The sequence below is a fragment of the Tetrao urogallus genome, assembly GCF_951394365.1.
Source record: "Tetrao urogallus genome assembly, chromosome: 11".
In the NCBI taxonomy this organism is placed as follows: domain Eukaryota; kingdom Metazoa; phylum Chordata; class Aves; order Galliformes; family Phasianidae; genus Tetrao; species Tetrao urogallus.
This window is the reverse complement of record NC_136824.1, coordinates 11,666,011-11,737,250: the sequence shown is the minus strand read 5'-3', so window position 1 is coordinate 11,737,250 and position 71,240 is coordinate 11,666,011. Positions and strand designations below refer to the sequence as shown.

The following is a 71,240-nucleotide window of genomic DNA, read 5'->3' as shown; positions in this document are numbered from 1 at the left end:
ACAGAGACAAACGAGTAACTGGCAAACCTGAGCATAGTTGAAGTGGCACAGCTTTTGGTTGGATGTTAGATTACTGTATTAACAAATGCAAGGGAATAAACAAGAGAGCTAGCAAATCTTTTCCTGTTTTAGGAAGATATTGTTTTAAGAAATAAATTACATCTTGGTGACTTCACTGGAAAATGGCATAATGGAGTAGTATAAGGCAGTTTCAGCATCTGATCAGAAATGGAATAAATGCAAAATGAATGGGAGAATTTGAAGTGAGGTGTACATAGGAAAGTAATTTGAGAAATGAATATGTCACAACTTAGCTCACAGATTTAATTATCTGAGAGACCAATAAGAGCCTAAATATTTGTACTCTTACAACAAGGATGTAATTGCTGTTGGAGCTGTTGATGGAAGATGAAATGCATTCTGAGCCAGATATTTTGTTATCTCTCCAGCTGGTATCAGAACTGAAAGAGCAGAACACATTACTGAAAACAGAAAAGGAGGAGCTGAACCGCCGCATCCATGACCAAGCAAAGGAGATAACAGGTTGGTGCTGTTCTGTTTGCTCAGATTTTATACATCATGTTTGCTTGTAAAGCACACTCTACTGGCTAAATTGAGATAATCTGCTGTTTTGTATTCCTCATTAGATTAATAGTTTAATTTCTTTGTTGTAAGTACTCTCATATGTCAGAAATATTTACCGTTTGAGTTTTTCACTGTGAGTTTAGGATCTTTTAGGTGAGGATTCTTATTGCAAAGTTCTACATTGTAAAAGAAGGCTCTGATGTTTAATTCAGTGAATCTACTGCAGCATAGTTTTCCAGTGTGGTTTACTAATTGTGAAAGCAAATGTTGTGGTCCCTGTGTAGGCAGACACTTGAGTGCCTGATGCTTTCCTCGTTAGAAGGTGTAAGTTTGATCCAAAATTTCTGAGCCCTACGAGCTGCTGTGGCAACTGCTGCTACCACTGTGCAGACAGCAGCCAGAAAACCATAGCTCTAGATGTGAAGGTTATGATGGAAGCAGCTGCGATGAGAAGTACTTGACTTGCAGAACATCTCACATCTTGCTTTTGAAATAATGCATCGTTGGCCTGGTGCCTCTTCCTTCTCCCTTCTGGCATTGCTAATGAAAGCCAGAAGCAGAAAAACTGACTGAGTGAACCATTCTGTGCTTATCACAGTAAGTCTTTGGTCTTTCATATATCTAGCTTGATTGTCCCTACAGAAGCACAAATACCACAAACCAGCCTCACATAACAGGATGCATTTAGTATATGTTCCTAGTGCAGTCCTGTACCTACGGGATGGATGAGCTGCATGATAGGTAGAAACTGGAGTTCTCATTTTGGGTTCCTGTTCTCTGTGACAGAGACAATGGAGAAGAAGCTGGTGGAGGAAACGAAGCAGTTGGAGCTAGACCTGAATGATGAACGGTTACGGTATCAGAACCTGCTGAATGAGTTCAGCCGCTTGGAGGAGCGGTATGATGACCTCAAGGATGAAATGAACTTAATGGTGGTAAGTGGCTGAACGTGGGGAGTCAAACGCTGTACACAGGTGTGTTTAGGCAGAATCTATGGGTGTAATAGTAACTAACTGCTCTCAACCATCCAGTTTTTACTGTACCTGAAAACAGAGTTTGTTGTTTTAGTTATTGATTAATTAGATTTGCTCAGGCAAAACAAATGCATTTAAAATAGTTGATTTTTTTTTCTCTCATTTGTTTTCATTTCTGTGGTAAAAGACTAAATTTCTGCTTGGTCTTTGCTAGGGATAATGCATATGCCCTCTGCCCTTACTTTGCCTTGAAGTTATTCACACGTTTAAGGCTAATTGTACCACATTGAGCTAGTGTTAAATTTTTGATAGCTCTACGAATATTGTATGTGGCAGGACAAAAAAGTGTTCCTCACTCCAATACCTGGAAATCTAAAGAATTTCTGCTTGTGTTTTTCTACCCTGACTGAACCTTTCCTGTAAAATGAGCTTTTCTTTCCCACGAAATGCTGCACTGCTGCTTGATACTGCTTGATTCTGCTTCCTACAGCAATACTTGTTAGCATATCATCTGATCTGTCTACGTAGATTTCTTTGTGAACTACTTCTCATAGATTTAGGTTGCACAAGAGACCAGAATCAAGTACATTTACTTGTAAATAGTGGTAGCTGTGGAATAATAACCAAATATATTACAAGCTAACTTTTAGGTATGAAGAGACAGTCACAGGAAAAAAACATACAGTGGTATTGATTTGTTTAATTTGCACTCCAGAGCATCCCCAAGCCTGGACACAAAAGAACGGATTCAACTCACAGTAGCAATGAATCTGAATATACTTTTAGCTCTGAGATCACAGAAGCAGAAGACTTACCACTGAGGATGGAGGTAATGTTAAAAACAAACAAACAAACAAACAAACAAACAAAAACACAACAGAACTTTTCATTGATCAATGATTGAGTCATTCCTATCTCTTTTTTTTGCATATGTGCTTGTGAACACTATATGTTGAGAAATCTAATGCTAAATCTGTCTAGTTTCCATCTCCTTTTTGAGAGTAGCTCATTCTGTAGTTAGCTGTAATCCTATTTGAAAAGACTTTGTGAAAGAATGCTTTGAATTCTTTCACATCACAGAAAATGCAGACTAAACACTTGGACCTCCAATTGTTTTGCATCTGGAAAAACATTTGCCTGCCAGTGTTTATAAGCACAATCAACTTTTCACCACAAAGTAGGAACTCAGAAAACCAATGAGAGTTCCTGAGAAGTCTGTATGCCAAGTATTTCGAGGATGAAAAGAGACAAGGTGGCAGGCTGCACTCTTAGGATGTTCAAGAAATGTACTCCCTGTTTGGGGTGAGAACCTCACGTCAATTCGTTTTTTCTCCATTTCATACAGACAAATAAAACTCAGAAAATATACTATCCCTTGGAATATGGAGCAACACAAATCACAGATTATTTTAAAATATTCAATAATATGATTCTCTTTAATGAATAATAACCATCAGTAATTGTTTTGCATCTCCAAGCCTTCTCTGTATATTCCAAGACATCTGTACGTTTTGTCCCTCTCAGTCCCACAGGAGTGGGACTACTAACAGCAACAAGCTGTCAGGTTTGTGCTCTGGCTGTGCTTGGCAGTTGGCAGATGCAAAGTTTTTTTGTGCATACCGGAGATTTTTATAACTGTGAGCAATCACAGAGCTCCCTCTGTTTGCCCTCTAGGTTAGTTATCTCCACAATTTGTTTTACAGGCTGTTTTCGAAAGCATCCACGGAAAGTGATTTTCCATCAGGGAGGCAAACACCACGACACATTCCTGCTGACATGTGTTCTCAGCAGTGTCTTTCACGATTTGCTTTCTCATTTACACTTTCCACCTTGCAAAATTATTTCAGAAAGATGCTCCCATCTTTATAGGCAGTTCAGAAAAGGACAGTGCAACTGTGTGTGATTGGATCTCACTTACAAGCCAAATAGCATCTTTTCTTTTGGCTAATAGACTTATTTAGTTGTTATTCTAGAGCCAATTTTGGTGATTTTATTTTTAACATAAATGGTAAAGAAAAAAAAGTAACAGTAGCGTGACTAAGTGCAGCACTGTTAAGATTAAATCTATATTCTCTTTAATATATGCTGTTAATTTTAAGGGGGTAATGACACAAAACCATATCACAAAAACAGACACTACGTCATTATGAAACAATAAAGCCAGCAACCTGAAAGTCCATTTTCTTTTTCCTGAGCTGCCAGTGTAGTTTATGAGCCTTCCTCTCAACAGTGAGAGATGAAATGGAAATGGCTGTACTTGCTTATCTGCTAAGTCATTATTATTAATTTTCTAGTTCCTTTTGTAGGCTTCAAAATTTTATGGTGCACTTGATAGTAAATGCTTTAATCTTCTTGCTACATAAAGTACAAAATGGCTGATGAACAGTTTTTTATGGACCATTGGATGGCAAATGCTGGTCCTTGCCCAGAAAATGGTGAGAAAGCTAGTGGATTAGTCCCAGAACAGGCTGTTTAATTAGCATAATAAAAGCAAAAAGGCATGAAATACATCTCTTAGTACCTTTTTATGTCATCCCACTAAATTACCTTGGTTAGTCATGGACCTAAATCTATACTCATCAGAGAGAGTTCTCTGTATCTGAAGAACTCACAGGAGAGATAATTTGAAATGGGGAGAAAAAACAGAAAAAGCGTTGGTTGCCAGTTGCTTTCCAAATGATTCTAACCACAGACATTTTTTTCTCCTTCCCCTCCAAACAAGTAAGATTAAAAGGTATGCTTAATTATAGGCTACTGTCTGCTAGATTGTCCCTGGTGCTTCCTTTTGCTAGGCTGTAGGCATAGATATGTTTTATGTGAGTAGATCCTTTTTTGAAATAGCATTCTGACAGCTGATGAAACGTTTTAGATGCCAGTAGTGAACTCTCAGAATCAAGTAACATTTCTGTGTGTCATTTCTTTTCCCCAGTCTGTTTTCCCTTTTTTACTTACAGTAGTGCTTCCTTTAGCTCTGGAAGTGGAATACGTCTTGACTTCCTTCTGTTCTTCCTAAAGCAGGAGCCAAGTGAGAAAAAGGCACCATTGGACATGTCTCTGTTCCTCAAGCTGCAGAAACGGGTTACAGAGCTGGAGCAAGAGAAGCAATCCCTGCAGGATGAACTGGACAGAAAGGAGGAACAGGCTCTTCGTGCCAAAGCTAAGGTGTCCTCCTTCTAGCTGATCAAATGCTGACTCCAGAGTATCTCTGATGAAATATCAGCTGTGCAAATGCTGACTGGGTTTTACTAAGTCCTTCTCTTCCCCTAGTACTTGCTTTATTTTACCACACATTTTGTGCCTGGTACTTAGTACTGTCAGGACTCAGTACTAGCTACTGATGATTTACTTTTCCAAGGTTTCTGAGATCCTATGATGGAAGTTAAAAGGAACCTAATGCACTGGGATTTTGGTGTTTTGTTTATTGAGGAATGAAAATATAACAACCAACTTAAATGTTGGGGAGAATAAGTAATTGGTAATTTTAGGCAGAATAAGAAGTACTTTAAGCAGAGCCAAAATGCTGAGATTAGACAAGCTTGCTTAGCAGATTTTAATTGTAATTCTCTCATATGGCATCCTTAAGTACTTGTAAAAATACTAAACTAGTTTTGGCATTTGTTTCAACAGTGAATATCTTAAACATTCTGGCATTCATTGGCTCTGTTTCATTACCTGTGACAGGTACATGATTTTATTTACATTAACCAATTATGTGCCTTCAACACACAATTAAGTGAGACCATGCCAATATTCAACTTAAAGTGCTCAGCAGTACCAGAATGAGCATTTTCTATAGGAAAAAATTTTCAGCTCCCTTTCCTTTTCCTGCCCCAACTAAATAAGGAATAGAAAGGATTGCTTATTCCTTTGTTTTTTTCACACTAATCTGTATTCTTTCACAGGAGGAGGAAAGGCCTCCAATAAGAGGTGCAGAGTTGGAGTATGAATCACTCAAGGTAAATCTAAGAAGGAGTTCTTTGCTATTTTCTAGTGAATATATTGCCACCAATTATATGTGCTGGTGTAGTATGTTACATCGGCTCTGCTGTTTCAGAATATTAGCTAGAAAAACTAGAATTAAAATTCCCCTGGAAGTGTTTTATCATAAGAATACCTTTATTTTTTTAAGGTACAGAGTATATGATTGGGGCTTAGTGCAGCTTGCAAGTTAATTTGAGCAAAGATAGAGTGATAAATGTAGCTCTGTATTTGAAACATTCTTTAAATTGATACATACCTTAGGCCACTAACAATTAAAACATTTCTTAGTAAACCAGAATGATGCACGATCTTCTTATCCTGTTGGCTGCTGTTTTGGGAGCTTGCTTTGTTGTTGTTGTTAAGGGAAGAATAGGAGAAAAAAGGATTGTTGCTTCTTTTTTCTTTTCCCTTCAAATCTACATGTACTACAGTACACATGTGTGGGTTCAGTCTAACGGTAGCCCTATCTGTGAAATCCTGTCGGGCATGCAGCTGGGGACAGGGGAGGGATTGTTGGGTTTGTTGCAGTTGCTCAGCATTTCTGCCATGCTGTTGGCTGATGGGATTGTCTCCATTTTTTGCAGCGTCAAGAGCTTGAATCTGAGAATAAAAAACTGAAGAACGAGTTGAACGAGCTGCAGAAGGCCCTCACAGAAACACGATCTCCAGAGGTAACTGCTCCTGGTGCTCCAGCATACAGAGTTCTCCTGGATCAGCTGACTTCAGTAAGCGAAGAACTGGAAGTACGCAAGGAAGAAGTGCTTATCCTGAGGTCTCAGTTGGTTAGCCAGAAAGAAGCTATTCAACCCAAGGTAAATTACCAGTCAAGAGGTTCACTGGGTAGTGAAGTTATATTGTGTAACTCGCGTGCCTTATTTAATTTATCAACCTGCTTGAAAAGGCAGAAAAAATTATCTACGTTTCAAAGCCTTTCTAAGTGTTAGCTATTCATCCATTACTGGTGCATAAATTGCAGCAATCCAAATTGGGAGACTGTTAATAAACCAACCTTGGGCTTATCTACCAGCATCTCATGAAGATATGCAGATCATAGCAAGCTGTCAAATACAGACTGTCTGGCCAAGATCTCCCCAGACTCTTTTAATGATGCAGAAATGATTCTCATTTGGAGCAGTATTGTATTTCTTGCGAATTATGTAGTTTGACTGGGAAATTTACTGTGTTGTCAGGAATTCTTTTTAATTAACAGTCCAGCAGGAGGTGCGAGGATCAATTTCTGCTAAACCTAGGCAGGCTCATAAATGACTGCACACAGAAAAACAATAAAATCTTGTAAAGATAACCTATGAAAATATATGAAATCCATATTATTGCTTGATAGGTGACATGTTTTAGAAGAATAGATCACATTCCCTGAAGTGTATTTTCTAAAAAATGATAATAAAATAAAGCTATAATTCTGATGAGATACTTAGCAAAGTAATAGCTTTGAATATAAGTTACTTAACCTGAAAAGGTATCAGTTAAACTAGTAACTAATCAGTTCCATTGAACTGAACTCTAGCATTTGTAACTGCAGCCAGGAATTAACAGATACATCTTCTCTTTCCTTCATTTACTGCAGAAATGTGTTTATAGTTGTCCAAAATGAGTTGAAAGTCTGTGATGCATGGAGGTGTACATACCTTGTTTCAAATGATTTAATTATAAAGCAAACAAAACTCATTTTCCTACGATATTTTTAGCACTATAAGTGAATTTTTGAATTGAAGTCCTTGAATAACTTATTCTCAGTGATGGTGGGACCAAATTGTGATTTTTTGCATTAGTTATGAGGAAAATGTGAAGGTGACCAGTGGGATGGCTAACAGACAGTTTATTTATTAGATTGGACAGCTGCAGCTCAGACAGAATTTTCTAATGTTTTGTTTCTCTTCTTTCTTGCCCACCAATTTGATTGCCAGGAGGACAAGGTACATGTTATTTTCTACAGTTGTTAACCAGAACTATTTAATGTGATCAAACAAACAAACAAACAGTGACAAATATTTGAGATATCATTTCCCTGCCTTTTATATATAGCCTATATGTATCAGAGAATCATAGAATGGCCTGGGTTGAAAAGGACCACAGTGACAATCTAGTTCCAACCCCTTGCCGTGTGCAGGGTCACCAACCAGCAGCCCAGGCTGCCCAGAACCACATCCAGCCTGGCCTTGAATGCCTCCAGGGATGGGGCATCCACAGCCTCCTTGGGCAACCTGTTCCAGTGCCTCACCACCCTCTGTGTGAAAAACTTCCTCGTAATATCTAACCTAAACCTTCCCTGTCTCAGTTTAAAGCCATTCCCCCGCCCATCACTGTCCGCCCTTGTGAACAGCCATTCCCCCTCCTGTTTATAAGCTCCCTTCAAGTAAAGGAAGGCCACAGCGAGGTCTCCCCAGAGCCTTCTCTTCTCCAAGCTAAACAATCCCTGTTCCCTCAACCTTTCCTCGTAGGAGAGGTGCTCCAGCCCTCTGATTATCTTAGTGCCTTTCTCTGGACTCCTTCTAAGAGCTCCAGTCCTTCCTGTGTTGGGGGCCCCAGGCCTGGACGCAGTGCTGCAGATGGGGCCTCACAGGAGCAGAGTAGAGGAGGACAGTCACCTCCCTCTCCCTCTGGCCACCCCTTTTTAATGCAGCCCAGAACACAGTTGGCCCTCTGGGCTACAAGCACACACTCCTGGATCACGTCCAACTTTTTGTCCACCAGGACCCCCAAGTCCTTCTCGACAGGGCTGCTCTCAAGGAGATCTTCACCCAGTTTGCGTAAATACCTGGGATTGCCCTGACCCAAGTGCAGCATCCTGCACTTGGCCCTATTGAACCTCATTAGGTTTTCGTGGGCCCATTTCTCCAGCCTGTCCAGGTCCCTCTGGATGGCTTCCCTTCCTTCCTATGTATCGACTGCACCGCTCAGCTTGATGCATTTGAAGTTCTTGAGCTTTACTTTGCTGTCATTGAAAAACCATTCTCATTATCCTTTCTTTGTCTCCTTTATCCCTATCATCCCCTTCTGCACAAGGAAATAAGTTGCTTCAAAACAAGCTGATTTAATAACTTTGCACTGTTGGTTTATGTTAACCTGGACATGAAAGGAAAGATCCATGAATCAGCGTGGTTGGCTCCATCAGTGTATCCTGCTTAATGTGTTTGAAGAGCAGGAGCAGCGCCGTGATTTACAAATCAGATCTCTACAGCAAAATCTATACATTTCACAAAAGAGTTCCTTGATAGGAAGGATTCCTTTATAGTGTTTGTTACCTTTGACATGCAGTGAGCGCAGTCAGGACTCAAGTTGTAATCTGCAGATACTAGACAGGAATTGCTGAATGTTTGATTAGAAAATTTAGTTGAAGATAGAGTATTTGGGAAAAAGAGGAACCAAACTGACTTTAAATGAGAGCTGCTAAGTGTTACAGCTATAGCAGTTAGAGTAGTCTTGAGGATGTAAGAATAACTAGCATTTTTTCCATTAGCACAGAAGTAATAAATACGTTGCAAAGGCAATATTGGCAGTGTACAGTATTTTTACAGAGTAACAAAAGAATTGTAAAAAGCTGACAAAAATCTCACTGTAATATTGGGAATAATTTTTTGAGCAGCTTATGTGTTTTATTATTAGATAACACCAATTGTATTAGGCATAAGAGAGCTGTTCTCCAAAATTTACGCCCACAAAGTTGTTCCTTTGAAAAATTTTACTCAGGAAAATAGCACTTAATTTTTTTGGAAGTCAAAAAGAAAAGTCAGAATTACAGCTCTTGAATTTGTTAGAGCACTCTGGTAATTATCCATGGCGGTGACTAAGATCAGACTGGCTTAGCTGACTGCAAACACTGATTATTTATTTCAAGTTTTACTGAAATACTTTTACTGAAAAGTTTTACTGAAAGCGAAAGTGCCATAGTAACATTCAAAACTGAAACAAAAATTGTATTTTGATGATATCTAGCTTAAAAAATTTCCAGTCCTTGTAAATTATTGCCTGCTTTGTCAGAGCATTGAAAATATGCAAAGACTTTATTTATGAGATTTGGAAATAAAATTTAAAACAGAATTAAGCTGCATTTGTAAACTTGTTGCAAAACCATGCTGCTTGAATTTCAGTATGTAGTAATATTAAACAAATGCAAATCCATGATTTCATTTTCTTTTAGATGATAAAGAAAATAATGAAATAAGGTTTACAGATGTACCCAATCAGTAGATAGATGATATTTCAGCATGTTGTATGAGGTCATTTTAGAAGATACACCAAATGGTTTTAGAAGTTACAGACTAAACTCTTGTTTCTGAAGTACCCAAACTCACTCTAGCGTGCTGCTTGGGTAGGGAGGGTCCCATGTGAGTAACGTGACAAAAATATGGATTCAAAGAACAATTACATTGTTAAATTTACCCTGGCAATCCTCATTCTTTTTCCAGAATACCATGACAGATTCTACAATCCTCTTGGAGGATGTACAGAAGATGAAAGACAAAGGGGAAATAGCACAGGCATATATTGGACTGAAGGAAACGAACAGGTACACGTTCTCTGTATTTCATTTACAGCCATTTGCAGTGTGCCCTGATACCCTGAGCATATCATGTTCAGCAGGTTGTATCCACCTAAGTGTAAATGCACAGAGAACACTTGTATTTGGGGTTATAATTTGATTTGATTAGTAAAACTGCTGTGTACAGTATTTGAAAGGATTAAGAAACAGTGGGGACATGTCAAATCGTGATTCCTGGACTTGCACCTTCTTAGTCTTTAATCAACTATATTGCTCAAACTGGGTTCTGTTCCACATGCTATTTTTTTATTTTTGTCCAGTAGTAATCATGGTAGTCTGTCATAATATGTATATTGTAACAGCACGAAATGAGTAACCACTTGGGCTAATGCCACAAGCTAAATTTCATTACTAGGAAGAAATACATGTAAACAGGAGAGGTACTTCTCCAAGTTGCTTTATAGAATTGTTTCTTTCTCTTTTATTGTAACTATAATTAAGTACGTAATGTCCTTAACATGTCATCTCATCACCATCATGTATCTCTCTTGTATTTTTTTAAACACTTTTCTTGGAAGGCAATCTCCCCAGGACTATCATATGCTGAATGAGGACGGAGAACTTTGGCTGGTTTATGAAGGGTTAAAACAAGCCAACAGGTTACCAGACTTCTCAGAATGGCTTTTTCTTCATTTGCATCTTCTCTTCTAGCTAACTGTGCCCCTTGCTTTGGCTACAGTATTTCTTTTTGCTTAGAAAAAAATCTTTGTTGGATTTCCTCAAAGTTAGTTGCCAAAGTTTTTGGCTTTCCACATTATGTTATTTGAGAAGCTAAGATGGTGGCAACAACTATAAGTAATTCTCAAGAATACTTGCACAAAAGTAGACTGTAAAATGCCAGAAGATCTGCAAGGGGAGGAGTTTTTTAACTGTGTATCATTTGTGTGCCTTTATGTTGGGTATCAAAGTTAATGTACTGTTGGAATAATTTCAGCATATTCTGAATAGCTATGTCTTGCTCTCTTTATTCTGACTTGGGTTCAATAAATGTAACATTATTCTCCCACACCTCTCTATGCAAGAATCAGAGTGTAGCAGACAAGAAGGGGAGCCCACAAGAGAGAAGCAGTTGTTAGTTCATCGTGGTGCTGGCCAGACCTCAATACAGGCACTGTGGCTGCTGCAAAGCCGCGTGCTGGTCAGGTCATTGAGCAGCTCACCTGGTTAGGAAATGCAGTTCTGGGCTGTGTGTGTGACTGGGCCTCTGTAACATATTCTAGACTTCCAAAACAGTCATTAGTCATGTCCTGGCACAACAGATTTGCAGTGCTGATTTTCTTAAATATACACATTTGGTAGCAGTAACTACAGAAGGAGCTGTTTTGCAGGGAATGCTACTAACTGAAGTCTTTCCTTCCCTTGTGCTTACAAATTCTAATCCTAACATGGTCTGTGAAGGTGTAACTTAGAACAAGTGTTCTGCAGAGCAGAATGCTTGTGTGAGAGTGAGCGCTCCGCGCCTCGTCCTTTTCATCCTAGCACTGTAGAGACAACAAGCTTTGTCTTAATAGCAGAGCAGTGCAGGTAAACGACTGTTTGCCCTCGCGTGCTTGATCTGTCTGGTTACTAATAAATGTGGCTGCCTAATGCATATTTAAACCCTGAAAGATTGTCTAATTGAACACTAGCAGTCTCCAGTAGCATCACTTCCTGTGTGTGTATATTTATGAAATAATGAGTCAGAGCTCTTGGACAGTACCTTGCAAACATGAGTTAATCCACACAGCACTACTTTGAAGGAGGCTCTTACATCTTATTCCCATTTCACATAAGAAGAATTTGTGACGTGAGTTGCCCAAGGGAAGAGAGCAAGTCAGTGGCAAGGGTGAAACAGAGCTCCTGGATCCTGGTCCTGAGTTTGGTTCTTTAACCATTCCTGCACAAATGGCAAGCTCTACAATTCTGTGACAGGCCTCTTCAAAATGTTTACTTTAGTGTAAGAATATAAAGATGATTAATTGTAGTTGAATGGTTTCTGACTGAACAAAGTTACCTCTAAAAAGATTTGCCTTTGTTACTATTGCAGAAACCTAGCTTAAGAGTATAGACTGTCTGCATTTTACACAACTGATAGGATTTGGGTAGAGGTAAGACCTCTCTTGCCCCTTTACAAACAGGAGCAGTCTGTGAAGGCGTAGCAATACATTCCTTGCCACATTCTCAGCTGTACCATGCACAGTATGTGCTCCATCACAAAGGAAATGCAAAACATTGTCACAATTAGTTTCTCTCCACTTTTTGATCACACAAACTTAATTTAATTAGAAGGCATACTGAAGGGTTTAAAGAGTACTCTGCCTTTTTCATTTTCCTTTGCGAGCCATTGCTAATTGTTCCTGAGCAGCAGCTAAACTCCCTCTGAGAATTTGGGATGTGTCTTACCAAGTGTGATCTTACAACTGCTGCTCAACTTCTTCAGGCTGCTGGAGTCTCAGCTGCAGTCACAGAAGAAGAGCCACGAGAATGAGCTGGAGTCACTGCGAGGTGAGATCCAAAGTCTGAAGGAAGAAAACAATCGCCAGCAGCAGCTCTTGGCGCAGAATCTGCAGCTGCCCCCAGAGGCCCGCATTGAAGCCAGTCTGCAGCATGAGATCACCCGGCTGACAAATGAGAATTTGGTAAGGGCATGATGTTGTTGGAGCAGGCATGGGGTCTTACAAGCTTGTCTGTGCCTGTAAGTACTCATTGGTTTTCAGATGGCAGCCTCCTGTAAAAAAGCTGCTTGAGCGCAGGGATTTTATTTTTTTTAAGATAAGCTAATGGAAGAAAGAAACTAATGACTACTGATTAAGTCACATCAATTTAAGGACTTTCTTAGTTTGTGGCATAGAAAAGCTTGTGAATGCCAATATAAAAGTGCTGGTTTCAACCAATGAGTTTAATCATTCCTAAATAGAATCATTGATATGCATGGAACTTAAAAAAAAAATATTATTGGCAAGCAGTGGTGTTTCCTCTGAAATATTATTTTGTTGAAAAATGCTGATGTAGTTCTTTAATTCTTCAGTGTAGCTTTTCTTCCTCTTTCCCTTCCTGCCTGAAGCTACACAGGTCGTCCACTGTGTTATGAGCTCCAGGTATTCAGTGTTTTGCTCCAGAAAAAGAAACTTAGGAGGTACTTGGTTGTCTGGTGTTCCCTGTTCACTGTACCTCATTTTTGTATGAAGGAGAGGTCAGGTGAAATACCTTTTCCTGTGAAGGTATATGTTCATCATGTACAGGCTAGTTCATTTCTGGGGAAATTTTCAGCCCATGCTGAAAAATCATTGTCTTATCTCTGTTCATTAGCTTGGAGTTCCTCTGTGTAAGTTCTTCTTTTTAGTAGAATGCTCTAGGCTACATAGGTTGCTCTGAAAATAATGCCTCCTATTTATTTCCAGGGGAACTACAACAAATATAAATAGCGCAATAACACTATTCGATAGAGCAGATTTGCAGCTTCAAAACACTATTTTTCAACAGTCACCACCATTAGCTATGCATTTTTGCCAGCAGTAATGAACAAGAGCCTGTATGCTATGCTCGTAAAAATCTGCACCTGTGGAGGAGACCTACTGTGTCACAGCTTCAATGATAGTGTTGTTGCTACAGTGTACCACCCAGCACCTCACTGTGCTCACATCCACTGTTTGGTGTCCATAAAAGTTCAGCAAGTGTTGATGAGTGAAGGAATTCAGCCCCACCCCTTTGCTTCATATGTAATTCCATGTCAGACACCATTCTGTCAGACTGCCCCTCTGCTGCCATCTGTCACACAGCAACAAAATGTAATGGAATATTGGTGGGAAGGTTCAACCTCTATTGCTGTACCACCAACATCAACCTTGGTGTCATGGTCAACATAATAAAATAAGAGGCATTACTTTTGGAGAAGCCATTGTACTTCAGGGAGAAAATTCAGAGCTCTGAGTGCCATTGCTTTCTCTAAACAAGCCAAGGTGCTGTTTAGGGTGTCTTTTCTGCTTATATACGTTACAGAACTTTTCACTGTAAAGCTGTTGTCTTAGGTCCGAGGTTTAGAGCAATATTCAGTTCAGCTTAATAGCTCTTGGAAAATCGATTGAAAATATGTTATACATATATCTCAGTAGGAACTGACTCCTACTGGAAAAGGTAAATGAAGAATATTTCCATCTTGGACAGATCCCTCCTGCTGCTTAGTCATGTGTTCTGAGTTTTAGCCTTTTTTCCACCCAGAGAACAGCTCATCACATGCTGAAATCCAAAGACAACAGTCACGTAATTACATCCCAGAGGAGTTTTCTTTCTTTACAAATGCAGTGAATGTAATTTTACTTGTTAAATATAGACTCATTTGTTAGTATTTCACTACCAATATTTGAGTATTGCAAATCTGGTTCAAATTGGGAATAGGCTTCTTTTCCAATCCTAGCCCCAGAGTACAAATAATTTACAGGTTTCCCAGGTGTGATGTTAGAATAGCAGTACTTATTGCAATCCCATCTTTTCTTGCACAAGGAAGTGTTCTTTCCAGAGTCTTGAAAAGATTATATCCCAGACTTTCACCGTGTTATTATTGCCCATTTTTTAAAGATCTGGCTTGTGTGCCTCATCTGCATTAGCTTCTGTCTGGGAGAGGCTGGAGTCAGCACCACACCTAAGAACTGAACTGCTTCAAATTAGAGATCTTTGATCTTGCATTAATCTGATTGCATTTATATAGTGCTAAATGAAGTATTAGTGCCTGAAAGGGAGGGGGAAAAACAATCCTCTACCTATTTTTACAGTTTTATGAGGAGTTGTATGCAGATGATCCCAAGAAGTATCAATCGTACCGGATTTCCCTTTACAAACGGATGATTGTATGTAGATCACATCAATCCTGCTTCCTTGTTGTCTCGTTTGCTATTTATGGAGCACTAATTAAAAAGCAGGCTGCCTCCCTTTCTGCCTTCCAAAGGAAATCCCCTGCAGAGAGCTTCATGATGCCAATTATATCCTTCACTGCTTTTTTTGTTAGTCTTAGTGTCCTCTGTGTCATCTGTGACTCTTTTTGACGCACAGTTTTGCTACTAATATGTCTTGCACTGTGAGCAAAGCAGTTTCTTTTTGAATTCTACTTAATTCTGCCTCTACGCCCTGAAAAGGAGGTACGTGATGCAAAAGATGCTCAATTTTCAGGTCCATTCTTTGCTTTAAAATTTCGACACGTTTAAATACAGCTCAGCAAAATTGAGGCCTGATCATACAGGTACTTCTAAGGTTAATAATGCCTGAAAACGTAAGTACTCAAATCTTGGCCTTCATTTTTTTAGAGATCTCCTTACGGTGCTGACAACTGGAACAAATAAACCTGAATTAAAACACTTACAGAGATCTGTAATTAATATTTTTCAAACGTGAAATCTGACGGATAGAATTGGAAATACTAAAAATAATTTATTTGCATAATAATTAAAAGTGATAAACAGAGGTAGCAGCATACCTGAACTTGAAGGAATATAATTTATGAAATTCCAGCTCACTGAGATGTGACACCTGTTAATTTGTATAGTGGAGCCACGGTGCTTTTAGGAAAGGTGCAGTATCCATGGTGATACTTCTGATGCAAGGGGCTCGTGGTCCCCTCTGTTCTTACTAGTGCAATAGAGAATCACGCTTACAACAGCACGTTTTTTAAAAGCTTCTTTCAAATGCCTGTTCTGGAATGGCTTTCAGATTTTTTGAGCTGGAGGTTTTGCTTCTACAACAGGTTACAGGAGTATTCACTGGTTTCTGGGGAGTGTTCCTTTGAAAGAAAAATACTGCCTTATTGCAGTGTAGGTCTTTTAGGTACCAGGTGTTGTTCAAGAACAGAATACAAAGATGGTTCTTTTAAGATCCCAGCTTCAGTGTAAGGAAATGTGGGAAATGTGATGATGCTAAGTGATAGAGAGCATTATAAGATCTGTCGTATATTGAATGTTTATGATTTTGGTGAATGTGAAGGCAAGTTAAGTTCTTTTTGCAGGTAGCTCTTTCAATGTTCTTATAAAATGAGTAAGTTTGAATAATGAGTCAGTCCTGAAGGCATGAGTAAATGATGCAGAAGTACAGGACAGCTGTTAAATAATAAAGAAAAGCATGTCAGTGAGGTGTTTGGAAGAGCAGAGAGGAAGCATTAGGGAGATGTGTTTGCAGCCAATGCCTTTTGCTGTGAGAACTGACCTAGTTTTGAGTGTTTGCAGAGTATACCTGCCTCTGAGCTTTGCCTTTGTCGTGCTACACAACTTAATAGCATTTGCAATATTTGTCTTGTGTTATAGGCAGTGTACCAGCTTGTAAACCTCAACCAGCGGATGGCAACACTGTTCAGCTTTCCTCACACCTTGTAGATTCTAACAACGCTGATTTTCTGTCACATTATGGCATTTTCTTATATCTTATCTGTTTCTGATTTTAATTGACAGGATTTGATGGAACAACTTGAAAAACAAGACAAAACTGTTCGCAAATTAAAGAAGCAATTGAAAGTATTTGCTAAGAAGATTGGTGAACTTGAAGGTACTTTTGAGAGAAAGATTTTGTTTTACATTTTGTGATCCCATTGTCATTATATCTAGCTGTCTTAGTGGCAAGGAGGGTGTGAGGGCTTCAGAGCATTAGCTTCTGCTGATTGATTCCAGAAGATCCACTCAGGGCTCCCTTTGTTCCTTTATAAAGCTGCAGAAGATTTGTCACCATTTGAAAGCAGTGAGTAAGAGGAGGTTGATATTTCTCTGAAGATGGAAACCATTTAAAAATAATGTTACCTGGCCTGTTTGTGTACTCAAAGATAATATCTGTTTTTGTCAAGATGAAAGCGATATTAAATAAGAACCAGATGGAAAAAGTACATCCAGTTTTTCTTTGATAGTGAATTTCTTTATCACTGGAGCCAAGAATGCTGAGGTTCTTTTTCAGATTGAGGTTCCATTTTCAGGAGCTGGCGAGACTTGGGTATGAGAGTACTCAGATATGGACTAAGTTAGTTCTATTTTTATGAGCTTCAAAGTGTGTTGCGTTAGGATCTCATGACTGAAGAGACTGAGAGCTTGCTATGTCTCTGCATAAATAAAACTATTGTAATTGTTAAAAGCGATTGATAATGTTCAAAAGATAAAGTATTTGTTTTTAAATAATTCAGATCTTAATCTTTCTAAAGCTTTTTATGGCTGTCTGCATTTTCCAGAAACAAGCTCAGTAACTTGTCAATTCTTCAAAGGAAGAATGCTAACCCCAAGATATATTTATAAAGAGTGAAGCTTCTTGTTTAATGGGTGTTCTGTTGCTAAGCGTTACGCTTAACCAAAAAATCACACTTTCCTTAGTTTTATATTTTACATTTCTTCACTAGAAATGTAAAAGTTTCTTCCAGTATATGTTGGAAGACATTGTAATGTTTCTTTTCATTTCCCTTCTGAAGTTGGTCAGATGGAGAACATATCACCTGGACAAATCATTGATGAACCTATTCGTCCAGTTAACATTCCACGGAAGGAAAAAGACTTCCAGGGGATGTTAGAATATAAGAAGGAGGATGAACAAAAACTAGTCAAGAATCTTATCTTAGGTAAGTGTCTTTCTCATTTGCAGCCTTCTTTGCTCTCACATACTCTGACAAATAAAGCAAATGATGAGAACACAGAAGTTGCATAGCATGTTTTGGTGTTTAGTTTATCTAAAACTCCTAAATGTCTGTTGTAATGAAATGTCTTTTAGTCTGATTAGTACAGTGCATATTAATATGTCCACATATTTTCAGCAAGCAGATATGTTTTATGCTGCTCTGAAATTTTACCAAGAAAGTGTCTCGTGCTCTTAGTTCTGCTGTTGATTCTTCACTGGCCACATTCTACCTGGCACACAGGTAGAATTAACTGGGAAGTTGCAATTACTATGTTAACACTTTCCAGAGAGTTACCAGTTAACAAAATAATGTGTTTGTTTTTCCCAAGAGCTGAAACCACGTGGGGTAGCAGTCAACCTGATTCCAGGACTACCAGCATATATTTTGTTCATGTGTGTACGCCATGCAGATTACCTTAACGATGACCAGAAAGTGCGCTCATTGTTGACTTCCACTATCAATGGCATCAAGAAAGTGCTGAAGGTCAGTCTGCTTGGTTTAGGAGAATGCTAAATTCAAATTTACCTCTGATTGCATGTTAGGTAAATGAGGAAAGGTCTATCAATGAACTGACTCTGGATTTCTGAGCAGTAAATTCTCCCACAGAAGTTACAGAAAGTTGGGCTAACAATCAAAAAATTACAGTTGATAGCATTTTCTCTACATAATACCATAGAAGCTCTGAATGAATTAAAAAAGGATGATCTTGTTTTTATTTTGAGTAGTCTTCATCCTCTGGAGCTATACTTTTAAAGCTTTAGATGTAGTAGCTTGTTGGGTAGTGAGTCTTTGTAAATCTTCTCCAGAGCGCGTAATTAAAATGTTTCATTTGCAGTGTTGGTTCACAGATTTCCATACTAGCTTCATCTGCCAATTTTACTGGTGATAAGTTACTGCCTGAAGTCTTTGCAATGAGTTGACTGGAAGAGTATAGGCCAGGGAGTGTTGTGGAGGCAATATTAAATGATGAAGATGCTTCATGCCTTGTGGAGTATTCTTACTTTTTAAACAAAGCAGATTGTTTGGTAAACGATCCTGCAGGAGCTTAGGTATTCATAGAAATATTGGACATGTGTCAGTGAATGGAGTAAATGCTATAGAGGTCTAGAATTACAGAAAACAGATGGTGTTTGAGTGTATTTTGTCAAAAACTGTACTTTTCAAATATGTTATTGAAATACACAGTTTTATGAAACATCAGTGGATTTTAAGTGTTCACCCAGCATTTCAATGTTTTATTCCTCTTTCTAGTCTTTGTTGAAATGTGTTTGTTTTCATCTTCAGAAAAGAGGTGATGACTTCGAAACGGTGTCTTTCTGGCTGTCCAACACCTGCCGGTTCTTGCACTGTTTGAAGCAGTACAGTGGAGAAGAGGTAAGCAGTGCTCATGCTCCATTTCATTGCTCTATAATACCATTGTCAGCACTACACTTTAATTCCTTAATAGCTCCAAGTCTATTCAGAGTCTCTTAAAACAACTGCACGTTCTGGAATGATGGTGACGACATCAGTGGAAAGTAGTAGGAGATGAAGTCTGATCCCGTTTCACTTTATTGCAGGTCGAGGCCCCAGAGGTTAGATAGCACTGTATTCCTGAAAGTGCCAGCTCAGATTCAGTTGAAGAATCTGTTGCTATTACCATTTTTTGTAATGATTCGCTGAAATTCAACAGGCCATATTGAGTGCTTTAACTATAGTATGACAGACCACTTTAAGTTTGGAGACTACAGTACATCTAATTCCTTCTTCAGACTTACCTGTGATTTTGGCAATAAATGGCTAAATTACTATGTCCATGTTGGAGTGGGAGGGCAGAGTCTTACCAGCTAGAAAGCTGACACTTAGTTCCTATGTCACATGTTCAGAGTTTCAAGTCAAGGAAACAGACATTGCATAAGTCAGAACTGAAAATAAAATCCTAGTATTCAATCAGAATTTCCAAATTAAAGTTTTGAGAGGTTGCAGCCATTACTTTGAAGTATTTGTCAGTTGTGTTAAAAAAATCTAAATACTGGCTTTATTTTATATTCTTTAATTCCACTGAAGCAATTGTTTCTGTGATTTTATTAATGCAGGGGTTTATGAAGCATAATACACCTCGTCAGAATGAGCACTGCCTCACTAATTTTGACTTAGCTGAATACAGACAAGTCCTGAGTGACTTGGCTATTCAGATCTACCAACAACTGGTCCGTGTGCTGGAGAACATTCTGCAACCAATGATTGGTAAGGCAGGGTTGAATTCCTTAAGCTGTAGTACTGAAAGGAAAATTGTGATGGCAATAATATGTTGTATCTTATATTTATTCCTGAATGATACAATTTTATTCATAGTTCTTCTGGTATTCTGTTTATAGATGACAAGGACTGTACTGAACAAGTGGGATTAGAGCTGGCTGGTTCGTCTGGCAGTGACAGAACGAATCAATTTGCGTTGTAAATGTTTGTCATAAGTCATGTGTTCACAAGAGAAACCACTGCTAGGACAGTCTGATATTCGTGTGTTGGGAAAATTGGAGTTTTGTTATATGAGAAATCATAATTAAAATGAATATGGAGGAGAAAGTGGCTGGCCATCATTATGGGCAGCAATCAGCAACTAAATAGGTAGCAGTGGTGAAGCTCACATTCAGAGAGAGTTTTTCATTTCATTGTCAGACAGTGTTCTCTCTAATTTTCATTACACTTTCTGATCACACCTTTTAGAAGAGTGGAACAGCTCTTGGAATGCTGACTCTGCTGTTCATATGGCCAGGTGGATGAAAAGAGTATTTTGCTAAGCTACAGTTACACCTTCCTTTCAGACACTCTTGCTGGAATATCTGTTAAAATGCTGTCAGCTTAGATTTTGCAAAACGTAGCGGGACCCTGCAAGAATTGCTGGAAGTCATGGTAGAGTGTGTTTAGCAGAAAGCCCAATGTGTAAATGTGTTCTGTGTAAATAGCCAACAGGATTTTTCTGGTTTGCACAGCATGCTTGCACGTAGACTATTTGCAGTCATTCAAATGTTGTCAATCTTACGCAGTTTCTGGAATGCTGGAGCATGAGACTATCCAAGGTGTCTCAGGGGTGAAACCGACAGGGCTGCGGAAGAGAACATCCAGCATTGCTGATGAAGGAACCTACACTTTGGACTCCATTATTCGACAGCTGAACTCTTTCCATTCCGTGATGTGTCAGCATGGAATGGATCCAGAGCTGATCAAACAGGTTGTCAAGCAGATGTTCTACATCATCGGAGCTGTAACACTGAATAATCTTCTCCTGCGCAAGGACATGTGTTCTTGGAGCAAAGGAATGCAGATAAGGTGGGAGAGCTTTTGTCATGCTTTTCTCGAACATGCTGCTGAAAATGTTAGTGAGCTCTTGGCTGTAATTTGCTACTTCCTGTGGTAAAGCCACCTTAGGCTGTTCCTGCATTTGGCTGCAGTTGTCCAAGGCGTTCTACTGGCATGTGCCAGGAAGCGTAGCCAAGGCGTTCCCTCCCTTGGGTAACATTGTAAGTTGTCACTGTGCATTTGTATGAACAAAATCTCATCTGCCTTTCCTCTTACGCTTGCCTCATTTCCACAGTTAATAGGAACAGAAACAAATGGGGAAAGGCACTCAGTGGAAGTCGTCAGCCATAGTTTCTGGCTGTTTTGAAACTCAAAATGTCCTGCCTTAATTGAAGGGAAATAGAAAGAAGATAAAATTACAGAAAACTACAAGTGTGAAGGGAAAGCATATAAGGAGAAAGAAAAACTGAAAGAGAAACGGACATGGTTTTGATTTGGCGGTAATTAAGCTCTAGTGTTTTTGTATTCTAAACTCATACAGGTACAATGTGAGTCAACTTGAAGAATGGCTACGTGATAAAAATTTGATGAACAGTGGGGCCAAAGAAACACTGGAGCCCCTCATACAGGCTGCACAGTTGTTGCAAGTGAAAAAGAAAACAGATGAAGATGCAGAAGCCATTTGTTCAATGTGCAATGCACTGACTACTGCCCAAGTAATCAAACTCTCATTCTCTTTTTGCTGTCCCTTTTAAGCAGTTCTCTGTTCCACTGTGTTTGCAAGACCTGCCTGCATTGCTGTCACAGACAGGTCACACATTTCTAACATTGCTTTGAGTTGTATAACTAAACAGATTAAATTGGAGGGGTGAAAAAAAGGACTAGGTCTGATGAACAAGATAAGTTTTGACCAATTGAGAAGAAACTCAGTACGCTGTGCAGTGTGTAGCACTATACTTAGTCTCAGGCTGCAAAAATCTTCAGAGAAAAGCCTTCACTGGTATCTCTGTTCCCCAGGTAACTCCGCCTAGGATTCTAGGAAATTATCTTTCTGCCATCTGAGTTGGCATCCATTGAAGATAATGGACAGTTCAGGCAGACCTGTTGTCTCAGGGTTTGCAAACAAGAGTATTAAGTTCCTGTACCCATTAGCCTCAGAAAGGCTGAGCCAAGTGTATCTCAGTTGGCAGCACAGCTGAAGGCTTCTCCATAGGAAGCTTAGTTTTGTAAAGACAAGCTGCCCTTACTTTAACTGTGCAGTGTATGCTTAGAATTTTTATGGTAGTAACAGGATCCAAGCATCTTTGGTTATTACTGAACATTCTTATCAGAAAAATAAACAGATTTCTGTTTCTTTCATAGTGGTGTCAGCAGTAGCAGTGACATTGGCACAGCTGTTTTGATTTAGTAATGCACTGATTTAGTTCTGAACTGAAAGAAGGTATAATTCCATGTGCCTCAAGTGTTTTCATTCTGTTGAAAAGATTTGTTTGTTTTTTGAACAGAAAAAATGTAAAAGACCAAATTGTTTATGTAAGTTTTAGATGTTTAATTCATTACTATCCAAAGGCACTGTGTTGCAGTTTGGTCTTCCAGTGACTGTAGCCCTGCTTTCAGAGCAATTGCTCACTCCCTTGAAAAACACTGAGGTCATAAGACTCTCTTGAATGGAAGCTACAGAAAGCCATAGGGAGTCAAAGCTAGGAGGAGAAGTGCAGTGTGTTTCCAGGGCATGTAGGAATGCAGTGAGCTATTTATCATCTGACTTTGCCACAGTTTGGTATTTTCCCTATGCATGGAAGAATTGGGGTTTCTACCTCCAAGGAACACGTGTTCTAAGGGTGCAGGTTTAAAAATAGCTTTGAATAGATAGTGACATTTTGTATGAATCAATGAAACAAACAAAAAATAAATGATTTAAATTTTAAAAAGTAGCTCATGTATAAAGTGTGTCAGTAACTGTAGACTTACTGATAGAATGAAACTGAGGATGGTTGTTCTTCTTCACAGATTGTGAAAGTACTGAATCTGTATACTCCAGTGAATGAATTTGAAGAGAGAGTCTTGGTATCATTTATACGTACAATACAGGTATGGCTGTATCTTTTCATTAAACATCTTCTGGCTGTTTCTAAGAAACCTTTAAATGACCCTAACAGATTGTGTCCTGAAGCTTTTTAGGCTGATTAGTCATTTCTTTTTCTATGCTGAAAAAGCATTGTTAGCCTTAAAATCTTAAGCAGTCACAATGCACTGCCTCCAGACTTGGAAAGGAATGGTAGTTTTTCCCTCAGTGTGTATGAGATTTCCAGAAGGTGAGAGGTTTTTGTGGTTACCTATCTGTGTATATGCAAACGCATTTAAATACCCACTTTTCAAATGATAACATTTGCAAATGCAAATTTACTTCTGTCAGACCTGTGTCTGCAAGAGAATTTCCAAATGCTTTGAAAAGTGAGGCCTATGTACATTCCAGAGCTCTTCATTTTGTCCCTTTTAATTTTGTGTATATTTATGAAAACAAAGAATTCCCCCAAAAGAAAGTTTATTGTAAATCTAGTTGCATTGCTAGCATGATAAGGGAAAATGAGAAGGTAGAACTGAGGCAAAACTGTAATTCTGCTCACTGAAAAGATGTGGTTATCAGCTAGCGCCTCAGTTTTCCCTTTTGCAAGGAATCAAAATATCTTCAGACTGTATTATAAGGGAAAGATATGCAAAATTAACGCCAAAATTAACCATATTTTAATCATTTAATTGTTACAAGTGTTGCAGATGACCACAGTGTATGTGTCTGTATACACACACATCTGTGCACGCAGATGGAGTAACACCTCACCGCAAGATGATGGTTATCCACAAAGGGGCTAAATGCTAACACAATCCCTTTCTTATCTTTACAGCTGCGTCTGAGAGACAGGAAGGACTCTCCTCAACTGCTCATGGATGCTAAACACATCTTTCCTGTTACTTTTCCATTTAATCCATCCTCCCTGGCATTAGAAACCATCCAGATCCCAGCCAGTTTGGGGCTGGGCTTCATATCGCGTGTCTGATCCCAAGGATGTTCTGTCAGTGTTAGATGGAGAATTGTTTGCCTGGTATCGTTACCCATTAAAATGTAGGGAGCCACTGAAAACACATTTTTGAACAAACAGTCTCTGTATGCTCAGATTTGTTGTAAAGGTAGCTGGGAAACTACGCAGCAGCACCACAGATTGAAGGCTGGTAGAAAGATGTGCATTTGTGTTCAGTCACTGCACGTACGAGGACATTACTGCTTCATATGCTTCCAGAAATGGAAATTGGGTTTGGACAAAAATTGTGTCTTCAGCTGTTTAGAGACATTTTTAGATCTTTAGTAACATATTTAAATAGTGTAAATTGAACTCCATGTATAACCTTCTCATGGGCAGGGACCAATGGGGACAGTGCCAGTCCTCACATGGGAGACGTAAAAGTAAGGCATTTTGTAGTAGAATATGCAGTTACCTGGGAGCCTGTTACTTTTAATTTGTAAAAACTGGAATGGAGAAGCAAAAACTTGCAATATATAAAATGATTTCTTAAACCACTTATTTATGTCAGTTTGACATAAATTCTAGTGATAAGTCTTATAGCTTACTGTATGCTATAACATAGATGTTCATTTGTTAGTAATGTGGTTTACCAAGCATATTAAATTGCTGCTGCATATTGAATTCTTTTAAATGTATGACAGTATCATGCTAGGCACTAAAAATAAGATACTTCATTTTTGGTTGTCAACCTTATTTACAGTCCAATGCAGTCTGTTATTCTAACTGGATTTTTGCAGATGTTATCAAATATCACCTGTAAAGGAAAATGGTAACTAAGCACAAGTAGTACACTGGAAATTACATGTTTAGAGGTTGTTGTTTTTTTGCTTTGCTTTTTTTTTTTTTTTTTTTTTTTTAAGTAGTTATCTGAGAATACAGAATCTTGAAGCAGATTATCAGAAATGAGTCATGATTTTTGTATTTATTTAGATTTTGTAGCACATCCAATGTTTTTCTTTGTAGACCCCAGAGATGACAGTGGGTATTTTCAGTATAACGTATTTTGTTGCCACCTCTAAAAAAAACAGAAACCTTAAGAATATGTACGTATGTTTTCCTTCATATTTGTATTTGAGAGGAAAAGCTCACAGAAAGCTTCTGCGGAGGTGCAGGACTCGTTCCTTGGAAGGTTGGCCAGCAGAGGCACAAAGTACGCCTTGACTCTGATGCTGTCACTGACTGCCATTGGTGCTGATGTAATGGTTGGAGATCCAGAGCACGTAATGAGAAACAGAGTTAACTGGGATCTCACACATCCAATCGGCAGGGTTTTCTGTCTCACACTCCTCGGATGTGTTACAGAATTCACATTTCACAACGTGCCGCATGTGGGCAGAGGCCCTCCGTGAGGTTCCAACCCTGAATTTACAACGTGCCCTTTGTGGTGTGCGGCTCAAATACACGTGGGGAAAAAAGAGACACTCACATTACTCTGTTGCATTGTGCAATATTTTTTATCTATTATAAAAATTAGCAACTTAGCATTAAAAATATTGAGGAATAGTCCAGAGGTACACTATTAGTCAGTTTGGTACTTAGTGTCTGCCTGCAAACTCACAGAAAAAAGACTGCTTCCAGGCAGACAGAAACGTTTCAGCCATGTTTGACCTGGGAGGCAGACATACTGCTGATGCGGCTGCTAAATGGGGCACAAAGGCAGCCTGAACTTTGGCAGTCTCATCTAAAGATGCTCAGGTTGTCTTATTTTCAGAGGCGTAAAACCCATGCTGTGTTTGATGGGCCATGCCAACGTTTGCACGAACTGAATATTTCATTGCACAGATATTTGGAATGATCCTTGCTGATGGTTTCGGTTGTCTTTCCACGCATGGTACACCACACACTTTTTTTTTTAATATTACTTGATTTCTGAACTACATCTGCTGCTGAGTGGCTCCAAGTAAGATCTAATGTACTAGCAGTGGGGTATGGTGGCTTTCAGACTTTAGGGTACTGTACTTGAGAGAATGTAATGGGAAGGCCTTCAACATCCAAGGTAGGGAGGACAATATATCACAACGTGCTGACCTACACAATTTTCTCCTTATTGGAAAGCATAGAGATTGGCATTACAGTATGCTCATACTGTCTATCAGGAAACGTATCCACTACGTAAGCATTGGTGTATTAAAACGTATGCCTAACTGTATTTTTGTTGATTTCTAAAGTTTGTTTACCTGTAAAAAGCCTTACTGTATCTGTTTCCTTAAGAAAGTAGTGGTTAGTAATTTATAGATGTTATCCTTGAACTCAGTGGTTTGACTGGTATTACTTTTATATCACGTTAAAAGTAGATGCTGCTCAACATGTTTGGAAGGAAACTACTTTGGGGTTGGAAAAGATGTGTAATTGGTAAATCATCTACTATTTTACCTGGCAGTATTTTACACGCACTTTTCAGAAGTAAAATTTTAGTGTCAGTGTATAATGTAACTTTCACCTTAGGACTAATATCTCTTTAACCATTGAACAGGATGCAGAGTTATTTGAACAACTATTTTTTTTCCTTTGAATCATGGTTATGTTCTTTTCATGTGGACATATCTTTTATATTTTAATTTATTATCTATTGCTATAGTAGATTCTATTGGATGCTGGAAAAAAACAATTCTCAAAGAGCCCTTAGAATGATATAGAGTTATTCTAGAGATTTTGCACAATTACCTCATTCTGTTTGGTGTACCTTTCTTCCAGTGATCGTTTTATTCGATGCTTAGCACACGGTCTTCTATCCAAATTGTGAAAATTGTTTCTCAGACTTCAATCTGGGATGGAACACGAAAGTGCTTAAGTCCATTAAATGTGAATAATCTGTTCTACTTATCAGGAGAACAAAGTGGGATCAATCTCAGCGTTGAAAAGTGGGCTGATGAGCAGTAACGTCTGTTCCTAACTCGGAAACACCAGCATTTGCAATGGGAAGGTCTCTGATTTAAACTGAACGCATTTCAAATACCATACAAGTACTAGGAGTAAACACGTTGGTTTTTTTTTAAGATGCCCAGGCTTCACCTGGTAAATCAAAGCCTTGAAACACAGATTTTCACTCAATACCACTACAGTACATAGATGAAACCAAAACCTTGTCAGAATGACCTGAGCTCTGATCTGTCGTAGTGTCCGATGTTGTACTTAGTAAATGTATGCATCATAAAAGCTGTAGCCTAATAGCTATCACTGGAAAACGTCCAAATAAAAATACAGCTGTAAGATTTACTGTGGTTGTGGGGCGTTTGTTTGTTTATTCATTCGGGTCTGTTTGTTTGTTTCTGAGCAGGTGGCTGTCAGGCTTTTGGCTGAGCTGTGCCCTGGTCTGGTATTAAATGGGGAGGTTGGTGGCCCTGCATGTGGCAGCGGGGTTGGAGATTCACGATCCTTGAGGTCCCTTCCAACCCCGGCCACTCTGTGACTCTGCTCGGTGCTCAGCTCTTGCTGGGGGTTGCAGCTGTGCCTCCTGCCGGCTGCCCGGAGCTCCCGGCGAGCCTTCACGGAGGAGAGGCAGCAATCATCAGCCCAAACCAAGTGCTGTACTTATTCAAATCCTCCTCCTCGTAAATAATATTTGCATACGCTACCTGTATACGAACCTATTCGTTCTATTTTCTAATCCTAGAGTAATCCTTGGTGGCGTTTTGTAGCGAGCTGATTCTTGTTCTCGTTGGTTTTCCTTATTCCGGAGGGGCGGGCTGCTGTGCGGGCATTCCTCATTCTCAGCTCCTCAAGCTCTACTCCAGGAGCCCTCGAGGCACAGCGCCCGCACGTCGTCACCGAGCTTACCCGTTCCCCCTGAAATCACACACCTGCGTTCCCCGTACCGCCCAACACACACGCGTTTAAGGATGCCTTAACACACGGCGACCGCTGCGGGAGCTATCGGTGAGCCCGAGCTCGGCCAGGTGAGCGGCGTGGCAGCCTCGGGGCGCGCTCCTCCCCGGGGCAGGGCGGGGATCCGGACGGCGCGGCCCGGGGCGGGCGGAGGAGCGGTCGGCCGTCCCGGCAAAGCTGCGCCCATGGCGCTGGCCGAGCTGTACACGCAGGTGAGCGGGGCACTGCGAGGGGGGCGGCCCGAGGGGGGCTGCCGGGGGCGGCTCGTGCAGCCATGTCAGGTAGCGATAAAGTTGGCCGAAGCGGAGGCGGAGTCGCTTCGGGTCCCCGCGCGGTGCCGGGGGGCGCCGCTTCTCTTTCTCGCTGCTTCAGCGTGTGTTTTCTGAGCGTGGCTGTACGGGTTTGGGAGTTAATCTAGCGCCCTTCCTCCTTAGCGCGGCTGGGGCAGCGCTTCCCACTTTTCACGTCGTCGGCTGCGCGGCGTTGTGGGGTGGAGCTGTTTGCTTAACTCCGAATAACAAACAAGGGGCGAAATCGCAGCCCCGTCGACCTCCTCTCTCCTATCGCCCATCCGGGTGCCGTCCCAGCCCCGCTTTGCCTTTCGCTGCGCCGCGCGAGCCCCGCTGCGGACGGCCGTGCCGGGGGAGCGGGGCGGTGCGGGAATGCAGCGTTTACCTGCGGGGCAGCGCCGCGCTGCCTGTTTGCCAATGGAGGCTCCTGCCTCCACCGCGGGGCGGTTCCCGATGGATCGGTGCTGCTCTGACCTGCTTGTCGTCGGCGGCTGTGACCCGCTGCGGTCCGTTCGCTGACTCGTAAACGTGCCCTGTTCTGCTGAGGGTCTTTGGTTCAGGTGTTCTTGATGCGTGAAATGGCAGCAAAGAATTCTGTGTAACAGCTGTGGTTAGGTACGTATGTGCCTTTAAAAGCCAGGACTGTGCAGGAATGACGCAGAGATCAGCTTGTCCGTCAGTAAGCACCTCTCCTATGAAGACCAGCTGAGGGAGCCGGGTTTGTTAAGCCGTGTTCAGCGACCCCATATCGGCCTTCCAGTACTCAAATGGAGCTTGTAGGCAGGAGGGAAATGAACTTTTTACACGGGTAGATAGTGGTGGGATAAGGGGAAATGGATTTAAACTAAAAGGGGGGAGATTTGGGTTACATGTTCCAGGGAAAGTTTTCAATGAGAGATGGTGAGTTGGTGGCACAGGCTGTGAGTGCCCCATCCCTGGAGATGTAGATGCCAAATAGGAGTAGAATGAGTACCTGTGAGATTGACTCTGTTCTCTCACTCTCTGTTTTCTCTTTTCTCTTTCACAAAGAATAAGTAAAGCACAGTGGTATACCCCAGTGAAACGGTCAGAACAAAGAGTGATCCCACAGAGTCCTGGCGTCCATGGCACCATTTAGGCTGCTTTTGCTCGAGAACTGCCTTTTTGTAGTCTGGTGCTACAGCAGTAGCTGAGCTGGCTGCTGTCTTGTTTTTCTCTTTCAGTACAACAGGGTTTGGATTCCTGATAGCGAAGAAGTCTGGCAGTCTGCAGAAATCACAAAAGACTACAAAGCAGGAGACCGTTTTCTCCATGTGCAATTAGAAGATGGAACTGTAAGGAGAGCAGCCTTAATTGCTGTGGGATTTGCTGTGTAGAAACATAGGGCGCACCAGGTCTATATGAATTGTTCCTACTTCCCTTTGTGCCAGCTGTGCAGTGACCAGAATTTAATCATTCAGAAAGCTGTACTGTAAATATCTATTGCCTAAAAATATCTGCATTCCTGCTGCCTCTGTCACATTAGTATATAAGACTGATATTGAAGTATAAAGATGACTTTGGAAACAAGTAAAAACTCATTCTTGAAGTAAATCAGAAGAGCAAGGCAAGAATAATTCCTCTCACAGAGGCAGCTGCTGACTTTCTTTCCCCTAAAGTTATTGCTTTATGGAAGAACTCTTACTTTTGGTCTCTGTGTCCTGTACTGATGTAGTATTTTGAAATAGGACATCTGTATTTCTGCACTGCTGTTCTGTAAGCCCAAATATTAAAGAAAAGTGGTGTGCATTTTTAATAATAAAAAAATAACAAAATCACTGTCTTACTTTCATGACCCTCTGCACCTTATGTTCAGTGAGATGTATGGAACTGATGGAAGCAAAGATCAGACAGTGCTCCATCAACCCTGTACCTACATGTAGAGATACCAGATCCATTTGTACGTAAGCAAGCGATGAATGTTGTGCCATTTCCAGTCCTTTCTGCTTGCAGGAGCTCGATTACCCTGTTGATCCATCTGCTTTGCCACCTCTGAGAAATCCTGACATCCTCGTTGGTGAAAATGACCTGACAGCACTCAGCTACCTCCACGAACCCGCTGTTCTGCACAATCTTAAAGTCCGTTTTGTGGAGTCTCGGCTCATCTACACCTACAGTGGTAAGCAAAGTCAACTGCAAGGCTTAAAAAAGCACAGTAAGATTGGCTTACCTGACCTACTGGGTGGCAGCCCAGCTCCACAGGTTGGAGCTGCGTGGTCTTTAAGGTTCCCTCCAACCCAAATCATTCTGTGATTAGTTTGCAGTGTGATGTGAGTAGCGTTTTCCTCAAGCGCCTTTTAATTCGTTCAGTGGAGATTTGTATGAGTGTACAATCGTTTGTTGATCAGAATATTATACTGGGTTTAGAAAATATTGTAATCATTGCTACCACTTTTCACTGCACTAATCTGTGTTTTCCTTTTGTTTTGTGCGCTTGGTTGCAGGAATAATTTTGGTTGCAATAAATCCCTACAAGCAGTTGCCAATATATGGAGATGCTATTATCCATGCGTATAGTGGGCAAAACATGGGGGACATGGATCCTCATATATTTGCTGTGGCAGAAGAGGCATACAAGCAAATGGCAAGGTTCAGTGTGCTGTTTTACTTCTATAAATAACACTTAGTCAGTTAATTGTAATTTGGGTTAACTGTATGCGTGCCATTGGCTATTGTGAATATCTCTGAATGCGTAACTTAACTAAACTAGAGAAGGAATAATTCCTCCACTAGCTGAGGAACTTTGGAGTTGGAACTAAATGATCTTTGAAGTCCCTTCCAATGCAGGCAATTCCATGATTCTTTGATTTCTATAACTTGGAACCATTTTCATTGCTGACAAGGGCCAAAACTGTCATAGCTGTGTGAGTAGCAGTGACATTGGCCTAGAGATTACAGCCAAAGAGGTGTGAAACAGAGGAGCAGATGAAAGGTGGAACTCGTATGAGTTGACTGCAGTTGTGTTTTCATACCTTTGTTTCATATGTTTAACTCTTTCATATATTTGCATATATTTACATGCATTTTAGACACTTCTGCTTTAAACTCTGATTATTTGGTTTTAGAAATAGCAAGAATCAATCTATTATAGTCAGTGGAGAATCGGGAGCTGGAAAGACTGTGTCTGCAAGATACACTATGAGGTACTTTGCCACCGTGAGTAAGTCAAGCAGCAATGCACATGTGGAGGATAAAGTTTTGGCATCCAATCCGATAACCGAGGTAAACTTCAGAGAGCAGCTGTCAAATCTGTACTTATTGAGGAGAGGATTCCAAGAGCTGCTCAGCATCTCTGTTTGAAATCACGGGGGCTCTTTAGTAGGTGACTTAGATATCTACGTTAGAAATTGAACCTTTGAATGTTCCTGATGGGAAGAGATGGTCGGGCCAGGAGCACTGATGTTCTGCCCAATTTGCCAGCAGCCCTCTGCAGGCACTGGGATGCAAAAGTTTGATCTGACCACATCCTGTTAAATAGACGATAGCACAAAAATATTGAACAACTTGTTTTTATTAGTTGGAGTAGAAAATGGCTCAGGTGGGGGGATGTGTTTCTCATTCTCTATCTTTACGTGCCATTATATTCTTTGAGACTTATTTTCAAACTTGAGCCTTAAAACCCAAATCTCACGGCCGAATGCTGGGATTGATTCTTGAGGATCTGAGATTTTAGCAACTTGCGGTCGGGTCACGTTTTGAGAAATTTATTTTTATGAAATAGATGGGTAAAACAGACTGTGCAAGTCGATAATTTTGTAGGCTGTTGGCAATGCAAAAACCACACGGAATGATAACAGCAGTCGGTTTGGAAAATACACTGAAATCAGTTTTGATCCAAGTTACCGAATCATTGGAGCCAACATGAGGACGTACCTGCTGGAGAAATCCAGAGTTGTCTTCCAGGTGGGCAAAATGAGAAGACTCAGTGTCAATGTAGCTACTAATCTTTTGGCTCTGCTGGTTTCATATAGAAAATATGAAAAGATAAAATAGATATGTGAAGTTTTACGTAGTATGTCTAATAAGCACGTGATTTCTTTTTTCATAGGAGCTAACCTCGTTTAAAGCAGGAAAGTAATTTGTTCCGTATGCTTCCTTATGCTGAGTGGAGGACATATTTCAGGAGCAATTCCCTGTGGCAGTGCCAGAAGTATTTGCAGAATCTCTGAATTTCAGTCACAATAATGGCATGTGCCAGTTGTGTCTGGAAAGAGGCAGAGTTGGTGGAGCACAGCGATTCTGTGGTCAAAGCTGGCTGAAAATTTATAAGGCCAGGGCTTATCATGTGTGACCCATTGCAGTGTTCAGAGCATAATCAGGATAATCTACTCAGGAAAGCATTAATTTTATGAAGCTGCCTTTGTGACATTTCAGCAGTATTTTAGTAGTACTGTAGTTTTTAAGTACTATGAAAAATCCTTCTTTGAATCTTCTCCCTGAATGGTGGGTCACAGCGTTTTGTGAATGGCTGCGGGGCGGTGCTGCAGCTGGACTAAGCTGCTCTTCCTGGTGTTTTCAGTTCTTATTAGTAGGTGGTTTTTCAGGCAGAAGGAATCGTATCAACAGCTCAGCAAATGGTCATGGAAAAATATTATACTTGAATGTATCGCTTTCAGAACTCTTGCTGAAGTTGAAAGTGTGATATTTGAATTTGGGGCAATTGCTTTGCTTTGTGTTGTGGTTGTATTTAGCCTTCTTGTATTGCCATCGTTTTACAGCAGTTCAGTATTGAACGTTTTTCTTCTGTAATGCTTTGTTTTGTTTTCATTTGCAGTCAGAGAATGAGAGAAATTACCATATATTTTATCAGCTCTGCGCATCTGCTATGCAACCTGAATTCAAGCATCTTAAGTTGGGTAGGTCTCAGGAAAATGAGCTCCTCTTCCCCTTTGCAGTGTATTATATCAAAAACTGCATTTTCCAAAGCTAGCACTTCAAGTGCTTTGTATCATAAATCTCACAGACTTACAACTAGATGCAGCTAGTAAGTCTGCTTGTATTAAACGTGGTAGCAAATCACTTGGAACTTGAATGCTGCATTATCAAGTGCCTTTGAAAATATTGTTGTAGTATTTTTTGTGGTGGCAGGTGCTATTATGACAATGTGGGGGCTTGATTCATTTACCCAGGGAGAAGCTTTAATGCCACCTGGGAGAATGAAATGTTGGCTATACGCTTCATCTTCACGTCTTCGTTCCTGTTTGCTTGTTGGATCAACTACTGAGATTGCTAGGAGTTAGGAATGCTAGTTTGTGTCAATTAAACTGAGTTGTGCACACGGATTTCTCTCCAAAGGAGGGGACCTCCAGCTCACTGCATCGGATAGCACTGTCAATTTTCTAGTGTTACAAGCCTTTAACAAGTGGCTTTCCCTAGTCTTGAATTTTCCAGCATTATGAGTTTTGCTTTTACCTCTAGGAAGCGCGGAAGAATTTAACTACACGAGAATGGGTGGCAGTACGACTATTGAAGGAGTTGATGACAGAGCAAATATGATTGAGACTCAGAAGACATTTGCCTTACTGGGTAACCTCTTGAGGATACCTACTCTCTCTATATACGTTCTTTTTTTGAAATGAACAAAGGTGGATTATATCTCACATGTTAATATTTTTTGTCATTATTACTAATTTTTTCCCCCTTAATACCCTGTCCTTTACACTGTTAGCCTGCTTTAAAAGCACTAGGCAAGTACAAGTGACTGCTAGCCATTTGGTATTCATTGTTAATCATCAAAAACACTAAGGGCTGAGGTCTGCTTGGCCACTGAGCTAACATACTGCAAAAGAAATAGAATTAGAAACTTCCTTAGCACTAACATGGCTTATGTGAAGACCATATGAGACTAGCTGGCACTGGTAGGCATACAGGAATTTATGTCTAATCTGTTACTGAATCAGACAGGCTGAACCAAAGCTTTTCACAGTAGTCTGCAGGGATGCTATACAACTACTGACTACACAACAAAGCGGGTAATGCAGCATTGTGCTATTTTAATTCATTCTACTGTATTTGAATATTTGAAATAATCAGGAATTGATTTATTTTTTTTAGGTCTGAAAGAGGATTTTCAGATGGATGTTTTTAAAACGCTGGCAGCAATCCTACACCTAGGCAACTTGGAAATAACAGCAGTTGGAGATGAGAGGTCATCCGTCAATGTAAGGAATTAACTCACTCAGATACTAGCATTTTCTTTTCTACTCTGTGCCAAAAGGCCTTTAGCAATGTTTTTCTCAGTTCTGGGGCTCAGAGCGGCATTAGATCTGGTATACTGAACTTGGGAGATTTATCTATCTTTGTGTACAAAATGAGTATTCGTGTGATACCTACTTCTACCTTGCTGTTGTTGATAGAGCCTTTGGGGACTACTTGCAAGATAAAGGGAACAACATGGTCACAACAGCTTGGAGTGTGTTTCAGCAGACTATGCTGAATGTAAAGGAATGACATCTAAACATAGAGTAACTTATTCTTGCAATGTCTGTGTCCAGTGCACTTTGTCCAGCCTAAGGTTTTATTTCCTATGTCATTTGCTCTATCCACTGTCACTTGTTTTAATGCTTCTCAGTGTTTTGCCAGGCTAAGTGAACAGAAAATAAAACCTGTATCTTGATGTCAGTAGTGCCAGGATTTCCCTGTTTAGACAACATTTAAGGCATTAAATGTAATAATATTTGTTATCTTCTGTAAAGCTGGAAGACAATCATCTCAATATATTCTGTGAGCTTCTGGAATTAAACAGTGACAAAATGGCACAGTGGTTGTGCCACCGGAAAATTATCACTACTTCAGAGACTGTAATAAAGCCAATGACAAAACTTCAGGCTCTTAATGCAAGGGATGCTTTGGCAAAGAAGATCTACTCTCATTTGTTTGACTTCATTGTGGAAAGAATTAATCAAGCTTTGCAGTTCTCTGGCAAGCAACATACTTTTATTGGTGTTCTGGATATTTATGGGTAAGAATGTTTCTGGAAACAATTTTATTAGATTAGTTAAGCTTCTGTAAAGTCAGAATCCTTCTATAATCCTTCTATAACTTGAACACAGTTCATTTTCCGTGGGGTTGTGGGTACTTCTTAATTTGTGCTGCTAATAAATCCGCAGTGTTTCATCTACTAAAAGATAGCAGTCGTGAGTTCTTTTGCATCCACAGTAACAGGAATGTTCAGCAAATACAGATATTAGTATCTCACGTGAGTGAGGTTTAAATTTAAATTTTGATTTAATTCTTTGAGTTTTAACTCTGGATTTTTATTTTTTTTAGCTCTGTCATCTTCAATAACATTATGTTCCAGGGAAATCTTGAAATCCCTTAGCAGCCTTCATTAAGATTATGGCTATTAAATTTTTGTAGAATGATTAGACTGGTTCTGAACTCTTACCAGATTATTGCAATCTGTATTGGAATCTGAAGGCTTTTTGTTTTCAATACAATTGCATTGCTTTGTGTTGTTTTGTTTTGTTTTGTTTTTTTACATCTCAGCTTTGAAACATTTGATGTGAACAGTTTTGAACAATTTTGCATCAATTATGCCAATGAAAAACTACAGCAGCAGTTTAACCTGGTATGTTCATATGTTCATTTATTTTTACCTTTTTTTTTTTTTTGTATTATCGTGTTATTGTTCATTGTCTTATTTTGCTTCAGTTTTGAGATTATCAGTTGCATTTACCATTTGGAAATTTGTATTTGAGCAATGGCTATTTCTGCATAACGACTATCCAGTAGTAAGGAAATAAAAAGAGGTATTTTATATATTGTTTCCTTAATTCTAACCTTATGTTTTCATAATTTTCATATATCTAGCATGTCTTTAAACTTGAACAAGAAGAATATATGAAGGAGGATATCCCGTGGACTTTAATAGATTTCTATGACAACCAACCTGTCATTGACCTTATTGAAGCTAAAATGGGAATTTTAGAGCTTTTGGATGAAGAGTGCTTGGTAATGTGAAAATGATTGCATTTATGAACTCATATAAAAATTACAAAACAATATGAACGTTTGTCCTCTGTTTGGTGACTTTAGTTGTATGCTAAGAGCCCAGCAGAAGGTTCTTAGCTAGAAGCTGACTCAGCAGCTCAGTTTCTTTACCATGTGGTCAGTGGGGCACTAGAGCAGTTTAAGCAGAAATGCACTGGGATCCCATTGCTTGGAAAACTCTTTGGAGTGAATTTTGTAAATGTATCTCCCTTCTCTTTTTTACAGTTGCCCCATGGAACAGATGAGAACTGGCTTCAAAAGCTATATAATAATTTTGTCAACAAAAACACGCTCTTTGAAAAGCCGAGGATGTCAAACACGTCTTTCATCATTCAACACTTTGCTGATAAGGTAAACTGTAAAGAGACCAGCTTTATTACACCCTGCTTCTAGCAGAATCTTGTGCAGAAAAGGAACTACTTTGCAGCAGAAATATTAACCACACCTTTTTGAAACTGCTGGGTAATCTTCCTTTAGTGCTTATTGTTGTTCATTTACTGGTAATGCCACCATGTTCATGTGTTGCTGGTGTTCATGATTTCATGCCTTTGCACAGGTAGAATATAAGTGTGAAGGATTTCTGGAAAAAAACAGGGATACGGTGTATGAAGTTTTGATGGAAATTTTGAAAGAGAGCAAGGTTTGTGTTCAATCAGTCATGATTAATTTTCTGTGTATGTGAAGTCAGCAGAATTAATTCAGATCTGATTTTAAGATCTGTACTAAGGATAGGATATATGTTCTTCATAGGTTGGATCGATTAATTTACATCTTAATTTGTAATGAATATTCTTCAGATGCGTATATTGAACATCAAAATCACAATCATTTGCTAGTTACATTACTGTGGGTTTTTATTATCTTCCCCTGGATAGCGTTTTGGAATCCTTGAAACTGAACAGTTCACTAGACTGCAGGGTTTTGTTTTCATAGTCTCTGCATGGCTTTGAAAGGTGGCTTAGCATTAACAGCTGCCTTCGTTTGTTTTTCAGAAGGGATTAAGGAAATGCCAGGGCAGAGAAAACCTCACCTGTCTTATGTGGGCTTGTCTCTTCCCACCTGCTTGCAGGCCCTGCTCCTTTCATGTTCTAGATTTGCTATTAAGAAATTAACTTAATCTGACTAAAACTCATATTCGTAATTTAAATTTGACTTTAAATTTAAAATTGACTAAAACTCATATTCTTAATTTGAATTAAATAGCGTGAGGATAAAAGCTTTCATATGTTTAATTCTTAGTTTCTGTTCAAGTTTGCTTACTTTGAAATGGCCTTTGCAGGCATGCTTCACAGTTGTCAGGTTCTATCTGTGAAGTGCATAGGCGCTCCGTAGCAGGTTTAGGATTGTTGCAGTGTTTCTTTGATTGCTCTTGCTTTGTGGCTCAGTGTGATTCTTTTACCATGCTTCTAGTTTCATCTGTGTGCAAGCTTTTTTCAAGACAATCCAGCACCCATTTCGCCTTTCAGTTCAACTATAAGCATCAAATCTGCAAGACCTGTCCTCAAGTCACCCAACAAGCAGCTCCGGATGACAGTTGGCAGTAAGGTACTGTGTGTACAATGCTGCTCTGCGATGCTCCTACTTTCAGGGTAGTCTGAGACTATGTACTGTATTCTGCTGTTCATTTGGAAGCATCTGATTTCCAGTACAAAACTCAGTGACAATGCTGTTTTCTGAGTATGAGTTTAATTTCAAAGTAGGAGACAATTGGGTGCAATAGGACATAAAGTTTCTCATGTTTGAGATTGAAACCCTAAGAAAATCTCTCAGTGCCCATCCGAAACCTAGCAAAGAATTAAAGAGCTTAAGATTAGACTTACTGAGCTGTAAACATCTCAGCAGCAAAACTGTTGTCTGATCTTTCCTAGTTTCGGAGTTCTTTGTCTCTACTCATGGAGACCCTTAACGCAACCACCCCTCACTACGTGCGATGCATAAAGCCAAACGATGAGAAGCAGCCTTTTGAGTAAGTGTGGTGCTTGCTGAGCTTTTGTCTTGTCTTTAAAATGGAAGTACTTTTATGTTTCACATTAGCTACCTGTTGTTGAGCAGCTTCGTGTATAGAATGTATTTTGCCTTTCAAGATAGGAGAGTAACAGATTTGGAGAGTAACAGCCACTGCGATTTTTTGAGTTTCCCTTTTGTCCACAGAAATATTTATAAGTCAGAGAAGGTCTGAGCAGCACCGAACGTAACTTTGGCCTTTTCACACACGTTTATTTTACTTTAATGTTATAATACAGTCTTGCATGCTAGATAGCTGTGTTTGCATAACTCCTGTGTTCAACCTGATAACCACTAACTGTAAGTGGGAGCTGACCTTGCTGCAGCTGTTGGTTTCTGTGGGCGAACACAAATTAGCTCTCTAGTTTCAGGTGTACAACTTTTAGTTGGAATGTAACGTGCTGACAAGTGAAATACCTGCCATGTATATTCTACATATCTGAGCAGGAAGGAAGAGACCAAGTCTGTGTGTTTCTAAATTAATTTTTAGTAAGATAAGCTCATTTTCGTGGAATTGGACAAAATCTCTCTGTGAAAAATACCTGATGCGTGTCACAGTTTCACTGTCCCTGTACTGAAACCTGATTGTTTTGTGTAATAGCAATAAGATGGAAAATAGCTTGGATAATATAAAGCTATGTCTGAATTAGACTAAAAAAGCATGGAAAGAACAGTGCCACTAAGTGTGAGTCACAGAAATCTCTTTGATGATAATGGATTGATTCTGTAGCACAGTGCTTTGTGCACCTTGGTCCAGAGTTGGAAATGCTCTTTCCGTGCCTTTTGTTGTCAATCTTGAATCAAGATCTATATACACCAATCTTATCTATAATTGGTGTGCTGATGAGTACCTAGAGAGGGTTACTTCCCAATAGACTGCTGAGGAAATTTATTTTTCTGTGTATGTTCTGCACCTCGGCATGATCCTTTGCTTCCTGGTGATGGGAACAGTCATGCTTAACATAGAAAGGAAAAGGACTTATCATGAGACAGAAATAAGGACATTCTTCCCTCTTTTTTGAGGAAGAAAACTTAAATACTCCCTCTTAAGCCCTGAAAAAAGCAAACAGGTAAGATACCGTACAAAATACAGGGAGCCCTTTGTCCTATGAGCAGAAATAGAAATCCAGTTAGTAGAATTGTTACAGTTATTACAGTGTGCCAAGCCTAGCACGAATATAAAGTATAACTCTGCTTTTTTAGGTTTGACTCAAAAAGGGTGGCTCAGCAGCTGCGAGCATGTGGTGTTTTGGAAACCATTCGAATTAGTGCACAGAGCTATCCGTCCAGGTAGGGATTGACAGCAGGTCTCCATATCTCAAAAAAATGTATTTCATTTTTAAAAGAACTGCATTTGCTAACTTTCAATTTTTCAGATGGACTTACATTGAGTTTTTCAGCCGCTACAGCATCCTTATGACACAGCAGGAGCTCTCTTTCAACGATAAGAAACAGATCTGCAAGATTGTTTTGCAGCGGCTTATCCAGGTTGGTGCACACTGCACTGATCCATTGCACTGACACATATGCACTGATCCATTGTGTGTCATATACCATGTTATTAATGAAAAGGCCCTTTTCCCAAGAGTAGTATCCTACTCCTGAAGTAGGAAAGATAACGTTTTCTTTATTGCTGTCTTTCCTGGTTTAGTTTGTCAAACATAGGCTTGTAAGTCAGTAACCTGTTGTTGTGATGCTGAGTCATGACGTGTTCAGAGGCAGATGATTTCACCTCTGTGTGCTTTGTGTGCTCACTTGTCAGAGAGCCTGACTTTAAAAGTTATTTCTTCTGTGAGTTTTTGCTCTCACAGTTCACCGATTCAAGACTAAACGTGCTATAGGGTAATGTTGAGCTCAAGGAACTGCATTCAGTCAAAGGACGTTGCTTTCATGGTGATAAATCCACGATCCTCCTTTTAATCTGAGGCCATTGGAGTCTGAGTTTGGATATTTAGATATTTTGCATTCTGTTTCTTTCCTGTGTATTGGATTTCTCCCTTTGCCACATAGCCTGTCTATAGTGAAAACAGAGAAGATATGCTAATTTGGCAAGATGGTGTCATTTCAGAATGGGTTGGCTAAAGTGGCACTTCATAAAAGGAACAGAGCGTCTTGCCTAGAAAAATAAAAATGCAGTAAATCTACTGTGTTATTTTTCAGGATCCTAACCAGTATCAGTTTGGGAGAACAAAAATTTTCTTCAGAGCAGGACAAGTTGCTTACTTAGAGAAACTGCGCTCAGACAAACTGAGACACGCCTGCATCGTGATCCAGAAGAGCGTTCGGGGCTGGCTGCAGCGCCGCAGGTTCCTGCGCATGAAGCAGGCGGCCGTGACCATCCAGCAGTACTGCCGCGGGCAGCGCGCCGTGCGGTATGCGCTTCTGCCTGATCAGTTCACTGGTTGTTTGGGCGCTCCTGAAGGAGTCCGGAAAGTCAAACTTAGCAAAAGTGCCCAGCGTGAATTTGGAAGTGTGGTTTTTATGTAAAAAATAGCTTGTCCAAATTGTGGGCTTTTTTTTTTTTTTTTTTCTCTTGATTGTAATTATCTTGAAAATGTTCATTTGTTTGGCTGGTTTGAAGAAAGTATTATGGCAGACTCCAGATGTCTCTCAGATTCCTGAGAGGCCTTTTCCATCCAGCCAGGAAACGGTAGCAGTCATCCACAGAGCAGGCGGAGGAGAAAGATAGCTGTATCTAGGCTTTGAAACGTTCAGGAGGGCAGCGTGAGAATAATGGCTAGTGAGAAAAGGTAGGAAAGGTTGTGAGTTGCTCCCCTCCTTGGCACGGCTTCACTTTTGTTATTCTAGACTAGTTCCACTAGTTTCCGTAAGTAAGATTGATGCCTCTGTGTTTCGCTAAAAGGAAATAGTCCTACGTGGTGTTCATTGTCAACCAAACTGTTTTCGTGTGTGTGATTTGTCTGACTGAGGGAAATAAGCATAAAACATCTCATTTGGCCTAAGTAAACATTTTTGTCTTTTGAATTAAGGCAAGCCATAACTGCACAAGCTCTGAAGCAAACATGGGCAGCTATAATTATTCAGAAATACTGCCGAGGTTACCTCGTCCGTAAGCTTTGCCAGCTCATCCAGGTGGCTGCTGTAACAATCCAGGCTTATACCAGAGGATTTCTAGCAAGGAAGAAATACCGGAAGGTACAGCCTATTGCAAAACTCAATTTCAGTAACTGGAAACAGCAATTACTCCACAAGAAAAATGGAGACAAAGGCAGTGATGCCTGTTACTTTTCCTTGCATGTGTTATTCTTCTACTTATTTCTGTACATGTATTGTAATAACACTGACACGCAGTAGCTCAGATCTAAATCTCCTAGCTGTTAAACTGTCTGATTTGTACTTGATGCAGATCACTTAGTGTGATGTGCAGTTGTTCAGGTATGTGTACAGTCTGAATGCCTTGCTATGTTGGTACTTCTGAGAGCACGGAGATGCAGATAGCTTCATGGATAACTGATGTCAGTTGAGCCACAGATAGTTACAGGCAGATGTTCCTGCTTTCTTCCAAAGATGCTTGAAGAACACAAGGCTGTGATCCTTCAGAAATACGCCCGTGCGTGGCTTGCCAGGCGCAGGTTTCAGAACATCCGGCGGTTTGTACTGAACATCCAGCTTTCGTACAGAGTTCAGCGGCTGCAGAAGAAGATAGAAGAGCAGGTGAGGGTGGTCAGTCACTTTATGATTTGTACTAATTTTACAATAAATATTGTATCAGTTTTATTCTGAGCTCTCATGTTGACTGTGGGCTTATGTGAACTACAGTATCAATAGTTTATTTGACAAGACAGAATTTCTATGAAGAATTTATATGAATCCTTGGTAACCTGTATTCTTCCTATATCCAACGTAAGAAGAATCTTCTGGGATTTCCTTGTATTTTTGAGGCATGCATTACTGAGATCTTGGGTTAGCTGTGCTAATGAGAAGAGTTAACCTTCTTTAATGTTTCATAACAAATGTCCAATCTCTGCATGAGGTTATTTGTATTAGAATGAAGTGTGTTACATACTGCTCTAGTTCAACATGACTTTGGGGAGTTCTGTCTTAAGTTTCTTTCATAGCTTATTTGTAAGAGCTATACAGTTACCTTTAATATGGTAGCTTTAATCTCACTGATGGAAACAATCTGTGATGGAAATAACCATGACGAACCTGGAATGGCGAGCAGAAATAGGTCAGGTGCTTCCTTTGTAGCCGGGCAGAAGCAAAGCACTGATTATATTGCTCACGTGCTTGAAATTGGTTCTCATGGCCCCTGAAGAATTCTACACAAAAAGCACAGTTTGGCTGATAGAACTATAGTGCTGGGGTTTTTTTGTGTTTTTTTTGTGGTTTTGTTTTTTTTCACAGTAATTTTTGAGGGGAATACGTAAAGACAGAATGCTATTAAACAGTCTCAGTGTACATTTCCTGTTTTATTTTAACCTGTCTTGCTTGTTGTAGAGCAAAGAAAATCATGGCTTGCTGGAACGATTGACTAACCTGGCTTCAACTCATATGAATGACTTGGATACAATTCAGAAACTTGAATCAGAGCTTGAAAAGTTAGCTGCTCAAAAGAGAACTTACGAGGAGAAAGGGAAAAAATATAAAGAGGACAGTGAACAGGTAAATTTTCCCTACCTTTGTGTGGTGCTTGTATTATAGTTCTGTTTTTGATTTGCTGGATTTACCAAATGCATGACTGTGAGAGTTACCGAGTGAATTCACTTTGCAGGGAGTGATGTGGAAGGAGGGAGTCTGTATGTTCTTGTTGTAAGTGTAAGAACTTGTGACCTATTTCTTCTTCCATTCTTAATTTCTGCATTTTGCTTGCTTTTTGTGTGTACAGAAAATATTGAAACTTGAGAGTCAGATTAAAGAGTTACGAGAACAGAAGGAGACTTTAGAAGTAAAGCTGCAAGAGAAAACAGAGGAAATGAAAGGTACAGTAATTAAAAGGAATCTCAAAGAAATGAAGGCAAGTCATACAATCAGGTTGTCAGCAAATTAAAATGAGTTTTGGTCTAATAAAAAACAAAGTGCTTAGTTTACAGTAAATTGAAAGTTGCAGCTAAGCATCTCTTCCATGAAATGAGTTGAAAATGTTTAGTGCAAGTGTTGTTAATGTCATAAATTAAATCTGTTATTTTAGTAACAAAAGCTTTGCTGTTATCTGTTTTTCCTGTCTCAGGGGCAGCACTTTGTCTTCCTTTAATTAGCTGTTTTTAAGAATCCAGCTTCATGGGAAACAAACAGTATGTGAAGTCAGCTGTACTTTAGAGCAGTCACATTTTGGTGCCTCAGAAGCGTTTTGTTCTGTAGCATTACTTACCCAGTTTATTGGGGTGTTCTTGACATTTTAGACAATTTCACCTTACGAATTGCTATTAAAACTAAAACTTCTCATTGTGATAATGCTTTTTTAAGTAATGCTCATCACTGCGTGAAGTTCTTTGAAATATCACAATGTTTTTTGGCAGAGAAAATGGATGACCTCACGAAGCAACTTTTCGATGATGTACGAAAAGAAGAAAGTCAGAGAATGTACGGAAGCAGAATTTCATTCGTTTGAAGCAACATTTTTTTTTTTTCTTTTCCTCTTTCTCTGCTTTTCTTTTTCCTGCTGTAATTATGATATCATCATTTATGAGTCTATCAGCATTCTTAAACAGTGATGCTTGTTCTTACATACTTTATGTACCGTTGAAGATGAGTGCATGCTTGCAGGTCAGTCAGATGCAGGAAAATGTATTGAAGGCTTGAGACTCTTCTTGCTTTATTTGTGTCATTGAGAACTGATACATTTTCAGTATTCAGTCAGGGTCAGAAAAGCAGCTGATGACCATACTAGATTCAGCTTGAAGGAAAGGCAGTGTCTAAGTGTTTTAGATTAAAAAATATAGAGGAGAAACCATTTGTTCCCTTTGGAATGTTATTTTGTAGTGTTAACAATCATGCTGTTTAGCTACGTGTGTCTGATGGTTTGCAGTATGCCAGATATGCAGTATCAGATCAGATGTTTAACTCTTTACGAGACAGAGAACCTTAGGTACCAAATAAATGCCGTCCTCAGAAATTTGAAGAGTGTAACAAATCACTGTTAGTGAGGATTGGAAGCTGTATGGGACTTCAGTTCCATCTGATTTCAGTTTGACTTCAAACTTTTTTGTTAGTTTTTCTGCATTTCTTACTGGCTCTATTACATTGGAAGCCAGTCCGTTCCAGCAGGGGCCAGTAGAAAATAATAGGGATTTCTGCTCTGTCTTTATTCAGTGCTTAACATGGGCATAAACATAGCAGAGAGCTGCTCAAGTGGGTGGACTCTCAAAGAGTTAGAGAATTAGCCTTTAAGTGGAGTGTTCCATCTGCCTTGAATTCAGTCCAAAAATCTGAATAGAACGTAGGGAAATCCAGGGACGTCCACATCCCACTGTCATCCATTTTGTAGGTTGGTTCTGGTGACCCAGCCTAGCCTTTTCAAGCAGTCGCGGTTCCTTTGAGTGTCCTTTGCTGGGGCACATCCTTCAAGTTAAAAGAAAAACAAAGTCCACTCTATTTCTTCCAAATGCCTCATTGTCTCATTTAGGATACTTGAGAAAAATTTCCAAAGTCAGAAACAAGACTACGAAAAGGAAATTGAATCGCTCAAGGGAGAAATAAAGGTTCTCAAAGAAGAAAAAACGCAGCTACAGCAACAAATGCAGCAAGAGATTGCCATTCAGGACGACCTGAAAATAGAAGTAGGACAACTTACAAAACAAGTGCAGGTAAAGCATGACTCACTTCATTTTGGAGTCTGTCCTGGATAAAGCAAGTAGGCGATGGAGATGTTTTATTTATAGATTTATTTTTTTTTTCCCCTCAATTTTGAAGAAATTGTAGCTAATAAGTTGTATTTAATCCAGCACTATGCTGCATCCTTTTCATGTACTTCTCAATATAAGTTACTGTTCACATAAAAATTTCAAGGATACAACTGATTGCACCTGAATGTTTATGTGTGTGGACCTTTTTTTTTTCTTCTTTTTCCTCAAAGGCATTAATTTCTTTAGTTTGTTTCTCATAAATATAGTTTATAATCTGACTGTGAAAATACTGTTTTTGTGTAAAGTCACATTTTTTCCTGTGAGTCATATCTATGACGCAAATACATGATTTTTCACTGCATCAAATTATTGTTTAGCAGTGATGCCTAAAAAACCAGACACTTCTGAAGACATTTAAAGTCTTCTGGCTCATGATCTTGTTGTTATTAATAGTTTTCTTTATGATTTAACTGTCACTTAGCCCTTCTCATTCACTTTCTGTCTGATTCAGAAAATACCTGAGTTGCAAAAGGAAATTGAACTGCTGCAGATGCAAAAACTGGATGTTGAAAAACAGGCCCAATCACAGAAGAGAGAGATGAGGGGTAAGCTACGTGCTAGGTAATTCAGAGAATCTACCAAGCACAGTGTAAACTGGCTGGTTTAAGTTGATGGGTTTTTAAAAAATACTGGCTAGCTTTGACCAAAAAACCAGGTATCTTTCTCATCCTATAGTGATGTCATTCTGTTCAGAGCTTTGTTTGGTGTAAAGCAAAAAACAAGTGAGTTTTTGTGAAGCAGTTGCTGAATACCGGATCTGTGGCATTATCCTTTTTAAGAGTTGCTGATTTCAAATATTGTGTTTAAAAATCAATACTGGAGGTCTGAACTTCACATGGAACTTAATATCTCATAAAGTCTCAGAAATATGGAAAGAATACATCATCTGGCCTTCATTCAGCCTGTCTTTGGCCTCCGGTCTCATCAATAATTTGCTGAGCTGGGGTCCCTTTGATGAAGGGTACCTAGTCTGAGCACTACCGTTGTGCACTAAGTGCAATACTGAGAATGCATCTTACATGGCAAACCTGGATCATTTAGTGTGGTAAGCCAGCATTAGGTGACAAATCATCTGTGTAACTGTAGCAGTTGTCTAGATTTGAAACAGAAAGAAGTAACTTGGCAATGAAAGTGCGATATGTTTAAAAAACAACAAACATCAATGTACAAATAAACCAGCTATGTTGGTAGTGTACCTAAATAGTGCTCTTTCTGTGTTCCAAAGTACAGCCATGTCCCTCCTTGTATTCTGCTGATAAATAAGCACTGAGTAACAGGGAAGAACCTCACAGATTCAAGAAGAGGTTGGTTTGATTTTTATAATTATATGTGATTTGAAACGTGAGGAGAAAGTTATTGGGATCATTATTTATTTATTTAGTTATTTATTCATATATATATATATATATATATATATATATATATATAAAATCTGTATATATATTTATTATTTTTTTTCCTCAGAAAAGATGTCAGAAGTTACAAAACAGCTTCTTGAAAGCTACGATTTTGAAGATGTCAGAAGCAGGTAATTTAATGAGTTCTCCTTTAAAAAAAAAAAAAAAAAAAAAAAAAAAAAAAAGATAATTTAGAAATGCATTTTGTTCACCTGCCTGTTATTGACACTGCCTTGTGTTTTAGGCTGTCTACAGAGGATTTGGAACACTTAAATGAAGATGGAGAATTGTGGTTTGCTTATGAAGGCTTGAAAAAAGCTACAAGGTTAGTCAGTGTCTATGTTTTCGTAACTCCAGGCTGTGATCTAGAAGATAAACAGAACAATCAATGAGTAACTTGACAGTGTGATACTGAACATCTGCCTAACAAACGTTATCTTCTATGATTGTCTCAGTAGCTCAATCTAATCAATGAGATAAATATTGTATGTGTCTGGGAAATATTTCCTCAAAGACAATATGCATGACCTCCATCTCCTCTAATGCCTCTATGATGTAATGGAATATCTGTATGTTGAGCACAGTGCTTTTTTCATCTGTATTAAACTTGACCTAATGCACTTACATCATATTGCATCTGTAATTTTTCATTTTTCCTTTTGTTTTTAAAAGAGTACTGGAAAGTCACTTCCAATCTCAGAAGGAAAACTATGAAAAGGAGATTGAAGGTTTGAACTTGAAAGTTGAACATCTTAGCCAAGATATTAATCATCTACAGAAACTATTTCGAGAGGAAAATGACATAAATGATGGAATTCGGCTTGAAGTTAGCAGGCTAACTTCAGAAAACCTGGTAAGATCAAGATGTAGTCAAGCAAAGATTGTTTCTGGTACTTGGCAGTGCGATCCAAAACTGTCAGTGGCACAAAGCCCTCAAAAACTCGGCGTCATGTCTTGACTTTACAAGGCTCAATCAGATGTGGCCATCTGAGGTTGCACATCCACACCAACTTTTTCCCAAGTAATGCCTTGCTCAGCTATAAGAACTAAAGCAGGGGAAGAAGAAACAAAGTCTGTTTTGCTGCCAAAGTGGCTGTTGTTTGAGTACTGGTATGACTGTGTGTTTAGGGTAAGTAACTGGCTTTGCTCTGCTTGCTGGTTTTGGCTTGTTTTTTCCCTTCATCTATTAAATAAAATTTATCTTGATCCACAAGCTTTCTCACTTGTGCTCTTCCTATTCTCTCCTTTCTTTCCTTTTTTGCATTGTGGTAGGAGGAGGGCGGTGGTGGTGGTGAGTTGGCAGCTCTGTGGTTGCTTGACTTCAGTCTGAGGCCAAGCCACGACGAGGAGCTGATTCAGGGTTTAGGTATGCTCTTCTCCCCTTGTGGTCAAAGGATAGAAATTAGCATCTTCTGGTCTGAAGCCTCTCTTTTCTCTCAGGTTGAAAAGTTCTATGATTTGATTGTCAGTGAAAAAAACAGATGCCTGGGGGATGTAAGAGGTGATAGGTCTGTGTAGCTTAGCGGTGCTCTCCACCAGAGGGCAGCTAACCACGTAAAGTTGCTAATAAATCACAGGCAAGGCTTAAAAGTCAAGATGATTATTAGTGTTGTGTAAAACCTGACTCAAGGAAGTGCTTTTATTCCAGAAGATCGTACATACCATGTTATTTTCCTGTTAAGTATAGCTATAGAAATATTTTCAGAAAAAAATTACTGAACTTGAAAACACAAGGAAAAGCGTGATATTATTTTTACAAGATGATTTTATAATGTATAAATGTGTGTTTTTGTTTTCTTCCCCCAAAGTTAAGGAAAAGCTAGGGTGATTGGAGCTAGGAAAATTAATTGTGTAATTCCCTTTTAACTGCAGAACGTAAAAATGGCAGTATTGGGTCAGTTCAAACATTTTAGTTTGAACTCACTATTTCAATTTAGCTCACTATTTCAATTTTAAGAATAGCCCAGCAGCAAATGTCTCTGGAAAAGTTATGCAAGTTGGGCAAGCAAGTAGCACTCCCTCAGTATGTCTGCCTGTCTTTTAACTACTTGCAGTTGAAGGTCTTCTGATCTCATAGGTATTATTGGAGATGTTTCAAACTAAACGTGCTGAGATGCACAAATGTCCTTTTTTCCTCTGGAAGGTGATCCCAGATCTTAAACAGCAAGTTTCTGAGCTTGAGAACCAAAAATTAGACCTTGAAAACCGTCTTCAAGAGCAGACTGCGAAGTTGAAAGGTAAAGTGCCATTGTAAGGTGCCATTGTGGTCCACAGTCCTACAGTTGAGAATGAATTATGATTGAGTTATGAATTCCATAGACATAAACTTATAACAACTGAAATAGCGTTACTTCTTTGCCTGTTTACGTGCTTTCTTGCCAGTAAAATGTAAGAAGCATCATGAAGAAAAAAAGTATTGCGTAGAGAATAGCTCTGCTAGTGAAGAAAAATACATGTAAATGTGTACAATTCTCTGTTCTGCTTTTGAACTTTTTTTAGGTCATTCAGTTCTGCAGTTTAGATGCCTACAAGTATGTTCAGTAGGACTGTGCTAAGAATACGTGTAATGGAGTACACCCTTTGGAAGCAGTCATAAAAAGAAAAGATGTACTGGAATTTAAGTTGTAGTCCATGAAAAAGATTCAAGGAGTGAAAAAATCAGAGTTGGAGACAGAAGGAAAACTTCCTGCTAATTTGCTTGTTTCAGAGTTCTTCTCTGTTCAGGAAAACATAAGTCGCTGAGGATTCTGTATCTCTCTAACTGTAGTGTCCTCTGAGGCAACTTTTTTAGTTTGCAAGTAGTTTTACTGCCAGCTGCAAAAAGTGGGTAGTGTCAGAATTCCCTAGCACATAACATCTTCTGTGTGGCGTAATGAGAACATTTTCTGGTACATTATATGGCATCATTCCATTTTGTTAAATAAAACTACGAGCTTAAGAAAAAGCTTTACTAAATACTAATACAGAACAGTAAGCAAATACGATCTTGTTTTTCTTTTGTTTTGCATTTTATTGCTAAAGAGATGTCTAACCGGCTGCATCATGAGCCAGAAGGGGACAGAACACTAAGACGGTAAATAGCTTCCTTCTCCTCTTCCTCCTCTCCTCCTCTTCCTCCTCTCCTCTCCCTCATACTGTAAGAAGTGCCATGGGCTGGGAGTAACAAACTCACAGTTGAAGTTCTACATCCAACGTATGATTCACCCTGTAACAGAGTACAGCTAACAGCTGTAACAGGTAAGCATGATGTGATTGTGCTTTAACAGAGGAAGAGTATAAGACAACGCTTGCTGTCTGTTTTTAGAACAAATGAGATCCAGAATGAAATGGACGTAAAAGAAAAAGGGAGGTTGAATGTCATAACCCAAGAAATGGAGGGGCTGAGCAATGGTTTGAAGCAAGATGAAATCCAGGCTGAAGTAAAAAGCAAGATGAAGCAAGAAACAACTCGGCTTACTGTGGAAAACATGGTGAGGAAATGAAATCCTCGTTAAGAAACTGTACTGAAATATAGGATAAAAAGAAAGAAATCATGATTTTATGGTATGGGCGGGATGTTTTCTCAGTTTGTTGGGGGATGAGAAAGGTACAAAGGTTTCGTGTTTCTTCGGCACAATGTAGAATATGTTGTAATGCTCTTTTTGTGACAGTAACATGTAGCACTAGAAGGGATTTCTTTATTTCCATTGCTCTGAACTCACCAATTTGGATTATTATAGGACCTTGAAGAAGAACTAGACATGAAAGATAGAATAATAAAGAAATTGGAGGATCAGATCAAAACTCTTACCAAGACTATTGAAAAAGGTAAGATGTTGTTATATCACCTTTTCTAATAACTTTGAATGTTCAGTCTGTGTTTCACTGAAAGTAGTTTTACAAAAACAAAAAAAGTAGGCTTTGAAGGGTTTGAGACACAAAACCTCAGGAAGCCATCAACAGAAATTTTATAAAAACCTGTGTTTTTTTTCCAGCTAAATAATGGGCATACGTGGGACCTAGACCATATGATAAAGTTTCATTTAGAGGCATCAGACTCTGTCAGCAACAGTTAATACACACCCTCACACAAACTGTCTCTCAGCCAACAGGATGTTAGCTTTGCAGATGAGTATATCCTCCCATTGGCATTCAGGTGGCAGATGGTTACTGACAGGAAGTAAATTTGTACAAAGTTGTTATGCAGCAAGTAGTTCTTTACCATAGAATACGCTTCAGAAGGATGCAGAAGTGACTAAGGCAGAGGTGTGCCACTGCTGTTTGTTTTCCTTATTTAATGTAAGTAATTCCACTGAATCCATTGAAACTATTCACATAAGTAATGTGAATGTTATTTAACTCAATGTTTGGAACTGTAACTTAACAACATCCATGTGAACGGGCACTGTACTCTTTATCATAGAGGAACTGTTTTTCTCCAATAGTTTGTTCTCACACAAATGATGACTTAGCAATTTACCTGCTGTTAATACTGCTTTATGTTTGACAGGCAGTGAAGTTCCTGTGTCAGCTTTGTCCAAAGAGTACATTGGAATGATGGAGTACAAAAGAGAGGATGAAGAAAGGATTGTTCAAAATCTGATCCTCGGTATTTCAGTAACATTTGGAATTTTATTGGTCTTCAGTGATATTCAGCATAGAGCACAACACCGCAACGAAAACTACAAGATGCCATATTTCATTTTTGTTCAAAGTTGGCTTTATCTCACTCCCTTCCCACCAACACAACTTGCAGATGCTGCGTTGCTTTTTTTCCTACTGACAATCATTTCAAATACAAAGTGATTTATCTCTGACTCTACATAATTCTGACTCTAATGTTTTCCTTACTCTTTGTTCACTTATAAAGCTGTAAGTCTCAGGAGCGCTCTTGGAACTTCAGTTTACTTTCTTCCTAGTCATCTACAAAGACTGTAAGTCACTGGGTGTCTGTCCATGTGTGGTGTCTTAATCTTATCTGTCCTCTGCATATAATTTCATTCACTGATGAGAACTGTACTTTTGAGTTCCCCTTGTAAGGGAATTTTGCTCTTCCTCCGAGTCGCTTCACAATGCCAGTCTTGCATTAGCTTGCCATTAGTGGGAACTCCAACAATTTCTCCATGCACATCAATACTCTTATTAACTACTACTTGGAAGTAACTTCTTCCTTTCCTCCTCACCTACTTCAACCTTACTTCAACATTTGAATGTCACCTTATTTGTGAAGGCAGGTGTGTCTTCATGCAGTGCCAGGGAATTGTGGGCCTTACTACAAATAGCTAAATACAGGCCAGTGTATTTTTGAAGCTATGCTATCTCACATAGCCCATGCTATAGCCCAGAATTTGCTGCGATGCTCTCCTTATTTTCTGGAGTTAATTAATGCTGAATTAATGCTTTCACATGAGCAAAGCAATACTATTATACAAGTTTTCAGTAAGGAGAAATTCATCACTGTAACAATTATCAAGTGGCTCATTGCTGAAGAAATGAACCTAAAGGTGCTTGTCTTTTTCAGAATGATGCATTAAAGCTCTGTATTTTTATATAATGAACCTGATGACTCTCCTTTATGCAGATTTAAAGCCACGTGGAGTTGTTGTCAATATGATACCTGGCCTTCCAGCTCACATCCTATTCATGTGTGTGAGGTATGCAGATTATCTGAATGATGCTGACATGCTGAAATCTTTCATAAATGTAACCATTGATGGTATAAAACAAGCTGTTAAGGTAGGAATTATATTTGGCTGTACTTTACTTTTTGATTTTCATGTAAAGTTTATAAGATGCATGCATAGTACCTGGGAAATACTGATACTTGCATCTGCTAGTATTCCTATAACAAATAATTGTTATTATTAGTTACGATCTTTTTGGTGTTATTAGTAGGATCCTTATGAAGCCTACAGGTAAGGTTTCTTGTGCTGAATATGCTAACATCTTTATCCAAATTCAGATATGTGAATGCTTTGTATATTTGTGATGCAATAAGACATCAACTGCACTTGGTAGGAATGAACCACGCTTTAAGCAGTTGCATTTGTTGTGTAGAAAATGCTTGTATTTTATCCACAAATTTATACCACGTTTTACCCATAAGAAAAGCTTGTGCGTGTATATCTAACAAAAAGAAGACATACTAAAGCAAAGTTAGAATTGTGCTTACAAATAGTTCAGTTTCATTTCTGTGTGGACATCGCTCGTGCTTTGGCAGGAAGGCCTCCAATGCACTGCAGTGCTACAGATAGAAATGTGTAACACCGGGTCAGACTGATGTCTTTAGCCTGTCCCTTACATAGACTTGAACTGCGTTTAATGAGTAAAAGAGGGGTCTTTGCTATACATTCACTCACCTGAAAAAATCCCAGAATGATTTGTATAGCTGGCACGTTTCAGGTGCTGTGTTTCTTCTTCTGTAGATAGGTGGTGGTATTGCTAATTCTGTGATCTTTAGCTCGATCTAGTGATCTTTAGCTTCAGTTTTGAAATAAAATTAACTTCATGACAATGTCATAATAAGATTGCTTTGTCTTTTTCAGGAAAATTCAGAAGATTTTGAGATGTTGTCTTTTTGGCTTTCCAATACATACTATTTTCTTAACTGCTTGAAGCAATACAGTGGGGAAGAGGTAGGAATGATTTCATCAAATAATTTCTTTGCTTTACCTTTGTCAGACTTCAGTAAGTAAAATGGACAGAGATAGTCAGTAGATAATTATTTGCCAACTCAACGCTGTTCCTTCAGGATGTGTGTTGCTTTGCAGTGGTGACATGTTTTACACATATAAGAAGACAGTATAGAAGTAACTGATAAAGTGAAATCAGAGCATGAAAGTGCTGAGGTTAGTTGAAGACATAACATGATAACGGTTAAGTAATTTGAATTGTTGTACACGAGCTTAATCTGAGCTGCATTTGCTTGTTTAAGCTGGTTTCATCTTGGAATCCAAGACTCTTTTAAATTGCAAACTCCTACTATATGATATTTTATTAATATGTTTTGTTAACTTATATAGGCTGAATGAAATTGAATAAGTAAGAATGCACTCCTCAGGATTAAAACAAGTAGAACTTGGAATTACAGTAACTGTGCACAATCTAAACAGCAGCACTCCCCCTCGTGGTTCTATTGATAACATGTAATGCACAGTGAGAAATGTATTTAAATGTAATAAATAACAGTCGTTTGTAATTTAACACTGACAGGAGGGAGAAGTCTGAATCCAGTACTTTTGAATGTTAACCTGTATTTGAAATGAACACTTAAGACTTCACATAAGTTAGCATCCAGTCTATATTTTTGAAAGCAGAATTCTCCTGATGAAAAGTCAGTGTAATAGATATTGAAAATAGAGTTGTAAACTATTTGATTTAAAAAAAAAAAAGTTTAATTTTCTGTTTAAGTAATCTAGGAATTGCTCCAAAGACCACTGGAATATGTGCAAGCCTCTCTTTTGGGTTTAGTAATCTTTTAGAACAGGGTAATCTTAAACATTAACTGGTAAACAAGTAAAGGAAGCTCAGAATTAGGAGCATCCATTGAAGTTAGCAGATGCTCTGACTCATTTGGAGACTGTTTGGCCAGAGATAGAGTGTATAATTTAATATATACATTAGTACATAATACCAGTTTACAAGAATAATGTTTATGTGATTTCTAATATTTGTTTTTACAATGTAATATAGGAATTTATGAAATACAATACCCCCCGTCAGAATAAGAACTGCCTGAAGCATTTTGATCTCTCGGAGTACAGACAAGTTCTCAGTGATTTGGCCATTCGGATCTATCACCAATTCATTCTTGTGATGGAGAATAACATTCAGCACATGATCGGTAAGACAGCAGAAGTCCAATTGAAGATAAATGTAGCTTATGAAGAACTTGTGTGAAGCCTATGCATGGAGGCAAAGGATGGAACTGACTTCTTCCTCCTGTTGATTTACACGAGTAGCTGCATGCATGTTTCTGCACACTTAAGTGTGAATGTTATATCCTTGAAGGGCTTTCTCCTCTCTACGCTTTCCTTGTGTAGGATAATACATTCAAAAAGACCAAAATTCTATAAAAATGGAAGTTATTTTCTTAAAAATGTGTGTGAGTCAGAAGCCCTTGTTGGGTATTCTACATATAATATTATTTAAATTTTAAAATATCATGAAATTATGTTTTGTTCAAGAATTAAATTAATGTAACTGGAAGGAGCAATAGGAATGACTCCTATAGTCTTGCAATTATTTTCTGTTGTCTTTCAGTACCAGGTATGCTGGAGTACGAAAGTCTCCAGGGAATTTCTGGCTTGAAACCTACAGGGTTCCGTAAACGTTCCTCTAGCATTGATGACACGGATACCTACACAATGACATCTATCCTGCAGCAACTCAGCTACTTTTATAGTACGATGTGCCAGAATGGCCTGGACTCTGAGCTTCTCAAGCAGGCGGTGAAGCAGCTTTTCTTTCTCATTGGAGCGGTCACCCTCAATAGTCTCCTCCTCCGCAAGGACATGTGCTCTTGTAGGAAAGGAATGCAGATAAGGTAAAGCCAGGAAGCTTTCAGCAAGTGGTTGCTTCAGAATGAATGTTTAACATTTTTTTGTAACCTAGTCCTTTATCTCTGTGTCACTGGATGTTCTGTGACCATTCTGTTGGAAGCAGCCAACTGTTTTTCACTGTTTTGGAAAAAATACATCTTTGCCTTACCAGCTAAGCTTTCTGTGCTTAGCATACTACAGCATGGAAACACTAATGGAGAAAATATCAGTAGAGAGCTCGAAGTCAGTCCTATGTTTAGCATTCTTCCTATGCTTGTTGGCTCATGATGATGACTAGTATTCTTAGTAGAGTAAGCAGGTACAGCATCCCCTGCCTGGTAGACAGACAGAAGCAAACTTGCACTGTTTGTGCTCTGTCATGAGAAAAGAAAGCACTGAGACAGAGCCATTTGAGGGTTCAGGTCAGACGTCATCCATCTTATAATCTTGAAGAGCATACGTTCCAAACAGTTCTTGCAAAATACACATAGTTCATTCCTTCTCCATTAGACAGTCTGCTGGCTAAGATGAAAGAAAATCACTCAAAAGTTGACCCATTTCAAAATATTACTAAAAGAAAGCTGCTTTAACTTTTAGAATTTAGTCTGATTAGTAATGTGTAAAGATTATTCTAACATCCTGTATAAGCTTAGCTGCAAGTTAATGTTTTTAACATATACAGTGCTGTGATATAGTTGCCAGTGCTAGCAGATATTGGTATTCTGATTCTTCTGTAACAGCTGAGCTAGTAACTTGCTTTCTGTTGGTTGACCTTTAATATATAAAGTGAATAAATTAAAAGGATTAAAGTATACAAGAGATTAAACTTTAAAAATCAGCAGACTATTAATTGTTTGATATTTATGATGTACAGGAATGGTGGTTTTTATTATTTAAACTGTATGAATGTGAACATTGAATTGGAGGAACATTGCTTCTTTAGAAGGCTTCGGTGTAATTTGTTTGACAGAAGGAACCTGACATTTCTGTTGTCTGTTCATGGTATAACCTAGATGTAATATCAGCTATTTGGAAGAATGGCTTAAAGACAAGAATCTTCAAAGCAGCAATGCCAAAGAAACTTTAGAGCCTCTGTCTCAAGCAGCCTGGCTCCTTCAGGTCAAAAAGATCACTGATGATGATGCCAAAGAAATATGTGAACACTGCACATCGCTTTCCACTGTGCAGGTAATGAACCATTTGTTTTATTCTGGCACCAACCTTGCTAACATAACTTGCTGCAAAGAGCTATTGGCCTTTCATTTGATAAAAACAACATTTGTCAGCTTTCTCCATCACCCCTTGTTATATTCGATTTTTTAACTCCTTATTTCCAACTCTTAATGCTTTCACTGCTTCTGTGGTGAATACTTGTCTGCCTTGTTCTATTTCACTTCATTCCGCAATGATTATCTCTTTTTGCTTTGTTAGAGGCATTTTTGTTGTTTTCTTTTATCAGTTCCACATCTCCTTGATCCTGCTGACAGATTTGGAAATGACTCACAGCAGTGATCATGTGTGCAAGAAATAATTAGGTTCCAGGTTGAAATTCTCACTTTATTGTAAAATTTCTTACATAAAGTTCAATTAAATACCAATGAAGGTGGCATTTTAATGCTTTCTTCACTTTTTGTAGCATACTAAAACAGTGTGTTGTAATTTGAGCAGATAGTTAAGATCCTCAACTCATACACTCCGATAGATGATTTTGAGAAAAGGGTGACTCCGTCGTTTGTTCGCAAAGTCCAGGTAAGAGCTGCACCTCTTCTCTTTCACGTTCAAGTTACAGGGTATTTCAAACGCACAGTATTTGTAGCTACGTATTTATACTTGACCTGTATGTCAAGTAATGACTGCACTGTTCAGCTTTTCACTGGGAGACTGCCCTCAATTCCTTAAAATTACACGAAGGCAAAATTTGCAATGACAAAAAGCAATGTCTTTTATTTAATTGGAGTACGCTGTTATCTTACCCTTTCTGCTGTCATTTCAGGCTATGCTAAACAATCGCGAGGACGGACCGCAGCTGATGCTTGATACCAAATACCACTTTCAAGTGACGTTTCCTTTCACACCCTCTCCACATGATTTAGAAATGATACAAGTCCCCAGCAGCTTCAAACTTGGCTTTCTCACAAGGGTTTAGTAAAACCAGTGCTTTGGTATTTTCTCTGAGACTGAATAAGGACAAGTAGACTTCATGCTTCCTTCCTCTTGCTGGAGGATGGTATGGTAGCTTGCCATGAATTAAGCCATTAAAATCTTGTTCTAAAGTCAAGACTTAAAAAATAAGAATCATTTCAGCTTGTGATTTCCTTCTTTGTGGTTTGTTTTTTTTTTTTTTTTTTTTTACTGTTGTTCATTCTTATTTACAGACCTATAATAATGACATCAGCTGGATGCAGTTCCACACAGTTTTTTAGTCCAAACCTGAGGAAAGAATTTATCTGACAAGTTTACATTGGTTCTCTGTCAGTAACATTAAAGCACTAGTCATAGGGAAATGGTTATGCTAGGATCAATATACTGTACAGTTTTCCTTGAATTGCTTTTGTACCAAAATATTTTTTTTTCCCCAAGATCATTGTTGTCTTGTGCTCTACTGAATTTGTTTGACAGTAGTATTCACCCTTCTATACTTTCACTGCCTTTATTCCTTTCATGAAATAAGTTGTTCATGAAAGTTGACAAGAGGACTGTAAAGAAGGGAATAGAAAGTCCTCCTACATTTGTTTGGATTTTTTAATGTATTTTGTTGGTTTTTTTTTTAATACAGATAGCTACATTGAACCTGGGGGGCTGAGGTCAGTTTAAGAGCATTGCTGTAATAAACACATACTGTCTTTGTAGGAATGCTGGCTTGGCTCGCTCAGGCTGTGTGCATTATAGTTCAGGCACAGCAGACAGCTCTTCAGCCAGGGGAGTAATTTGGGCTCTTCTTTTGTAGGCAGATTTCAGCTGTGTTCTCTGCAGTGCATCTGGATTTTTGTATCAGTTATCAGAGTAGAAAAGTCAGATATGAAATTCCTGTTGTGATCCAAATTACAAGTTTATTTCTTTAAAAAACAGGAGTCCTGTTTTAGCTCCATTTCTAATGCAATGTCTTTAGGAACATACACTGAGTATGCACTTATGTACAGATATTTCTTTCTCCCATTCAGTTTTGCTTGTTTCCCTCCCCTAGTTCAGATACTGAGTAGGAGCTATGGTCTGAAATTACTGATAAACCAATCTTAATTCCTTGCATTTTTAAATTGCAGGATCCTTAGAAACAGAAGTGGTCTCCTTTTTGTTTAGTTCAACTTGATTCCTGTAGGCAGAACCAAAGAATAACAACTTTCTTTAATACTAGATCCTGTCAGAACAACTGGAGAATCAGCATGCACCTTGCTGCAGTGATGGCTGTCATTAGAAATTCCTAAGAACATACTGCTAGTTTTCTGGTTAGGCTATTATGGAAATATAGTACTAAAGCTTAGAAATATTGAAGGGATTCTAATTGACTTAGTTAATTTAAATATTACTGGAAGAGACATTTGATTTTTGTATTACATAATGTTTGAAAGTTGTAAATATAAAGAAGAATATTTTTGTTATATTTTGTCCTTGATATTTACTATGAACAGTGTCATATTCATAGTGATAACTACAGAGATGCATAAAGAATATATGGAGGAACATTTTCATGTTTTGTTCAAAAGCTGTAAAAGTATGAAATTTGGAGATGTGTGGGTAGGCTGGTATTCTTATCTGTTAAATAAAGGAGCTTCTAGATCAATTTCTTGTGTTCCGAGTGATGCAGATATTTTCAGTAAACAGTTATTAACAATTTACTTGGAATTATGTTAACATTGGTGGATACTGCCTTGTGTTGTACCCTGAGTGTTTATTTACTGATCCGATTGCTGTGCTGCAGCACTGTGCATCTTCCTATGGGAATGGTTTGCTGCTCCTGGTGAATTTCTATACTGATTCAGTGAGAGCAAGTTTAGTTGCTGTAGTTTGCACATGGCCTTTTTTACACATATGGAGCTGTATGTCACCTGACAAGGAATGAGAAAAAGCACAGTGCACTCTTGCACTGACATCACAAGGTGTCTGAAGGTATGTATGTATGACAAAAATTGTTGGTGGAGGAATTGTTCTGACAATTTGAGAAGTGAGTTTGAGAGGAAATTTACTGTGCTTTTGATGTTAATGTCTTCAGCCAGTGTGTAGGTACGGAATTCTGTCTTTTGTTTTCCTTCTTGGAAGGAGTGGTATTAGTGAAGGGCAGATACATGAAGAGGCGTTTCTGAGGTTATCCTTCCTAGAATGATACTAAAGGAGAAAGCTATTGCATTCAAATGGAAAAGTACAGAATGATGATCCTTCTGCAGTGGAAAGCGCTGAAAGTGCTTAATGGAATGTGTTTAGGTGTGTGACTGCTGTGCTTCCTGCCACCTTGAGCACAGATGATCCCTTTCTGTCCTGCATTTCCATAATATTTGGGTTAAAAAAATTGGGTTAGCAGATGTGAGTTTCAGCACTTCTAAAACTTTTCAGTAGTTTTCATAGCTTTCCCCCAAGTTTTTAAGAAATCCAAGAAAGCAGCAGTTATTAATCTTGTTGATTTTCAAGTTATTGTCTTAAAATGAGTGAATAGTAGACATACATCCAAGGAAGGATGAGCATGGTCACCACTCGGTTTTTGACTTAAAATTTTCTTTAAGAATATGATGTAAATTCAACATCTATTAGAATATCAGTTTGTTAAGTTAGAAAACACAAGAGCCAGTCATCTCCCCAGTATGTTTAAACTTTTGAAAGATATCAGAAAATGGTTGCAGCATGGAATGGGCAGACGTTATCTATTTTGCTTAATAGTTTATATTCTCTGTTCTATATTCTGAAAGAAGGCAGCTGAAATAAAGCCTCTCAATTATGGTTGTCAGTACGTAACTGACCTGAAGGGACACAACTGGGGAGGCTGAGCCTTAAATACCCTTTAAGTAGCCTTAATAGGGAGGTTGTCCATCCGCGTGGCAGTTGCACACGGCTTCTTTGCTCATCTTGAGAATCTCCAGGTTCTTGCTGTTGGAAAAGGTAGGCAATTTGGGGTATTTATCAACAAGATTCATTGTAGCATATTAGTTAATGTTTTTTATACTTCTAATGCAACCTTTAAAAAGCCTGTTATCCAGATCTATGAATCTAGCACAATCGAGCCCTGCTGTTGTAGACACTTCAGTGCTATTAGAAAAACTACTACAGGGAAGGTCCCTGAAAGAGCAGCAGCTTGGGGACTTGGGCTCACTGTTTGCAGAAGAATGCATTAAAAGCTTCAGGGTGTATTTATTGTCGTTCATCCGATGGGATACGAACCCCCTGGTTGCATATAGCTGGCTGAAAGCTCCGTGTGGATTTCAGCTTAATATGGTGCAGTTTGTGTCAGGGCAGATTTTGTCACACACGCTTTGGGATGAAGGCACACAACTCCTGGATGTAACAGAGAAACTTCTGATGACTTGACAGGATTTCTGAGTTCCTCATTTCCTGTTTCAAGCAGTCCACTGAAATACGTAAGGATAAGCAGCTGAATGGAGGCAACTGCACAGAATAAAATTGTATTATGTTTTTATCCAGCCAAACACAGTCTGAAATCAGCATAGTTCCATTTACTTTGCTTCCCTTTTTAATAGCTTATTCTCTTAACCATAAACTCATTATCTGTGTATTTGGCTAAATACTGATAAATATCTAAATTTTAAAAGCTTTCATTTAAAAACTGGGAAATAGTACATTTTTTCCATGGAAAGTGTAAGGAGGAAATTGTCGCAGTGATATTATTGTTTGTTTTTCTGACTTAAGGAGTTTCTAATTCTCCTTTGATTGTTGTGCTCTGATCATTGTAATGCCTGGCTTGAGAACAAAAAGGGGATTCTTAATGACCCAGCGTTCAGAGTGCCAAATCATCACTTTTTGCTCAAGCAGAACAATGTATGAAATGTATGGCTGCCAACTGAATCCGAGGTCATTTGTCAGCTTTAAAAATAATACATCATATTGACTATTTAATAATGCAGTGGGAGGAAAAAAAACAAATATTGATCAGCTCAGATTTCTCACAAATCCAGCTGCTGGACATTTCTGGTCACTGTCTGATGGCATTAGTTACACAGAAACTGAGGATCTGCATGTCAAGCATGTTATTAATCAGCGTGCACAGTGAACATTACAACAGCATGCAATCAGTGCTCATTATAACAGAATGCATATTTTGCTTTTTCTTTATAAAATTCCAATCTGCAGATCATGTGATGCCTTGCACGCAGTGGCTGTTCATTAAGCTCAAAAGATTAGTCAGAGATTATCCAGCCTCTAGCTATCTATATGCTGTCTAAGCAGAGAAGCAGCACGAAGCTTTGCACTGCACTGGAACACGCTCTTTCTTTCTTCTCTCTTTCAGCTCTCTCGTAACGCAGAGATGTGTGACCAGACCTTCTTAGCGATTGTGTTTGGTCCATGTGACAAGTGCTCCAACGAGAAGCCCCTTAGGGCTGTTTACATCAAATCAGAACAGCTCAGCTACTGCTCACTATGTGTGGAAATGGTATGTTATTGATTATATCAGCCGGAATGTGAAGAGACTGCAAAAGGCAGGGGTTGGATGTATTAATGGTCTGTTGTGTTGGATTTTTCTGGACAGAAGCAAGCATTGCTAGGCCTGAACACTGGCTGCTTCTAATTCAAATAAACACCTCTGCAGACGCCTGATATTATTCCATAAGCCTGAAACAGATGTGACCCTGGGTTCAAGGATATGTTTTTTGATTCCTGACTGGAAAGTGGCCATGAGATTCTTTTCCCTAGGGCACTGCATTCTTTAGCTATGCATGTGTTATGTGCCCATCTGAGCGAGGCTCTGAGGTATATGTGTGTGGGTCTGCTTAGCCTATGATCTTGAGTGTCACCCTTGAATGAAATTTTTAAAAGACAAAACTATTGCAACAAGCTGACTCAGCACAGACTGGGGGATTGGAGTTAGCTGATCTGTTTCAGCTCTCCTTAGACAGAACTGGAGTGCTCTATGCATGGCCCGCCCCAGTCTGAAACCTTGTTGTCTGGTATGCTATCTGCAGTACTTGGGTGAGGAGTCTGAGGGAGCTGGAGGTAGCTGCAAAGAAGATACAGCAAGGGAAGGCTGCACAGCAGTGGTGGTTCTTCTGTGTGTTTGTGGACCAGCACAGAAAGTCCTGCCAGAATACCCACATGAAGTAGGGATGATGTTGGAGACTTTTTGATCTTCAGCAATTATGGTGAGGTGATAAGCCACTGCTGTAGTAGGAAACACTGGAGTAACTGTTTCATCCTCCTGAACTGTTGTGTAACAGCATTTATAGACACCTTTCTCCTCTCCTTCCCCAGAACTGGTTACAGCCATAATTGACCAGCTTCCAATACAGTGTGTTATATTTGAGCATCAGATGAAGTGATCTCTGCAGAAATGCTAGAATCATTAACTAGCTGTGATTAGAAAATACACTAAAGCAGGGAGATGAGGGCATTGATTGCAGATGTGTGCAGTTCACTGACGGATGCAGCACAGTCATTGTCACACTGTTGAGAAGGAAGTTTAGATGCAGTGACTGTAAGACAAATGATGGTTGCTTCCCTATTTATTCTCCTCTCATGACTTTGAAGCTGCTGCTTTGCTCAGGTCTTTCTTGGCCAGCAGCCTATAAATAGCGATTTATCTAGTACATTTTTGCATGACTTGGTTAGTGCACAACTGGAGCAGCAGGAAACTGGCTGTCTGCTATGTAAGTTCCTGCAACTTTCTCCTCATTATTTGCAATGTGGAAGTTAGACTGCTACTGCCAGAAACAGCTGCTAAGTGGAAGCAGACGGAGACTTCAGGAAGAATTGCCTCAGTCCCTAACAGCCTGTTAGGTGCTGTATTAGCATTGCAGTCGGATCCCAGCCTTTCTCATAGATCTGGCTTTAGCTTGCCTCTACATATTTATTTTATAAACAACATTAAAAAAAAAAAAAAAAAAAACGCAAGAAAACAGCTCTTTGCATCAGTGCCAAAATGCGTGCAGTTAGGAAAGCAGCATCCTTTTTTCAAACTCTTTTTTTGGAGCTGAGGGTATCCTTTGGTGTATATCACAATGCACGCTGTGTCCTTGCCATGCTCATGCTGGTGTTTGTGCATAGGCGTGCGTAATGTGGTGTGCAACCAGCCGAGCCTTTTGCAGCTTCTCATTTGCGCTGCATTTCTTAACTGCAGATGCCAAGTTGACTCAGCTGCACGTACGCATTTTTATCAGCCAGTCTTTTTTATTTCCCTAAAACCAATATATGCAGAGGATAACAGTTAGAAATCGCTGATTTCCAGCATTGAGATCATCCTACTTCTATTAGGTGCCATTGGCGCTAAAGCATTTTCTCCCTCTGTGGTTTTGCACATTGTGGAAATCGGTGCTAATCAATAGAAATTCAGTGTGTATGCAGTTTTAGTCTTCCCAAAAAAAGTACTAGAAAATTAACTTACAGTTTTAAAAAAGATCAGCTGGCAAATTATTAATTTTTTATTTTTATTATTTTTTTTATTTATAAATGCCTACTTTCTGAGATAGGCAACGATCTGTGATGCAGTTAGAACTTCCATTTTCCTGAGTGTTCCTATTGATGGAGCAGTGCTGCCTTCCTCACATGTGTTCTCCATGTATTTGCCACGTTCAGAATGTAGGTTTATGATAGTGGCAATGACTGTTCTTGCCACAGTTCCTGGTGACTGAACATTTCTCTTTGTAGCAGCTCCATAGAGTGATGCTGCATATAAAGCAGACTGCTTTCAGAGTGGTTACCTCAAAATTGTCCTGATCTGCTAGAAGCCAAGGGTCAGCTTGCCTTTGCTCCGTAGGGAAGAGTCAAAGACAGAAGCTGTCTTACACAAACCTGTCCTAGTTTTTGGGCAGCATGGCAGCTCCCTGCTTCTGAGCACACAGCAGCCAGTTTGGAAGTGGTCATCTTTCTGGGGAATGCTGGTGGTCAGTATAAATTGACAGCAATAAACAATTTATATGCCAGCCATTACTGCACCACTAATGGAAAATGACATTGCAAAGTCTAGTTGCTCCTTTTCCACCTTGTCCACATGCCATACCTTCCATACAGGATGTTTTCACAGCATTTTGGCCTGTGCTGATGTGTTTTGAAACTCACCTGAAATCAGAACACAAGCCTCCATGGTGACAGTGGGAAGCTCAGCAGCTTTGCCTGCGCATCCCAGTCCAACAGAGGCACTGCTGCCAAGCCAGCATGGGACCTGTATTTTATCCACTGCTGCAGATTGAGCTGCTATTTCAGATTAAATGTAGTCAATTCTAATATTGTGATAAGAAACTATATACAACTAAAAAAAATTTTAGGCAATTGCTAATGTATACATATATCACCTTCAGTATGGTTAGTTTTATGAAAAGGGTGGAACAAAAGTATTTGATTGCTTCTTAAATGGTCATGTTTTTTCTTTTGAAGTTGATACAATAGTATGTTATCCGCTAAATTAACCTAAGCCTACTTTATTTAAAACTCCCAAATGGCCTTACTCTAACTTGTTTGATTATTATGCATGGTTAGCTAATGATAGCATTAGCTAACTTGGGTCCACAAAATATATGCCGAGTATCACACGCTTCTACAGCTCTCTCTTCTCAGGAGAGACTTCCCTCCTCATCCCTGTTATCTCAGGAGTAGTATCAAGTCTCAGTCTGAACGTGTAGTTCCCATAGACTGGAAATATGTTCACTGCTTGATTCTCCAGCTGCGAAATCCACTCCTGTAAAACAGTTGGAGCATGAGACCAGATCTAGGCCTGAATTCAACCTCCATGATGACAGTGGGAAGCTCAGCAGCTTTGCCTGCGCATACCACACAGCCAGTGTGGGAAAAGACTCTTTTTCTCCAAGCCTAGTACCGTGTCCAGGATGTGCCCCGAGTCCAAACAACAGCTGCAAACCCTTACTTTATTATCTCCCATTCCAATCTTGGAACTTCTCCAGGTTGAACAATAGCCATTGGATTGTCTGTGTTCTGGTGAAAGGGAGACAATGGGAGTCAAAATGAGCAAAGTTACTCCGTGTAGATCAAGGACAATTGCTGAAAAAAGAGGACATTTTCAAGGAATTCCCAGGGAACAGAGAGTTGCAAGGCCGCTTGGCCACGTCCTTTCTTTGGAAATGTTACAGCTGTTGCATGCCCAGAGCACATGCTCCCCATAGGCCTGTGAGCAGAGACTGCTGGGGCATGGAGCTGTGCCCTATACTCACACTAAGAACAAGCTGGGGCTTCTTTGTCGCATTTGGATTTTTGGAAACTAGTCCCTTTTGAGGGCTGGGAAGGCCCCAAATAAGGAGGGGGTAAAGAGGGGACTGATTTAAGGATAAAAAAAAGTCACAAAACTGAGGTACTTAGAACACAGCAGGAGGAAGGGTTCACACCGCTCCATCTGCCCAATGGGCCCAGGAGCCATCCCAATAGTCACCTGCAGCCCTAGGCTGTGAGGGAGCGATGGAACAGAGCGGGCTGTGCTAATCCAGACAAACTGCATTCCGGCACTGAGGTGAACAGTGGCTTTTTTTCCTTCTTAGAATCATGGAAGCATTGAGATTGGAAAGACCAATAGGATCGCCTCCAACCCATGTCTGTGACTGCTCTAGACCATGTCTCTCCTCTGTGGGCAGCCTGTTCCAGTGCACAGACACTCTGAGAAGAAATTGTTCCTAATATCCACTCAGAACCTCCCCTGGCACAACTTGAAGCCATTCCCTCTAGTCCTATTGCTGCTACCTGGGAGCAGAGGCTGACCCCCACTTCACCACAACCTCCTTTCAGGCAGTTGTAGAGAACAACGAGGTTTCCCCTGTGCCTCCTCTTCTCCACACTGACCCATCCCAGTTCCCTCAGCCGCTCCCCCTAATCCTGGCTCCAGACCTTCACAGCTTTGTTACCCTTCCCTGGATGCACTCCACGGCCTCAATGTCTTTCTTGCAGAGAGGGGCCCAAACGGAACACAGCACTCGAGGTGCGGCCTCACCAGTGCCAGTGCACGGAGACCTGCAGCTCCTGCTGGCTGCGCTCTCTGACACAAGCCAGGATGCCGCTGGCCTTTTTGGCCGCCTGGGCACACTGCTGGCCCATGTTCCACCACAGTCTGCTCACACCCCCACATGCTTTTCCTCCGTGCAGCTTTCAGCCACTCTGCCCCAAGCCTGTAGTGGAGCATGGGGTTACTGTGACCAAAATGCAGGACCCGGCACTTGGTCTCGTTGAAGTGCATGCAGTTAGCCTCAGCCCGGCAATCCAGGTCCCTGTGCAGGGGCTTCCTCCACGAGAATGCTGTGAGACAGTCAAAGGCTTTGCTGAAGCCACAGGGCTGGTGGTTTTGAAGGCTTTGCTGAAGAATAGAAAGATTACAACCTTCCCTCACAGCGCGTGCAAAGTCGCGGTACAAATGCGTCCTGGCACGCAGCAGAACCCCGCTGCCATGTATTTCTGAGCCAGCAAAGCCCCGGGGCCGCGGGCAGGGCTGGGTGCCCGGCTGCACCCGCAGCAGCGGACCGCCGTGTTGCGGGGCGGCAGCGTGCGGGGGGGCCCGGCCCCGGCGCGTTGCTGAGGCAGCAGGAGCCTCCGAGCATCCCTGAGAGCCAGGCAGCAAACTCCTCCTCCCTCCCTCTCATCTGTCTCTCGCCGCTTCCTTTGCAAAGATGGCAACCGAGGGGCTGCACGAGAACGAGACGTTGGCTTCGCTGAAGAACGAGGCGGAGAGCCTGAAGGGCAAGCTGGAGGAGGAGCGGGCCAAGCTGCACGACGTGGAGCGTGAGCGGGGCCGGGCGGCGGGGCGGCGGGGAGCGCGGCCTGGCCGGGCCGGGCGGCGGCGGGCGGAAGGGCGCGGGCCGCCCCGGGAGGAGAGGCGCGGCCGGGGCCGGGATGCTGCCGGGGGGCGCCGTGACAGGCGGCTCCGTGCGGGGCAGGACGCGCGGGGCGGGCCGGGGGCGGCGGGGGGAGCCCCAGGAGCGCCGGGCCCGGGCGCTGCTCGCGGCGGTACGGCGCGCATCTTAGGGATGGAACGAAGATTAAAGGCGGCCCCGGGGAAGTTGGTGGGGAGGTGCTTCAGCGAGGCCGGGATTTCACCCGAGAGCTTGTTAAGGAGAGTCGGTTCCTAAAGAATTGCTGAATATCGGCTGTGGAAGAATTAAAAGGGACTTATTTTTTTATTTTTTGGTCTGCAGTAAATAGAGCGTTTTCTGGTCTAAATTGGATGGTCATAATTTACACCCCGTCAGTAGGAATCATTAAGGAAAGGGGGACGGCCTAATTACAGAAACATTGCTTTAAATCGTCACATCCATACAGCACCACTGCTGTGTCAGTAGCAGCGGGGCCTCTCTTTGACAGACCCTTCGGCATACACTTAAATCACCTTTGCTCAGGAAAGCATGGTTGGAGTGATGCTGTAAGAGGACATGATGCTGTAGTTGTAGGATATTTTCCTCTTTTCTCATACATAAAATCTGTAACTTACACTGAAAGGTGCTGCTTGCTTGGCCATGATGTGGTTTCCATGTCCTTACACTCATGTAGGGCAGTGCTTTCTCAATTCTGTATCAGAATTTTTTGTGCTTCAGTTATCCCCAAGAGCAATTTCTGCAGAAGTTATAAATTACAGAATAAAGCATCTCTTTCTCTCTCTCTCTCTCTCTCTTTTTTTTTTTCCAATCTAAAATTGTATCTTTTGCATTTTTTCATTTCTGACCTTCCCTCTGTGGTTCCCAAAACAAACAGCTGGCTGAACTGGTACTGCCCTTATTTGTTCAGTGGGTTTGGAACAGCAGCTCTCAGAAATGTGGACAGAAAGAGGAAATACCAAACGTGCATTTGAGCCACAGTGTTACAGTTTTAGGGACTCAATTCTATCACTTAAAATTTGGGGTATAAATAAAGCAGTTTGTCCTGTTCAAGTGAGCCATAACTTTTTCAGGCCAGAAGATATCATTAGGACTTCCAGCACAGAAAAGATCAAAGACCCAGTGATATCTGCATCAAATCCCCGCTTCCTGTTAGGCCAAACTATATGCTCTATAAAAATAGCGTGTTTTATCTGGACCTTTGTAAAACCACTCGAGCTAATTACTGGCTGCAGCCGATCTATTTGTCTGAGTGCATAATTTTCAACTCTCCTGAAACAATGTCAGAGAACGCTTCAAAATAATTATCTGAGTCTGAAACCTGTGCTAAGTGGGCACAGCGTTATTATGGCTGTGGCTGGAGATAAGCGTCCTCACAGAACGTAAAAGCCAAACCAGACAATTCCACAGAGTCTCAGTTGTGTTGACATAATGGAAACACTTTGCTATTGTCTGTGAAACGTTTGTTTTTTCAGATATGTTCTGGACACAAGTGTCTTTCCAGCTGCCATAATAACCTCCTGTCCTGTGTGTTTGTGTCTTCTGATTGGATCACTGAGCAGGTTTCAGTGGGTGAAAGTAGGGGGAAAATGTACTTTTTCCTGAGTAAGCCTATAGAATAGTTTCTCAGAAACTTGTTTCTGACCTCTTATTGGAAATAGCAGGGTCAGATGGTCAGGGATGGTGGGCAGTACTTGGCTCCAGGCTGGGGGAGGCTGGGCAAGCGGAGATTTCAGGCAGAGCATTGCTCTGGCACAGCCCACAGGGCTGGTGGTTTTGAAAGACAACTCTTGAAAATCTAAACTACTTGAAATCAGCCTCTGCCTTAGGCAGAAATTTCTCCCCTGACCCTGTGCCAGGGATTGATCTTAAATGAAGGACGCCTGCAGCTGTTCTAGAAAAGTGACAAAGGGTAAAGCAGCAACGTTGCTCTAGAGCAGTCACCTGTCCCACAGGGCGTGGAGCAAGGCTCTGAAAAGCTTAACATTTCATCTGCCAGCTCATTAAAGCGTGTGAGCTTCTGCGTTTATTTCTAAAGATTTGAGTCAGGCATTGACCCCTTAGCTAGCAGCAGCTGTGTTATATTATCTTTCATCATGGGCAAACATGACATGGGATAGCACTGGATCCTATTATCGTAGAATGGCCTAGGTTGGAAGGGGCATTAAAGCCCATCCAGTTACAACCCTCCTGCTGTGCTGCCACCCACCAAACCAGGCTGCCCAGAGTCCATCCAGCCTGGCTTCCAGCACCTCCAGGGATGGGGCACCCACAGCTCTGGGCAGCCTGTGCCCAGGCTTCACCGCCCTCTCAGTGAAGAATTTCTGCCTAACATCTAAATCTAAATTTCCTCTCTTTTGTTTAAAGTCATTCCCCCTTTTCCTGTCACTGTCTTCCCCTGTAAAAAGTCAGTCTCCCTCCTTCTTGTAGGCTCCCTTCAAGTAGAGGAAGGCCGCAATAGGTCTCCCTGGAGCCTTCTCCAAGCCCAACACCCTTCTTCACAGGAGACGTGTTCTGGCCCTCTGATCACCTTCATTTCCCTGCTCAGTCAGAGCTGTGTCTTGGCCTTCAGGACTCCCTTGGCCACCAGCAGAGCTGGCATAGCAAGAGGTCTCTGGTAGCTGGTACCTATATCACACTGAGTCTCACACCCAGAACAAGCATTTTACAGTGAAAACTTCTGAGATTCGATGCTTATCCCCTTCTTTGTATGATTTTTTCCTTCAAGACACAACAGTGATCTTCCGTTCTGCTGAGCACCTCAGGGTATGTGTTAGGCTGGGGATGCTCTTTCAAACCACAGTCAGACTGAGGGTTTCCCTCAGTCAGTGAGAGGGAAAGGGGTGAGTAATTGATTTTCCAGTTATACTTGGAAACGATAGCGTGCAAGTGCTTCAGCTGCTACAGCCCGGGAATTCAATTTGTGAGTGAGTTCATCCATATCTTTATTTGGTGGATATATTCATACACCTCCCACCTTGGTTTTATCATCTGCTAGTTCTGAGGCAGATTTTGTTGTCCTGCATATAGGCTTGTGTTTCTTGGATTAATTCCTCTAAGTGACGTTACTCACAAATGCGAAGGTTTTCTGTGGCAGAACTTCAGTGCAAGGTTCCCTAACCGTCTGCTGTTTGCAGTTCATCAGGTGGCAGAGCGTGTGGAGGCACTGGGCCAGTTTGTGATGAAGACCAGAAGGACCCTGAAGGGCCACGGAAATAAAGTTCTCTGTATGGACTGGTGCAAAGACAAAAGAAGAATTGTGAGCTCTTCCCAGGTATGCCACTGGATGGGTGTTTTTCAAAGACAGTGTTGGACGCTATACAGATCTTCTAGCTGTACTATGTGCTGCTCTTTTCAAATGATAACTTTGCACAATGTTTTCACTGTGCCCTTAATGCTGTACACTGCAGCATATTTGTTCAGAGAGCACAAATCTGAGCATAGCTACACGCTAATACCCGAAATTTTTCTACTGCAGTCATATACAGTTTTTCCCTGTATTCTCTAGTGCAAAAGAAAATAGACAGAATTCATCCGAGGCGAATGCATACTTTTATTGCCTTGGTCTTTACAGACTTCATGTTTGGTAATGATTTCAATTGATGTGTTAACACAAAACAATCAGGAAAAGGGAAGGAAAGTAATATTAATGCTTCCAGAGACTTCTGTGTGCAAACATTTCTTCCACAGTCTGTATGATTAAAAAAAGCCTTAAAAGCCTCAAACAATCTGCCAAAGTTACTGCATTTACTCGGGCATTTTGAGACTGTCCTACCACCTGCTCAAGCCCTGTCTCATGAGCTGTAGGAGGTAATGAGATAATTACTTTCTAGATCCCCTGGTTCATTGTGCACCCCGTATGGCAGTAAGTGAGCTCACTGCATCACACAGCTGTTCACTGACCTGTATGAAATCTGTCAGGGGTCTCACCAGAGGGATAAAAATAGGCAATCTACATTGCAAGCCACCTTCAATTACTGTGAGTTTTTTTTTACCATTCATGGTGATTCCAGCAAAGAGAATCAAAGTTTAAATAATTAATGTGATGGCTATTTTAACTGGTTAAAATGCCACTATGTAAATGAAAAAGCGAAACAGTAAAGTTGTAATGCATTTTGTCTCCATTTCTAAGAACTGAAATGAGTCCAGATATAGCAACAATTCCTGTTCACCAATAAACATTTCAGTTTCATGAAGTGGGGAGGATAACCAATGTGATGCACATAAGGCAAAGTAACTGGCATGATTGTTGCTGGCATACACAAAGTGGTTAAGTTACTCTCAGTGGAGTGTTGTTACGATTGCT

At 40.1% G+C, this 71,240-nt stretch overlaps 3 protein-coding genes across 3 annotated transcripts in view; all 3 read left to right on the top strand.

Moving 5' to 3' along the window:
- MYO5A (myosin VA) overlaps nt 1-24,045 on the top strand; it is a gene marked incomplete at both ends in the record, with an annotated part of 91,006 nt that extends 66,961 nt beyond the window's left edge. The window contains 19 exons of the mRNA XM_079541190.1: nt 450-543; nt 1,372-1,520; nt 2,275-2,388; nt 4,578-4,721; nt 5,462-5,515; nt 6,125-6,352; nt 9,968-10,081; nt 10,633-10,700; nt 12,521-12,719; nt 14,850-14,924; nt 16,512-16,605; nt 17,507-17,653; nt 18,039-18,193; nt 18,995-19,084; nt 19,786-19,936; nt 20,737-21,019; nt 21,531-21,705; nt 23,000-23,080; nt 23,893-24,045. Coding sequence (XP_079397316.1) covers nt 450-543; nt 1,372-1,520; nt 2,275-2,388; nt 4,578-4,721; nt 5,462-5,515; nt 6,125-6,352; nt 9,968-10,081; nt 10,633-10,700; nt 12,521-12,719; nt 14,850-14,924; nt 16,512-16,605; nt 17,507-17,653; nt 18,039-18,193; nt 18,995-19,084; nt 19,786-19,936; nt 20,737-21,019; nt 21,531-21,705; nt 23,000-23,080; nt 23,893-24,045 — 2,568 coding nt within the window. The remainder of the gene's footprint in view (nt 1-449; nt 544-1,371; nt 1,521-2,274; nt 2,389-4,577; nt 4,722-5,461; nt 5,516-6,124; nt 6,353-9,967; nt 10,082-10,632; nt 10,701-12,520; nt 12,720-14,849; nt 14,925-16,511; nt 16,606-17,506; nt 17,654-18,038; nt 18,194-18,994; nt 19,085-19,785; nt 19,937-20,736; nt 21,020-21,530; nt 21,706-22,999; nt 23,081-23,892) is intronic.
- A 4,034-nt stretch (nt 24,046-28,079) lies between these two features.
- Nucleotides 28,080-57,126, top strand: MYO5C (myosin VC; the record flags this gene model as incomplete). The annotated part of the gene is made up of 41 exons (XM_079541047.1): nt 28,080-28,106; nt 29,387-29,497; nt 30,156-30,321; nt 30,647-30,791; nt 31,268-31,424; nt 31,962-32,105; nt 32,977-33,058; nt 33,621-33,728; nt 34,257-34,363; nt 34,898-35,163; nt 35,691-35,772; nt 36,015-36,155; nt 36,420-36,545; nt 36,751-36,834; nt 37,605-37,739; nt 38,063-38,160; nt 39,402-39,488; nt 39,575-39,686; nt 40,359-40,570; nt 41,189-41,354; nt 41,727-41,873; nt 42,660-42,824; nt 43,048-43,141; nt 43,679-43,742; nt 44,785-44,965; nt 45,516-45,609; nt 46,529-46,592; nt 46,706-46,786; nt 47,134-47,314; nt 48,605-48,698; nt 49,483-49,534; nt 49,766-49,931; nt 50,181-50,268; nt 50,951-51,049; nt 52,022-52,176; nt 52,986-53,075; nt 54,133-54,283; nt 54,703-54,985; nt 55,994-56,168; nt 56,649-56,729; nt 56,974-57,126. The coding sequence occupies 41 exons, from the start codon at nt 28,080-28,082 to the stop codon at nt 57,124-57,126; spliced, it is 5,214 nt and encodes a 1,737-aa protein (XP_079397173.1).
- Nucleotides 57,127-61,446: 4,320 nt separating this feature from the next.
- Nucleotides 61,447-71,240, top strand: part of GNB5 (G protein subunit beta 5) — a gene marked incomplete at both ends in the record, with an annotated part of 24,199 nt that continues 14,405 nt past the window's right edge. The window contains 3 exons of the mRNA XM_079541117.1: nt 61,447-61,572; nt 66,734-66,845; nt 70,072-70,208. Of these exons, the coding sequence (XP_079397243.1) occupies nt 61,447-61,572; nt 66,734-66,845; nt 70,072-70,208 (375 nt within the window). The remainder of the gene's footprint in view (nt 61,573-66,733; nt 66,846-70,071; nt 70,209-71,240) is intronic.